At 30.7% G+C, this 72,089-nt stretch overlaps 7 protein-coding genes across 13 annotated transcripts in view; all 7 read left to right on the forward strand.

Annotated features, from left to right (window-relative positions):
• Positions 1–96, forward strand: part of NCS1 (permease, cytosine/purines, uracil, thiamine, allantoin family protein) — a 2,003-nt gene extending 1,907 nt beyond the window's left edge. The window contains exon 1 of the mRNA XM_068637589.1: positions 1–96. This exon is cut by the window's left edge and continues 1,907 nt beyond it. The gene's annotated coding sequence lies outside the window, so the exon portion shown is untranslated.
• A 10,269-nt stretch (positions 97–10,365) lies between these two features.
• LOC137830322 (putative 2-oxoglutarate-dependent dioxygenase SLC1) lies at positions 10,366–12,977 on the forward strand. The gene is made up of 4 exons (XM_068637590.2): positions 10,366–10,766; positions 10,927–11,174; positions 11,994–12,345; positions 12,467–12,977. The coding sequence occupies exons 1-4, from the start codon at positions 10,491–10,493 to the stop codon at positions 12,749–12,751; spliced, it is 1,161 nt and encodes a 386-aa protein (XP_068493691.2). The 5' UTR covers positions 10,366–10,490; the 3' UTR covers positions 12,752–12,977.
• Positions 12,978–15,456: 2,479 nt separating this feature from the next.
• Positions 15,457–23,202, forward strand: LUT1 (Cytochrome P450 superfamily protein). Its single transcript, XM_068637591.2, has 9 exons — positions 15,457–16,074; positions 17,397–17,693; positions 17,786–17,983; positions 18,678–18,779; positions 19,213–19,353; positions 20,386–20,493; positions 21,724–21,806; positions 22,073–22,235; positions 22,883–23,202. The coding sequence occupies exons 1-9, from the start codon at positions 15,595–15,597 to the stop codon at positions 22,916–22,918; spliced, it is 1,608 nt and encodes a 535-aa protein (XP_068493692.1). The 5' UTR covers positions 15,457–15,594; the 3' UTR covers positions 22,919–23,202.
• Positions 23,203–25,825: 2,623 nt separating this feature from the next.
• LOC137830324 (uncharacterized) lies at positions 25,826–36,208 on the forward strand. 2 transcript variants are annotated; one of them, XM_068637592.2, is made up of 9 exons: positions 25,826–26,155; positions 27,037–27,234; positions 27,349–27,471; positions 28,305–28,342; positions 28,424–28,583; positions 29,089–32,064; positions 32,139–32,225; positions 32,406–32,539; positions 35,649–36,208. In XM_068637592.2, the coding sequence occupies exons 1-9, from the start codon at positions 26,075–26,077 to the stop codon at positions 35,878–35,880; spliced, it is 4,029 nt and encodes a 1,342-aa protein (XP_068493693.1). In that variant the 5' UTR covers positions 25,826–26,074; the 3' UTR covers positions 35,881–36,208. The 2 variants fall into 2 exon arrangements, with proteins under 2 accessions (XP_068493693.1, XP_068493694.1); XM_068637593.2 differs by having other exon boundaries at positions 32,142–32,225.
• A 7,708-nt stretch (positions 36,209–43,916) lies between these two features.
• LOC137830325 (Acyl-CoA N-acyltransferase with RING/FYVE/PHD-type zinc finger domain-containing protein) lies at positions 43,917–55,207 on the forward strand. Of its 4 annotated transcripts, none has more exons than XR_011084203.2 (20): positions 43,923–44,490; positions 45,352–45,429; positions 45,552–45,756; positions 45,909–46,017; positions 50,187–50,285; positions 50,687–50,779; positions 50,889–50,970; positions 51,047–51,106; positions 51,205–51,257; positions 51,385–51,551; positions 51,880–52,090; positions 52,286–52,343; positions 52,531–52,587; positions 52,687–52,932; positions 53,551–53,658; positions 53,794–53,858; positions 53,933–53,989; positions 54,077–54,170; positions 54,594–54,734; positions 54,930–55,207. XR_011084203.2 is itself a non-coding variant. In XM_068637594.2 (19 exons), exons 1-19 carry the CDS (start codon positions 44,131–44,133, stop codon positions 55,062–55,064), a joined length of 2,370 nt encoding a protein of 789 aa, XP_068493695.2. In that variant the 5' UTR covers positions 43,917–44,130; the 3' UTR covers positions 55,065–55,207. The 4 variants fall into 4 exon arrangements, 1 of the variants encoding a protein (XP_068493695.2); XR_011084204.2 differs by having other exon boundaries at positions 53,595–53,658; XM_068637594.2 differs by lacking the exon at positions 53,551–53,658 and having other exon boundaries at positions 43,917–44,490.
• Positions 55,208–66,158: 10,951 nt separating this feature from the next.
• On the forward strand, positions 66,159–68,910 carry LOC137830326 (uncharacterized). Its single transcript, XM_068637596.2, has 3 exons — positions 66,159–66,974; positions 67,378–67,531; positions 68,293–68,910. The coding sequence occupies exons 1-3, from the start codon at positions 66,210–66,212 to the stop codon at positions 68,751–68,753; spliced, it is 1,380 nt and encodes a 459-aa protein (XP_068493697.2). The 5' UTR covers positions 66,159–66,209; the 3' UTR covers positions 68,754–68,910.
• A 3,065-nt stretch (positions 68,911–71,975) lies between these two features.
• Positions 71,976–72,089, forward strand: part of LOC137830327 (uncharacterized) — a 3,862-nt gene continuing 3,748 nt past the window's right edge. For all 3 annotated transcript variants that reach the window (XM_068637599.2, XM_068637597.2, XM_068637598.2), the window contains exon 1: positions 71,976–72,089. This exon is cut by the window's right edge and continues 842 nt beyond it. The gene's annotated coding sequence lies outside the window, so the exon portion shown is untranslated.

A 72,089-nucleotide genomic window follows, 5' to 3' on the forward strand; every position in this document is an offset into this window, starting at 1 on the left:
AAAACTTTCTTTATACATTGTTCTTTGGTTCAAAATTTTCATATTTGAATTATGGAAGATTCTGTTAATCCTTTTTAATGAGAGTTGTTTTACTGATATTTATGTGCTATATCATCTTTAAAGGTAGCTTGCACATTTTTTCTTTCAATGATTGGATTATATCAATACTAATATCTGTATAATATAACTCTTGAAAGATTGGATATCCAAGGCTCTGTTCCCTAAAGATATCAAAACCAGTTGTCAATTTTCAGTTATTATAAAATAAAAGCCAGTAGTTACTGCAATTGAAGATACTATCCTAGAGTTATTCTGCTTTTGTTGTTCTTGTTAAGAAAAATTCATATATGAGCTATCATTGACCAAAAAAAAATATAGGTAGGGTATTGGTATTCTAAAATATATCTCCATAGTTGGACTATGTCACATAATATAGTTATGGTCCTACATCAGCTATTTTCATAGAAGAGAACTTAATAATGGGTTTTACAAATGATTTCAAATGTTGAAAACTATGATAAATTATTAAGTTTAAAAGGGCGAAAGATTATCTTACTGACGAGTGGTACTAGTATGAGATGACCAAGTCTTTAGTTGTAATTTTCGATTAAAAAACTGAGAGAAAAAACTTTATAATTGTATATTCAAAATTTATGAGATTGTTCTTCCTTATTTTATTCACATTATGAGTCACTTGCAAAGCATTTTACATTTCTTTGACACTTTTCAAAGATTGAAACTTATAGAACTTATCTAGAGTGAGGAATGACCTATCATGTTCTTTGCTCTTACATCATACTTAGTTTTTTTTCTATTTTTTTTATCTATTCCAAGGAGAGAAATTCTTTGGAACTTGCATATTTTCAAAGTTTTGAAAAGTAATGAAAGCATCATTAACTATAGCATCCCATACTACCTTATTCAAGAAATATCTTCATATTATTTTTAAAAAAAGAGTGATTTTCCTCATAAACCAAAGGTGGTAGGTTAATAAATACACCCTCATTGAAACTTTGGTTTCGTCCAACTATATCAAGATCTTTTATCTTTATTAAAAATAATCAAAATAAGCTTGGATGTCAAATGTAAAGAAAACAGCTCTCCAATTCTAAAAATGGAAGTGAATTGGTGATTTAAAAACTTCTTCGTCTATCAATAAACTCAATAAACTATTCTAAAACAATTGAGGTGTGATATATGATTCTTGCTAAAATAAAATGATAATTTTTCAAGACCTAATTGATTATCAACATAAGCTAATGAAAAAATGTTTGAATAAAGTGAAATAATAATAATTTATATTAAAAATCAATTGATTAATAATGAAAATAGCCTTTTAGAATATATAAACATATTAGCACCTACTCGATTATTCTAAAGGATAGCCAATTATCATAAAAAATAATATTTTGAAACTATTTATATTGAATAAGCATAATTGATTATTACTAATGGTAATTGAAAATAAATCACCTGAATAACACAATTTAATTATCTATTTATAAAATAAATTTTTAGATTACATAATTCAGAAATACATTCTATATTATATAATTCAGTATATTTCTCGTTTATATAATTCCAAAATCCATAATATGCTTATGAAATTGACTATATTATATAATTTGAAATATATTTATAGAATATTTTAAGTGTATAATTTAAAATATGTTTTCGAATTCCATAATAGGAAAAACTAAAATATGAACATTTTAACCTTTTCAACATCACATAGAAGTACATGAAGAAACTATAAGAATGCAAAAAAGTAACTTAATGTTGTCTAACAGAACTGATTTTTCTGGTCCATTCCATTTGGCGAAATTTTACATGGGCCGGAAGTATGATCTTGACATTGGACTCCTTAAGACTACGAAAAGGCAATTGCTTCCTGTACCACATTACTCCCCAATTTCAATGAAAAAGACAAAAATGCCCTTAATGTATTATTTTTTATATTACGGATTTTCTTATCCGGAATGGGCTTTTGATTTTTGTTTCCGGATTTTTATATCCGGAATAAAAAAAATCTTCTGGATATATTTTTCTGAAATGTATTATTTTTTATTTTAAATTTTTATTTCCAGAATAAAAGTTATTTTTGGAACTTTTTAAATTGTGTTGGGTGCAGGTTGAAAAATGTTGGATATAGGAAGAATTTGCCTAGACAAATTTTTTCTACACCCAATTTGCACCAATATAGTTTTAAAATTTCAAAAATATCCTTCATTCTAGAAATGAAAATTTGAAATTGGAAATAATACATTCTAAAAAAATAGATAAAAAGAATTATTGTTTCCAGAAATGAAAATTTAAAAACAAAAATCAAAATCTTATTCCAAATAAAACAATTCACAAACAAAAAAATTCATTATGAAAAAAAAAAGTTCAAAAACATATTCTAAAAACAAAATCTAGAATGTATTTATATATATATATATATATATATTCTATTTTATTTAAGGACATTTTGAAATTGGGTGCAATGATATAGTGCAGGAAGTAATTGCCCGGAAATTATTTTTGATTTTTCTCATTCAATCTTAGCAATAACGAGTGAAAATTTTCGTTATGCTATCATTATCTTTGTTGGATTGGATATTTAGTTGAATTGAATTTTTTTTTTAAATTACCTTTAGTTATTATAGTTAAAGAACATTGCACTTCGGGAATAGTAGATGAAACTGTGATTTTTAAAAAAATGGGTGGGTATCCTTATTTTAATTTAGGATTTGGCTACCAGGTAATCAATTAACGCTCTTTGATTTATATGTATTAATTATTTTAAGTGGGTTTTTTTATGATAATAAAAAATAATAAATATGAACTACTTTATAGGTGATCCAATCCTTATACATGAAGACAACCTTAACCTCTTTTACTAGACTTACTCCCATGTATGCCTATATAGAAATTTTCTACCTTAATCTAGAGAAAGTCACCCGAGGCAAACAATCATACAATTTAATTGAATACATCACGAGATCATCCTCATAGAAACCAACATATTTATGCACCAATCAGAAAAAAAAGCGCAAACTATGACTGGGATGTAACCCAAGACCAAACTTTTAATTGGACCAAAGCAAAAGTTTTCAGAACATCTACTACTCCCCTTTAAAGATTACCATGTTTCTATACTTCCAAACTTCGTTGACTACTACAATCCAAATCACTTGTCGTGCAGATTGCATGCTGCATAAATATTAACCACAACACACTTATAGTTACTAATATCCTCGTCCGAAATAGCATTAGGCACATTGTTTAACTTGGATGAAGATATGGTCCAACTCCTTCTCCATTCTACCCACATTGTCAACATAAAAAAACCTCACAAACCCAAATCTTCTTCCCCACCTATTGAGTCTTCGCAAAATGAATACCTATTTCACCATTGTCCACCTCTGAAAAATCTTGATCATTACATTCTCCATGAGTATTCGAAAAATTTGAGAAGAAGAAAGATGTAAATTTGTGTGAGGATTGTTGTGGCTTACGACCCTCAAGTCTCCTTCAGCACCCTTCCCTCATATCTTGGTTCTCTTAATTTTCTTATTTTTTTTAGTCTATTTAATGATTTTCAATATCTATTTAATGATTTCGTAGTAGTAACTCTTTCTTTAATTCTTTGAGAAGATTCTTCGTTCTTATCATTTCTTTTTGCTGTTTCTATAGTTATATACTTGACTTTAATGGTTGAGAGAAAAAACATTGCCTTGATGAAGTTTAAACTTCCAACTGAATATCACCCAACGAAAAAATATATCTTGTTGTCGTGCTCTTTCTACCATCCAAATTTCCTTCCAAATTTGCATAAAAAAAATTCTTGTAAAGTGATACTACTTCTTCTAAAAGAAAATTACATTACATCCCTTTGGTCAGAGTTCCAACATGTAATCTTCCAAATGATTTTCCATAATTTGTAGTGTCATTTTATATTTTGCATTAGTTATAAGATTATTTTAGTGAATTTCTGAGTTATTTGAAAAATCAATCAAGTGCATGCATGGAATACGTATCTCTTTCAGCGCAACCAAAAACAATGTTCTGGTTTTGCATGAAACTTTCCAAGTGTGTTTGTCGACGTCAATTATTATATACGGAATTTTATATATTTATATAAAAGATTATCTTTTGATTACCTAAGCCAGATAGGTGAAGTTGCCAAGTTGGAGGCTGACTAAGCTTGAACTTTACCCAAATGTGGGATATAATTTGAAACTTACAAAATGATTATATTTTGTTTGAAGTATCTGAATAAGGTATATATAATAATTAAATGTTGGCCAGGTATATTTCTTTCCTTTGGCTGACATTAGAGTTAGAGTTAGTGTTTTTATACACATTTTTTTTCACAACTGATAGGAGAGAAAAATAAAAAGAAAGAATAAAATTAATATGTTAAAATTTAAATTGTGTTACCTATATATATATATATTGTTGGGTATAAAGTCAAAACCAATTAGGTTGGGCTGACTATACACAATGTTTAGTGGATGAGCTTAATCATTGTACACCGTTGAAGCGCAGGTGAACATTGTTCCGTGGCTTCAAGTGAGAGATTGTTGGGTATGAAGCCAAGATCAATTGGGTTGGACTGACTAGACACCTGTTGAGTGGGTAAAGTTAATCATTGTGTCCCTTTATTATCTCTATTTTTTGTACGCAACAAAAAAGAAATAAAGCCTAATAAGTTGCTCGTGTGGATATAGGTTTAAGTTGGCGACAGAACTACGTTAAATTTTGTGTTGTTTATTTTTTCTGCAGTTTGATTTGTGATTGTGTGTGATATTTTCGCGTTTGTTTTTCTCATATATATATATATATATATATATATATATATATATATATATATATATATATATATATATATATATCAAAATGAATATAGTATGACATGATAGTGTAGCTTGGAATTTGCTGAAGATGAGTTGACAATTACAAAACCGATACTTAAAAATCAGATAACAAGTTATAAATAATGACAAATTCCATGTGCAACTTGCAACTCCTTACGAACACGTCTCCAAAACCAGAAACTTTGTTGTGACTAGAACCTACTACATATATAGATATTACTAGGAAATATAAATTATGCAAAGCTTTGTGTTTTAAAAAAAATGGTGAGTGACTAAAATTGGTCCTAGAAGTAGCTATATAATTGTGTGTGGATAGCATTTGACTTTAATAAAGTTTGATTTTTAATTGAATTTAATATTTAAGCAACGGGGTGGTTTGGTGCATGTACTCTAATTGATTGATTTCATATATATATTAATTATTATATATACATATTGTGCATTGGTCATTAGATTATTCAAGAAAGGGTCGTATATGTGTATTGTTGAGTTGGTGCTAACTTATGGTGACATCATCAACCCTTCTCATTAGATGAAGAGTCATCCTTTTGCTTATTAAATAGTATATTAAGGGCCATAAGTATTAAGTGTGTGTAACAATTATTTCTTTATATCTATATTTGAAGTGGTAAACCCCAGCTAAATCTGCTTTTAACTGGCCAGAAATTTAAACAAGTTAGATTGAGTTACTGTTTAAAGTTAGGAATACAATCCTAACTCATTTTTTTTAATCTCATTAAAGGGTTGATATATATACAATTGAAAAAAGAAGAAAGAAAATAAGTTACAAAAGACAATGGTAGAACTTAAAGATTATACTTTTCTAATAGTCCCATTGGGTTTTTAAGCCTTTATTTGTGATAGGTGTTGTTACTGAGAAGAGGGTAGAAGTAAATAAAAGAACTTAGAATGATCTGATACAACCCCAATCTTTCATGGTAGAGGTTAAAGTAAACAAGGGTGTGTTAATTGATGAACCACTTAGTTAACACACTATTATTTTAAACGTAATTTAATGACTATTTAATAATATTATCTTTTATTGCAACACGAAAAGGAAAAAAAAGAAAAACTCAATGGGTTAATACAGTTATATTGATGGGTTTAATAGAATATCTCAGAGTAAGTTAAGAATTGAGTCAATCAATCCATATATTAATTTTGATAATTAATTAAGACCAACTTATTATATTTAATTATATTTAATGAAAAGGTCTTTCATGGCGATTTTATAATTGTGGCAGATGAAGTTATAATGAAAAAAAAAAATTATGATCACAATTTAAAATTATTATACAATTTATACATACGTATATTTATTGTGTTTTGTTTAGTGAGATTTGACGTCATAGGAATAAACATATTTTCAAGGAATGAGTGATTGATCATTTTGAAAATTTCTCATTGCCTCAACTGAAGGTCTGATCTTGGGTTACTTCCAAAGTTTCTTCCGCTTGTTTTTTCTTTTCAGATTGGTGTTTTGATCCTTTGGTTTTTATGTTTTCGATTAAAAACAAGTGATTTGTGGTAGGTTAGGTTGGTGATTCATTTTCTTATTTGTGAGAGGTTGTTGTTGTTGTTTGGACTGTTTTAGACTTTCTGTCTAAGATGTATAAAAGTTTGACCACCCTAAAGTGATTCATATTTATTTATTTTTTCTTACTCATAAAAAAAATAATCTTTATTTATGTATTTAAATATTTGATTCAAAATTTTGGTGAATGAAACCTTCATAATTGAGTTTGTGACATGAAGTAGGGTAATTCGTAATTATATTATCTATTTGGTATTAAAACAAATACATGTTAAAGGTATCTAACAAAACAAATCAAATATTAAAAAAAATGCACTTATAATATATTGTCATGGACAAAGGCATCACCATATGTAACTTTGATGACACTTTACGCTAAAAAAAATATACAACTCCAACGACGATAGTAACAATACCAGATTGTTGTCAAAAGTGATAAAAAAAACAAACTACACGACTAAACAATACAATTTAGTGCTAAGTGAAAAAATAACAAATCAACCCTCGTCATGGTAACATCTATATTTATGATGGTTTCACAATATTTTTAAAATGTTATTTTAAGTAGCGTTAAAAACTTTGTGTGCACTAATGTTCATTTGAATTTGAGGTACAAAGGAATTCATAAAGTCCTTGAATCAATTATTGTTACAACACAAGAACGATATAGAAACATGAACCTATCAATCACAAAACAAGAATAAGTATAACAAAGTAATTGGAAGAAACTGGAGAAGACCTAGTTGCTCTAGTAAATAGTCACTAATTTCATATTTGTCAAAGTGATTTAAAATATAAGAGATGACTATTTGTAGCTACTTTGGTCAAAAAATGTGAACAAAATTAAAGATAAAAAATTGAAATTCAAACTTAAATTTGGATCAGGAAAATTCTACTAAGTGACCATGAGAATTGAAGTGTGACACATGCTTCTATTATGTTTTTCATGCCCTCTTCAGCTCTTTTTTTTTATCCGTTTATGTGATGCAGTTAAACTTGATTTCAGGTTTGAATTCAAACTTAATTTTTATCCATAGAATTGAACTCAATTCCATGATTTTGACTGTTATCTAAAGAATTTTTTGATAGATAAATGACTCTTTTTTTTGTAATGATTGTGCCTTCCAAAAATCACCTTTATAATCAACCAACTTTTTTTCAAACTTTTTGAACAAATCAACTATATCATTTATTAGTACAACTCCTTCAAAAAAATTGTCTACAACTCTTGAAAATGCAACCTATGAGCGAAATTTGGATTAAGGAGTTTTTTTTTTCCAAGACAGAGACTAAAAGATGACGTAATGCTTTCATGCATTCATCATGATGTGAAATTCCACATTTTCAAATTTATTAGGTCTCACAAGTATTTAATTTGTTTGGTTGGTAAACTTTTTTATAGACTCAAGGGAAGCTTTGATTTAAAAATAATATATAAAAAAGATACAAAGGTGTCAAATTCTTTTAAATTAAAGTTAAATATTATTTTACTTTTGTTAAATAAAAAGAATTTTTTTTCGTAATTTAGAAAATATTATTTAGTTTTCCTACCTTAAAAATGTGAAATCATCATTTTTTTGTCAATTTTTCCAACAACAATCAATTGTTTATGTGAAAAGGAAAGTAATTATTGTATTTGATACTTACTAGTAGCTCTGGTACTCTGTAAGCGTATGTCACTTTTTTTAAATTTTTTTAAAATAAATATAATTTATTTATCTTAAGGGTATGCGATAATAATTTTAATTTTAAACAAAATTCAAAGAAAAATTCTTTATAGTAATTATCTCATTTACATAAATAAAAACAATGATTCCATAATTTAAAGGGGAAAATAATATCTTCTTATAAAGATGAAGATAAAAACATACTCATTTCATGATCAATTAGATGTTAAATTTACCTTCAATATATATATATATATATATATATATATATTATTTTTTAAAACTATAGGTATATTTTACTAGTAATAGTTTTGTTGGACTCATAAGATAAAATCAATGTGAGTAATAAAGTTTTCTCTAAAAAAATTTAACTCCATATGATGTACTCTTTATTTAATAAAAAATCGGTGGTATAGATATTATGGATATATAATAAGAGTAAGATAGGTTTAGTGATAGATAATTTATTGATTTGGAAAAATAGTAATAAATTAGTGATCGTAAAAGCATTATATAGTCTTAATGATGTATATTGTTTACGTAGACTTTGATATAATTTATATTATAATGAAAGTAAACTTAATACCTAACGTTTTTTGGCAAATATTATATCTTTTGCATATTGTAATTTATTTATTTTCAGTCCCTGTCTTATTCTTATTCTTTGTATCCATCCTTCTATCTATGCATGATATATATGATATTAGAGTTATATATATGTTAAGATTGTTATTTATAAAATAAAAGTATAAATAAATAAATTTAAGAAATTTAATGTTACTAAAAGCGAAAAGAGAAGTAAAATATGATAATATCATTAAAATAAAATATGAAGTAATAATTTTATTAAAAGTATTATATATATATATATTTGTATTTTAATTAAAATTAGGATATTTTTAGATCCTGAATCGTCTTAGAATATTCCTAAGTCTGGGTCAAATCTTTTCCACCCGAGCGTAGTCTATTTAAAAGAGTTTCTGATGATAAGAAACATTAAATGAGTTAACCATGTCGAAAAGAATACATGAAGATTGGTTTCTATTGAATCATCATATAATTAAAATATTTTGTTTAAAGAAAAAAATTCAAAGTAAATAAACTTGAATTGTTTTTATCAAAAATACAGCATTTAAAAAAATTAAAATAAATCAAATTGAGGGTATTTGAATTTTCTAAAAATTGTAAAATTCTTTATGTAAACATAAGATATTTCAAAGCTAGTAAATGAGATAGAAAAGTTGGATCATTAAGTGTAGAACCTTCCGTCAATATATTTTGTATTTTGTATTTAGTAATAATTGAAATATACTAATTTAAATAATAAAATTAAAATTGAATAATTTAAATTGTTTTGTCTAAATTTAACATTCAAAAAATTAAATATTTTTAAATAAAAAAATTTAATTTGATAGATCTATTTTTTCTAAAAATTATAATTTTTTCTAAAAATTATAATTTTTTCTATCCAAATATTTTTTTTAACATATAATAATAAAAAAAATAAAGGTAGTAAATGAGGTAAAAAAAAATTGAAAAATCATATTATGATAGTAGAAAGGTGCAGGATATCCTTCTCCGAAAACAAGCTCCTCATAAATGCTGAGGTAAATCATATTTACAATCTGTTGTAATATCAATTTTTATAATATATATTTTTGTATTTCTTTTCAAAACACGCACATAAGCAAATTATTAATAAAAATTATTTATTAGCAATATCTAAAAGACTTTAGTTATAGTAACACTTGAGTAATAATGTAAATTTTAATTAACAATAATTGATGAAATTCTTTCTTCTCTTACTATATAACTGCTTAAAAGATATTGTTTGTTTAAAATGTAAGATAATTTTGGTTCAATAAAGTAAAATTGCTAAAAAGGAGAACTTTTCTTCTATACGTATTTAATAAAGTTGTTTATATGTAGAATTTGAACTGAGAAGTATTTGTTAAATTAAAAGATTGTGCATGATCTAGAAATGAGGTAATTACTGGTACTAATGCTTTGAATATGGACCTGAAGCATATGGAGAGATAAGTCGTAGGGCTATGTCAAAACCTAAAAGATTTTTTTATTTGTAGCACAAAAGTCAGCTATGAAAATAGTTCAAGGAATGCATGCATAGAGAGAGAGGTAGGTCCTATGAAAGGCACAATTAATCTCCAATTAATGCATAACGGTTGAAATAATAATGCAGTTGTGTTCACAGTGGCGACCCTACTCAAGGTCTGACTCAACTTTTGTCAACCATTTTGTTAATATTAGAATCTCTCCACCATCTCTTCACAAACCTGAATCTGGTTTCTCCAAAACTTGCTACTGTTCCTCACCCCACACTTCTCTCCTCTTCACTATATATACGCATCAAAATCAACACAACATTATCTCATCCATCAAAACTTGGATTTTCATAAGTCAGCACACATGACTCCAGCAATGGTAGGAAATGGCGAGAGTGTTACACCAGGAAGTCAATATCAGAAAGGAGTTAAGCACCTCATGGAGAGTGGCCTTCACACTATACCTAAAAAGTACATACTTCCACCTTCGGATCGACCAACTACAAACTCAGAAGACTCAAATGTTGCCAAGCAAAACCTTCAGCTACCCATCATTGATTATTCTGAATTGCTTGGTCCAAGAAGGCAACAAGTCCTTCAATCCCTGGCCAATGCTTGTGAAGGGTACGGTTTTTTTCAGGTGAGAAACCAACTAGGCACATAACTTTCCTAAACTTGATGAAATAGTGAAACCTTGTAACTATAATGAGCAGCATATATATAAAACTGTTAAACAATTTTGAGGTTGTGTATTTGACTGTTGGATGAAGAATGAGTTTGATTTTGTTTGACTGATGCAGCTGGTAAACCATGGTATCTCAGATGATGTTATGAGCAGCATGAGGGATGTGAGTGGAAAGTTCTTTGATCTTCCTTTGGAGGAAAGAGAAAAGTACATGACAACTGATATGAGAGCACCTGTTCGATGTGGAACCAGCTTCAGCCAAACCAAAGACAGTGTGTTATGTTGGAGGGACTTCTTGAAACTTCTCTGTCATCCTTTACCTGATTTCCTCCCCCACTGGCCTGATTCCCCCTTAGACTTCAGGTGTCTACACTCTCACCTTAATTAATTACACATAACCTAAATTAAATATTAATTAATACTTAATCTATTCACTCTCTCTCTCTCTCTCTCTCTCTCTGCATAGACAACCAATTTAAAGTTTAATATACCTAGTATCCATCTATATATGTATATATCAAAGACTACAATTAGTGGCAACTTTCTCCATAAACAAATTAACAACTTCATGCCAACGAGATCGATGCAAGTGGTAGGATTAAACAACACTACTAAGGCTCTTAAAAAAGGCTCGTGACATGATCTTATGCCATAACATGAAATAATCTCTTTTCTTAAATATTTTTCAACTAATTAAAAAATGTTGCTTCCACTTCTTGCAGGAATACAAAATTAAGATTTAAGTTGGCTGACAGTCTCGTTTGGTTGTAGTTTCATTGCGAATTTTAATATAGTCAAAAATTAGTGTCAATTTGGACATCAGTAATAGTCTTTCCGTTCAAACAAGGTTGTCTTAAGTATAAAACAGATCTAGTTGATAAAGTCAATTATAGCAGTCACACTCGTCCTTTAAAACTTGAAAATATAGTTAAAGTCAATTATAGTTATCACAGCATCATGTTAAACCTTATGTTAACGTTTCAAATAGACAAATAAAATATGAAACATAAGAAATCAGACAAAGGAAAAGTTATTTTCGGTTGTGTTCTTCACTTTATAAACTGTATATGTCTAGAAAAATTATTAAATCTGTCAATCTTTGTTGGCTTGAACACTTAACTGGTAATTGTGACAAACTTAATTATCTTTTACTTACAAAAAATTTCATTAATTGGAATGTAGGAAAGTGGTGGCTAGCTACGCAGAAAAAACCAGATACTTGTTCCTGGTGTTGATGGAAGCCATTCAAGAGAGTTTAGGAATCATTGAAGGAAAGGAAGAAGAGGTGACAGAAGAAAAAAACAACATCCTAAAAGACTTGGAAGATGGGAGCCAGATGATGATTTTCAATTTGTATCCACCATGTCCTGAACCTGACCTAACCTTGGGGATGCCCCCTCACTCTGATTATGGATTCCTCACACTCCTCCTCCAAGACCAGGTGGAGGGTTTGCAGGTACAGTTCCAAGGTCAATGGCTAACTGTTCAACCTATGAATAACGCTTTCGTTGTCAATGTTGGTGATCACCTAGAGGTAACACATTCCTTCATTCATACACTACATTACACATTCTTAGGCGTGTCTCAATTTAAGAAATATGAATGAAAAAGTCATATCCTGAAATTCGTTTTTGTTGGGTTGAGTTGATTATCAGATATACAGCAACGGAAAGTACAAGAGTGTGTTGCATAGGGTGATGGCTAATGCTGAGAAGAATAGGACATCAGTGGCTTCTCTCCATAGCCTTCCTTTCAACTATACTGTAAGACCGTCACCAAAACTTATTGACGAAGCCAATCCCAAACGTTACGCAGACACCAATTTTCATACTTTTCTTGCTTACGTTACCAGCAGAGAGCCCAAGAGAAAGGATTTTCTTGACTCCAGGAAATTGACTTCAACATGCCTAGAAGGAGAAGAAAATAAACAAATCAAATAATTTATTTCACTACATTATTGGAATTTTATATAAGTTGAAGTGAAGTGGCATGGCACACAATAGATGGAGGTTATCTGTGTAACATATTATTATTAATGTTAATTTGGTAGGACACTCTGATTCTCACTCATTATCGTGAGCGTGAACAAAGATGCTAGTATTGATACTTCAATTAATTACGGAAAATAATAATTAGATATATCTTTGGAGATTTTCTTCTCATTCACACTGTCATCATAAGATGACTAGCCAAGATTAGTTCTGCAAAAGGAACGAATACCGTAATATCCATAAATTACTCTATTACATAACATATTATTCATATATATATATATAGATGTATGAAATCACCTAATTATATTTTCTAGAATTTTTTCTAATACAGTGAATATTATGTATTACGTAGTCATGTACTGTAGAAATCACATAAGAAATATAAAAGAAGGGTAAATCATCGATAATTTATATCAATATACAGAAGTATATAAGTAAATATATTTCAAATACATTAATTAATGCAATTAATTATATTTGGTCCATTTCAAAAACACTGGTTTACAACAAACCTCCGTCAAATGGATACAAGATAACAAATAATAAATAAATATTTTTTTAAAGATTCATATAAAGAATATTTTATTAAAGATTAATATTGATCCAATCCAAGATTTTATAATTGATTCACATATCATACAATCATAGATCATGGTAAATACATTACATCAAAAGTCAATATCTATTAAAAATTTATGTACAAAAACTTTCTTCAACTTCTTACCATTTGATGTTTTAATTTATATGATTTGGACAAAGAGTTAGACAACTCTAAAATTAAATTATAAGTGCTTGTACTTACTACATACAATTATAACTTGGTTATATAAAATAACCTCACCCAACTTAACAGAATTTTGCCGCTTAAGCTATTAATTATAGCTACATAAGAGAGATAATTGTTGCCCTTTTGGTTTTAAGCTTGTGTGAGAAGTGTTACCACTTGGACATCCATATGGTAATCGAGAAATAGTACTCTTCAACCAAGTTAATAAATCTTGCTTGAGCATCACAAGCACTAAATCAACGCTCAATGAATAAATTGACACTCAAGGGAGATAGAGATAGGTAGAAACAAAAAGTTTTGAAAAATTCTCCTAATGGTTTTCAAGCCAATTTCTACTCAATCTAACTATTTTATAAAAATATAATCCCAAATTGTTTTGATCAAGCTTGCAAGGGGAGTTGACTCATATAGAATCCTTTGTCACATGTACATGGGATGAATGAGAATTGAATTGCTTATAAAACTTCTTCTTGCTCTTAAGGTCAACATGAGAATAATCTTCTTCTATGTTCTTCTTCAAGGAACCTTTCTTGAAAGAGGAGAAAATTGAGTTTTTTTTCAGAAACTTGGTAGTTTAAGAATTTTTCAATACCCTTGGAGTTTCCGCTACAATGAGATGAGGATTCCATCATTTTGGCATGAGGTCTTCATATTCTTTTTTTATTTTTTTCTTGTTTAGTTTTTTTGTCTTGTTCTTTAATTGCTTTGTGTCTTTTAGTTTATTCTTCATTCTTTAAGTGTCATGTGTCTTTTTGTTCTTAATTGAATTATTTTTTAGTTCCTACATGTGTTCAAGATTACATAACATATTGTATATTGTATTCCTTTACTTGTTATAGGTTCTATCAAATGCTTTAGTAGCTTAGCTTTGATTATTCTAATATTTCAAGTTGTTTAGAATCATGTTTAGTTGCATTACATGTTCCTCATTCCATTAGAAGTAGTTCTAAAATTTTTGCAAAATTTTGTACTCACAAAAACATGAAATTTTAAACACATGTCTTCTTCTTTTATCTGATCATGATTTGCTATTAGATCATTAGCAAGTTTCAAAACATTTTTTTTTGTTGTTGTTTATGATCTAGGTTGAATCATATATAGGTTATTTCCTTTGTTTTCTTAGTTGAATTTGTTTAAAACATGTTTCATACTTTGCTTGTTGATTTTAGAATTGAATTAATGAATTTTTTTAGTTGCTTCTTGAATTGATTTGAGAGAAAAAAAAACATTCTAAAAAAAAAGTAAACAAATAAAAGATATATAAGAAGCAAAAGCAAAAAGAAAAGCAAGCAATTCAATCAAACACTGTACTTTTTATGCAAACTTGTTTATATTTAGTTCCACTAGAATTCCATAAAACAAAATATTATATTATAATAAATTGATAATTTATTTAGATGTTAAATGAATGTAATGATGTACACCTATCATTGTCCTAATTTTTTAAAGATTTGTGATCTTTGATAGCTCCTCTTGTCTAAAAGGCTAGTGTAAGGACAACCGAATACACACTAATAAGAATGCCCTAACTTATTAAATGACATGGACACCATCATGCACATGGACTTGAAGTCCAAAAACACCTCAGTCTACTAAAAACATAACTAATCAACAATTAAGGACAATATGAGTTCATTCTCAATGCTAATGTAGGTAAAACACCACTAATAATAATACAATACATTTTAATATTGTAAAAGTTGTTTTAGCCATGATAAATTTTTGTAAACAACCATATTTAACTTAAGACAACTTTTGTAAGCAACACATGTTAGGTTGTATGATAAAAAAATAATCTACTTACTTATAGTACCAACATAGTGATAACAAAATTATTAATTTTTGTAACAACTATTTTAAAATTACATTTTTAAACAATTTCCATTTGGTTCACATAGAATGAATGGATAAAGGGGAAGATAAAAGGCAAAGCAAAGCAAGTAGTTGATTCACTCACTCTGCGTGGGAAACCGGTGGTTCCATCCACCACCGTCTTCAAACAATGCCTTACTCACTGTCTCTCACACCCATCTCTCTCTTCTCTCTGCGTGGGAAACCGGTGGTTCCATCCTCTCCGTCTCCCAAACGCTATCGCTTCGCCGTCAAATCCTCCGTTAACAAACCCCCAGACGCCAGCACCAAGTCCGGTTCCTGGGTCAGCCCCGACTGGCTTACCTCCCTCTCTCGTTCCCTCACCGCCGGGAACGACGACTCCGGCATCCCTATCGCCACCGCCAAGCTCGATGACGTCTCCGACCTCCTCGGCGGCGCGCTCTTCCTCCCTCTCTTCAAGTGGATGCAGGACTATGGTCCCATTTACCGCCTCGCCGCTGGCCCCAGAAACTTCGTCGTCGTTAGCGACCCCGCCATTGCCAAACACGTGCTCAGGAACTATGGGAAATATTCTAAGGGCCTCGTTGCTGAGGTCTCCGAATTCCTCTTCGGGTCTGGTTTCGCCATTGCCGAAGGCCCGCTCTGGACGGTAATGCTCGCCTTCGCAACATTGTTTTCTAGTTATGTTTATGAGAAACTGAGAATGTTTTGAATTTTTATAATGAAAAAAGTTAACTTATTATATAGCAATTTAGCAATTATTATGGTTAGTGTGACTTGATCTGGATAAATTTCTCTACAATAGCTTCTATTAGGAAAACAAATTAGAAGAAAAATCAGATGAGCTTCTCCAACAGATAATTTGTAGAAGCACTTCCTTTTTTAGGTTTTCTAAAAGATGATTTTTAACTTATGCCTAAACTAGTTTGTGGAAGAATTTGTTTCATTTTTGCTTCTCATTTTCTTATCATATAATGTTTATGAAAAAGTTTGATTAAACACTCCTACACTAAATAAATATTTATTTCTAGGAGTCTAATTTGTCAGCACAATCTGTCCAGACACGATTATAGCCTGTTGGACAAACTTCTCCATATAAACTTTTAGAAGAGAAAAATAAGAAAGATAGAATGAAATGAGTTTCTCTATAAGATAAAGATGAGCTTATGCACAAGTTCAAAAATAAAAATATAGAGAAGCTTTATGAGAGAACTTCTATAAATTAATTTATGCAGAAACTAGTTTTAGCTTATGAAGAAACTCTTTCATTTTTTTATTCTTAGTTTTCTCTCTTAAAAGTTCTTATGTAGTAGTTTGTCTAGAAAAATTCTAAAACATTGTCATCCAACCAATAAAAAATACTGTTGAAATTACTTTTAAAATAATTATTTTAGTAGTTAATAAACTTAGCATTCACGGAAGTTTGTGATTAGATGACGATGTAAAAAAGTTTATATTGTTGGTGCTTATATTATTTACTTTTTTTCAATAATAAATATTTTTTAATACATTAATTATATCTAATTAAAATTTATATTAAATATATATCTTTAAATATGTAAACTATATTTTGAATTTCAATGAAAAAGATATTGTGATACAAGATTATTTTTAACTATGAACAATTTAAAAAAAAAAAATATTGAAATTCAATTTAGATATAAAAGATAACCCAATGTAAATTGAAAGGAATATGCAATTAAGAATATAGAGTATTTTGAGAGAATTATTTTTTATAATAGCAGGGATAGTATGTGAAATGTATGCGAGAAGAGAGAGAATATTAATAATGTCTGATAAGGAGAGTGGCTCACTTTGATGGTTATGTATTCCAATTCATAATATTGGAGTATATATAAATTATTTACTTATATACGACTAAATTGGTACTATTTGTGTTTCTTGTCATGATTTTATAGCTTATTTTGGGCGACAGGTTCTTTGTTACAACTGTTTTGTGATCTATATTAGGCAAGGCGCAGGGCTGTGGTTCCATCACTTCATAAACGGTACTTGTCTATTATAGTGGATAGGGTGTTTTGTAGATGTGCTGAGAGATTAGTGGAGAAGCTACAACCTGATGCACTCGATGGAACTGCTGTTAACATGGAGGCGAAGTTTTCACAGTTGACTCTTGATGTTATTGGTTTATCTGTATTTAACTATAACTTTGACGCACTCAATGCGGACAGTCCTGTTATTGAGGCTGTTTACACAGCATTGAAAGAGGCAGAGGCTCGATCGACTGATCTTTTACCATATTGGAAGGCAAGTTAATCTTACAATCATGACATGGTTTTTCTTACTCCGTTCTTCATGTCATGTATATACATATTTTTTTCTCTTTCTTTGTATTGCAGTTTAAATTTCTTTGTAAGTTAATTCCAAGACAAATAAAGGCTGAAGAGGCTGTTAGCATTATCAGGAAAACTGTTGAGGATCTCATTGAAAGATGTAGGGCGATTGTAGAATCTGAGGGGGAAAGAATTGATGTTGAGGAATATGTGAATGATACTGACCCTAGTATTCTCCGGTTCTTGCTTGCCAGCAGAGAAGAGGTTTGCTGTATTCCTGTATTTTATTGCTGACGTCTATTGTTTTTTCATCAGTGTTTGTTGCTGTATATTCGAAATGTGTATAATTATTTGTGACTTTATAGAGATTTCACATGAATTAGACGAAATATTAAGTTGTCTTTTCCTATTTATTATAGATCTATTGAATCTTTGGATTAGTGTATAGATTTTATTGGTACATTAATGATTGTCAGTCAATAATGAGCATTCTCTTCTAGGTAGTTTAGGCTGTGATGTTGATTGATCATAACACATTCAAGCAGTTGTTTTCCTTGTAATTCTTTGTTATTTACTTAAAAATGTTTATTTATTGCTGTGTTTTTTCTCGTTTACTGCATTACTTTTTGAGAAGTTTTGAACCATCTTGAAATTTTCTGATTTCTAGTCTTTATTCCACATGGAGATGACTTTTTGATTTTCATGTTCCTTTTGTGTGGTTGTGCTTACTGCTCAATCTTTGAGTTTATCTGCATAATTTAGTTACACTCCCAAATATGAAGGTCTGTGCTGCCACCACTTAAAACATGCCATATCACGTGATGATGACACTTTTTGTTGTTTTTTCTGGATCATCGATCATCTCAACCTTGTATAATTCCGCTTTATGGCACGAAGAACTTTTTTCTTTGGATTTCTGCTCTCCATGTTTATTTCTATTTGACTGTTCTACATGTAGGTTTCCAGTGTACAATTAAGGGATGATCTTTTGTCACTATTAGTTGCTGGTCACGAGACCACTGGTTCAGTGCTGACCTGGACACTTTATCTTCTAAGCAAGGTATCATTTCACTCCATTTCTTCCCTTAATACCTCTTTATAACCCTCATTGACAACTTTATGAATTGACTTCAAAGCTTCTGTCCCATTCTCTCATTAGTAGCAACGAGTTGCTTTTGCACATTTTTCATGGGGCAATGTGGGAATTGATTACGTGCATGATCCAATTGCAGTTTTGTTTTCTGGAGTCTTCAAAATAATCTAGCTTTTAATATGGAAACTTGGAAATTTTAAAACTACGTTAAACCTGGTTCAAAGATATTAATATCAAAAGCATTGTTCAATGACCTCAACCTTCTAATTTTTTTCCAGCTTTCAGCTGGATTTACGGTTTTTGTGAACATTTATGACTGTTATTTTGGATTTACTCAATTTTGTACATGTCTCTATATTATAGCGTACTATTGTTAGCATTATGAGATTTATTTATGCAGGATTCTTCCTCATTGGCAAAAGCACAAGAAGAGGTAGACAGAGTTTTACAGGGAAGGCGCCCTGCCTACGAAGATATTAAAAATCTTAAGTTCTTGACACGCTGTATCATTGAATCACTCCGGCTATATCCACATCCTCCGGTAGGTTGCAATGTATCTTTTGTGTATGCCAGATCTACCCTAGTTTATGCTTGTTATGAAAATTAGTTAGTATGGTAAGATAGAAAAGTGATAGTTAACCTTAAAACTAATGATATCACTAGTGTGTTATGTGAGGAAACTGAAATTTGGTGATATAGTGATAGTCATTGTTGAAATTTTTTGAAAGCCAGTTGCTTCTGGGATTTGTGAGTTTGGTAGTGAAACCTTAGGTTAATAGTCTGCAGCCTGAACCTTTTTCAAGCTTTCTAGTGTGCATTTGAAGCTTGTTTCTGTCCAGTTCTCTGTTATTCCCCTACATGTGTGATATGGCCGTTTGGCTCCTTTTCTGGGCTTCATTTTTTCTGTCATTACATTGAGGAGTAGAAAGGTTAAAGTTGTCTAACTTGGGCCTTCCCAACAATTGGAGTTTAGCCCCAATTTAATCCAGTCACAGGTTGACCACTATCTCTCCAATATCAGCTGTGTCAAATCTCCAGCTGCATCAACTTCTAGATGTGTCTATTTCCAGAAGCATCCAGTTCCAACAGTTGTAAAGAGTACTTAGTGCTCCAGTGCTCTTTTTTGTGGTCTATAATCATGCCCTTTGTTTCCTTTGTAGCCTTCTGTAGTGGAGTCATATTATTTATAAAAAATTGTTTAAAACAAGCTTAAAACCCAATTTTCTAAGGTCTCACATTGAAGGAGGCTAAATAAAAGTTTAAATGTTGAAGTAACAGAAAAGTTGGAAATATTATGGATTAAAATGTCATTTTTTATTTTATTTAATGGCTTGTCTTAATTTCCCTATAGAAATCAATATTTGGGAAAAAATCTTAAATCAAACAGAAAAACTGAATTATCATTTAGTAATTAATCACTTTAAAATATCATTATTATATCTCTGAACAGTCTAAGTTCATTGCTGTGTCTTATTTTTCTTAAATACTCCTTTTGGAGCTTCCGATGTCAGATATGTTTCATCAAAGTTATAATTTCTGATATTCTTATATAATAACCCTATGCATCCTTAAGGTGTTGATAAGAAGAGCTCAAGTTCCTGATGAGCTTCCAGGTTCTTACAAAGTCAATGCTGGTCAAGATATTATGATTTCTGTATACAACATACATCGTTCTTCTGAGGTATTTACTTTCTGTAGCCAAATCTGTATACTTTTGTTACAAAATTTGGTTATGGAATTTTAAATCACTGTAATTAGACTTTTCCAGTAGCTTAATAATCAGCAGATGAGATCCTTGGTTTCAAGCTGTCTAAAAGTTTAATTTACTATGGCCTATTGTGTGACAAACCTCTTTAACGAATGCATCCCTACTATTCTTCTTTTATTCACCTTCATTCTTTATGTGACCCCTCCTTGAAGTAGCTGAATTTGCCATGTTCTACTATCTACGTGTGTTGTTAAGGTAACCACATATTATACCTATTTCTATTGCAATCAGGGTTAGGAGACCTGTGAAGGCAGCGTAGAGCCATTAGTATTAGATTTAAATGTTTTTAATTATTGTAAAATGATTTAGCTTTGATTTTGCTCCTTGTAAAACCTTCTCTTTGTTTTTCATACTTAACTTGAAAATCGTTGTTTTTAATCCGTAATATGATCTGAGACATACTGTTTATATATTTAACTAAAGGTCAACTGACTATTTCAAGTAGCTTCCCACTAGGGTCTATACTATAATGTCAACATGTGACATCCTTAAATTTTTTAATATCCTTAAAATAATTGTTATTTTTTTATTTTAAAATTAATGTTAGGGACCTAAAGTTGAAATTAAAATTTTTTGGAGTGATGAAAGTAATAGAAAAATATTTTACAACATCCAAAACAAAATTTATTCCTTTTATAAGTACTAAAAGCAGTGATCTCAATCTTTTGAGGGATAAAAAGCAAATCATTTTTATACGGACTAAAATCAAAACTTACTCATTTTCCAGGGATTATTTATTTATTTCAAAATGTCCTTTTCTTGTTTTTCCCCTACTATTTTGATTTACAGGAAGAGACAGAGAAAGAAAAATGATACTGTGAATGACAAGTTTGATTTTAAGAGAGCATAAAAAAGTTGTCTATTTCATTTTCAGTTTTCAGTATAGCAATAGAAAGCAACTTGCGTTTATGATTTTTGTTCATGATTTTCTAACCCTCTCACCCCGTGGTTGCTTTGTTTAAATTATTGATTCTTTATTCAAATATTACGTGCCCTGTCATCATGCATTTGCTACGGTGATTGGAGTTGTTTTTTTTTTATCATTTGGCAAATTAAATTTGATATGCAAGTTGTTGCACTGTCTGAATGTTATTGCTGAATTCACTATTTTGATCTATTCTTTAAACTTCATAACTTTGCAAGGTTTGGGATAGGGCTGAAGAGTTTATGCCAGAAAGATTTGATTTGGATGGTCCGGTGCCAAATGAAACAAATACAGATTTCAGGTTTGCATTATTGTTACAGTAATCATTCTTTCTGTCAATGTTGACAGAAATTGCACCTCCACTGTGGTCGCTAGTCACACGAGCTGCACTTGCTAGTGGCTCTTCCCTACCCTTCTCCCCTAACCTATTCAGTATCGTAACTCACCATTTTTAGTTTTGTCCTCCAGTGGGGAGAAGGGACAGTTCATTCTGGTTATATCTTCTGTGGAATATTTTTTGTTGTATATCATAGTTCCTCAGATTTTATGAATCAAAACATGTTGCAGATTCATTCCATTCAGTGGAGGGCCCCGCAAGTGTGTTGGTGATCAGTTTGCTTTAATGGAAGCTATAGTTGCTCTTGCAATATTTATACAGCACATGAACTTCGAACTGGTTCCTGATCAGAATATCAGTATGACTACCGGAGCAACAATACACACAACAAATGTAAGGTTATTCATTCTTGTCTTTGAGATGGGTTTCTACAAGAGACTCCTTTTTGTGCTTTGTTTTGCAAATCTCAATGTAGTCATCTCAAGCTTCATTCTTTCTGGGTATAAACATCTTTCAGGTTCCTAAAAGTGTATAGGTTATCCCATTAATTCCTGAAAATAAGAAAATTAAAAGGAAAAAGGTATTTGAAATGCAATTTATCAATCACTTTAGTCCAAAATTTAAAAATCATTAGATTTAAGGGATAATATTAACATATATTTAAGCACTAAAATGACAAAAAGATGTTAAGATCAAAGCCTAGAAAAGTCATCAGGAACTTCTTTTAAATTCTGTTTTTTCTGAAACTAATGAGCCAGACCTTGTACTATCAGATCATCTTTTTTCTCTAGTTTTGCTTAAAAGAGGAAGAAAATCTTTTAATTTACTCACTTTCATTATCATGCTTTTGAAATGCTTAAACGGGAAAAGTTTCACTTACATTTGACCAATATTTTCTAGGCTTCAACTTTCTACACCTTGTAAAAGTCAAGTTGCCCTCCTTTTCTAGAATGAAAGGGTGCACCTTGAGTGATAAAGGGTGCTTAAAGAACTGTCCTTTTTTCTACTGTGTAGTACTGATAGATTTTTTTTTTTTGCAGGGCCTTTACATGAAACTGAGCCAACGGTTGAAATAGTTGACATTTACAAATTCTTTGGGTGATTTTCTCATTTTTTGCTAGTTAATATACCACAAGGAATCCAGTAAATATGTATTAGATAACAATTAGTTTCCATAGCCAAATTATTTATTCACATTTTTCAAAATGTTGTAAAGAAGTTTAATTGAATTACTAAGTGAATAACTACTGTAGAGAAGTCTCAGTCAGTCATGAGATCTTGTTTTCAATTAGCAAATTCTGCTATTAATATTTATTTATTAAACTGTAGTCCATTTACTTGGAAATTGAAAATGACTTAATTATATTGTTCTTTCTCAAAAACATGTTATTTTAAACTTATTTCTTTTGAAACATTTTTTATATCTATTTTTATTATAATTTTTAGTTTCATCTTTTCATAATTTCGTAGTGTTTTATAAGTTTTTTAGCTTTTGGAATCGTATATAAGTTTTTTGTTCTTGTATTAAGAAAAATTGAGCTTTTACTTTTCATTTATTTTTGTATAGCCTAATTTTGCTTATTTTTTTAATGTTCATTTCAGTGGAATAAAAATATGAAATCAAATTTCACTTAAATGAGATCTAGCGTTAAAATTGTATTAAAAAGATACCAAAAGAAACTTATTTTCGTAAATAAAATTATCTAATTTAATTGGAATTAGTTGGTGCCTAATATTATTTTAAATTTAAAGATGTTGTAGACTGAAATTTCCATTTTGTACTCTTTATTAGTCCTTTAATCTTTTTAAACATACTTTAGTTACTTCATTTATCAGTATTTTAATTCTTCATTCAACTTATTGAGTTATCAATGTTAAACGGCTGAATGAATGGGTATTGAAATAGTACTCTTGTGATAACATATGAAAAAGCCTTCGTGTCACTCTTATTTAAGATTTTTTGTTATAATTTTTCTTTCCTAGTAGTGATTTTCTTATAGGTTTTTCTTAATTCTAATTATTTACTAAATAAATAAGTGAAGGAGTAAATAAAATAAAATAATCACTATATTTTTTTTAATAATATAATGAATTATTTATTAACAAAACATTTTATTTTTTATCCTTTGATATATGTATTTAGTATATACGAAATGATTTCACCATATATAAAAATGTATTGGAACCATATTCTTTGTATTATTGAAAGAATGATAGTAGTAAGCGTTGATTTAAGCAATTGTTTACCTTATAACACTAATTAATTATATAAAAAAAATTAAAAATTGTTTTAATACCTTATAATTCTCTAACAGTACCTTTATTTTTTTTACAGCTAACTTTCTTTATTTGATCGTTTTTCTTACCTTTAATTAAAAAAGTTTTTGAATAAGAAACAAATAAGCATGCAAAGATAGCGTAACTTAATTTTCATATAAATATTTAGATTAAATTTGAATTGATTTAATTTTGTAAATTAAGTTTGCAAACTTTACTCTCATTTTACTTTTAATTTTAGGTAAGTTATTCGTAGATACTTTTAGAAAACAAATTTGATTTTTTAAGAAATTAAAATTAATTTATGCATGAATTAAAAGTTATCTTCTGAAAAGTTAATAAGGTTTTTTATGAATTAACTCATAAATAAACTAATATTAATTTATATAGAACTACATTTAATTTCTTTTTCTTATTTTTATTTCTAAAAATACTTTGACTCTTATTTGATTTTCTTACATATGAAACAGAAGAAGTGAAGTAATTCATAATATGTGGAAGGACCATTTTACAAACTGAATTTTCAATGACAACAAACACCTTAGTAAAAGTTCATCATTGTTTAACGACAGATTAGTTTGCTAGACATTTTCAAAATCATGAATTAGCTTGAATGAATATTTGGTGGATCTCAATTATTGTTCTCTTTTGTTGCTATCACATAATTTTTTTTCTCAAAATTTCGATAAAATAATAAAAAGTGATATTAAATTGATCACTTTTCTAATAAATGAATTTAAAATCTGAAACTGTGTCTTAATAGTAATTAAAAATTAGGAGAATTAAAAAGTTGTGTGTTATTATTGATTTAGGGAAGGTTGGTGGAGTAAGTGTACCCTGACCAAACGGAGCATGTGACCTAAATCAAACCTACCACATAAATTAATGTGCTTTAAACACAGCTTAAGCACAAAACTCTTCATAAATGAAAAGGTATATTGTTTTCAGTAAAACAAGTAATATCTTAATGACTTGTTAATTAAGTTAAATTAATTTATCATACATGAAGAATATACTTTTAATTAAGGCCGTCCATACGGGACTTACTAAGACTAACTTGCATAAAAAATTCAAAATATTCCACAATCCTTTTTTTTTTCTATTCCCCAAAAATTATTCACAGATAAACTCATAATTAAAAATAATAAAAGTAGAAATAAAATAATAGTTACTATTTCTAATAAGAATTCTCCTTTTAATACCTCGAATATCAAATTATTCTATTCTATTATTAACATAACACAGCCTGTAATTTTTCTGCTTCCGGTGGTTGCAGCGGTAATACAACTTACAACGCCTTTCCGGTGCTTGGCCAACCACCGTCTGACACGTCAGCGAGTAGAATGTTAGAAGATTGGGTCGTAACCGTTTCTCTCGCTGTTTTACTGGATGTTATGTTACTCACATGGCCATGAAAGAATATGAATCAATAAAAAAATTAAATAAATGAATAAATTGTGTTTTGGAAATCTTGTTTGAATGCGCAATTTTTTCTTTTTCTGTTTTTTTATTGTTTTTAAAATTTTATTGACAATGACATGTACGATTTTTTTTTTTTCTAATTTGTGTAGTTCTTTTGAAATTTTATTTTTTATTCGGAAATTTTACTTAAACAAATATGATAACAAAAAAAAAAAAAAAACCATAGCGCTTCTGTCAGATGGTTGGTTGTTTGTTTTATGTGGGATTCGTTTCCGTTTCTCTCTATGGGCAATGGTTTGAAGGAACAATAAAATAACACCCTTCACAACAATGACCACTGAGCTAACGCTCTTTCTCTCTCTCTCCGTCTCTTTCGTGAGTTGGTGACAGTGGTTGCGGAGAAGCTGATGAAATCATGAATATAGCGAAATTTGGTAGTTGTCGAGAGTGAGTGAGTGAGTGAATGATTGAGAAAGAAGGAGCCACGACACACTAGCACACAGAAACACAGGAGGAGAGAAAGAGAAAAGAGAATGTTTAGGTTGCATAAGCACAGGGCGGCGAAATCAGGGGATAGAATTGAGTTCAGAATCTCTCACCTCAAGGCTCTCCAGGTTCGTGCCTTCGCTATTTTCTCTTCTTCGATTTCGTGTTTTTATCTCTCGTTTCGTTTTACGTTGATCAATGTGACTAGTGTAGTGTCTATCTGTGTTTCGCTTTTATTCGAAATTATTGATCCGCAGTGATAATTCGTTGGTGCAATGCAATATGCAACTGAAACTCCTTGATCCTAATTTGGAAATACTATGGCAGAGGTTGATATGGAGATGTGATTTTATTTTAAAATAGAAATTTGCTATATATGAAGTGCTTCGTGTTTTTTTGAAAGAGAATCACCGAGCGGACTCAGAACATGTATGAGATTTGATGAAGTCCAACTATAGTGGTAGAAGTGAGATCTCACAGTTTTGTATTTTCTAGTAAATTTCAGCTGATAACAAAGTGTATCACTAGCTTTTGTCTTGTTATGAATAGCTAGCTGCATTGGGTTTGTGGTTTTCATAAAACTTAGATTTATTTTCTTCGGTAATGTTTGTGTAGTTCTTTATTCAGAAGACGTTTTAGTAAAAGTTTACATTCAAAATTTGTGCAAATTATCAAAGCGAAATTTCAATTCTAATTAGATAACAGCGTAACAGGTATATAAAGAAGTATAGCTAAGTTTTTTGCTTGTAGTTTCTGTTCTCGTGGAATGCAGAACAGTATTACAGGTATGTTTTGCCACGAGGATAAATCAAGAGCCAAATCATAAAATGAAATGACTTTTGCTAATATTTAAAGGCGAGAAGGTACTATCAGTATTATATCATTCGAATAATTGTAGAAAAAATATTTTTAGAATTTTATATCCAAATGCTTTGAATTTTCAAATGTTGTTTAAGTAGCCTTAAAAGAAAGTCTGGTCAATAACGAATGGTGAATCTAATGTTAACAGGTACCCAAAGGGTGGGACAAACTGTTTGTTTCTGTTGTCTCCGTAGAAAATGGCAAAACAATTGCAAAGTCGAGCAAAGTGCCAGTGCGTAATGGAGGTTGTCAATGGTCAGATAACTTTTCAGAATCTATATGGGTTTCGAGAAATAATTCTGCCAAGGATATTGATGATTTTGTCCTCAAGCTTATTGTTGCAATGGTATTATCCTATTGCTGCTATGCACACCGTTTTGTTTCTGTTCCTTTATTTTTATCAGCTTGAAATTTCTGTTTGGATTAGATTGCTATATAAATAATCATTATCACTTAACAGGGGTCATCAAAATCTGGCATCCTGGGGGAGGCCTCTGTTAGTTTGACTAGCTATATGAGTTCAGGGGCTGCTACTCCACTTTCAATCCCACTGATTAAGTGCAACCATGGGACAATTTTGCAAGTGAGTCGATTATAAGGGGACATATAGAACTGGAAATCTGGAATATTTTGTTTATGGAAGTTTTTATGATTATAAATATATCAATTGTCCACACATTTTTTTTCTTGTGATTATATAATGTCTCTATTTCACTTAATCAAGTAGTCTTGGACAAACAGTATCACAGGGAAATAATTTCTTCCCTTCTTGCAAATGGATTATTCCATTGTGACAAATTTCTTTTTGATTAACTTTACGCACGATGATGACACTGCTTTTGAGTCGTTTTTCAACTTAATTTTCATTGAACTTTTCTTAATCGACTGATTTGTGCACGACACTTGAATTTTATTTATGAAGATTATGGCCCCATAAGAGTACTGCTATGACATGAGGTTTTTCATTTTTCCTCTTACAAGACAATGTCCCGGTTCTTCACTTCGAAGATACGTGGTTTACTTTTTCGTTAGAACTATCAGTATCACAAAAAAAAATTACCCATTACCCTATCTTGTCGAGAACCCGTTTTCTTGATTCATCTTTGCTCACTTAAGCAGTACTCACTGTGATTCTGCTATCCCAATAAAGAGACAAACTATCATCACAAGATAGAGTATATATTGATATCTTTCTTTTTGAAAAAAAAAACTACTTATCAACTCCTTTTATTAATATAATACTAATAAATATAAATAGATATAATTTTTTTATTATTATATTAATAAAAACAAGTTATTAAGTCATTGTATTTTAAAAAGAAGTGTAAAATTATATTTTTCCTATTATAATAAAGCTATAACAGAAAAAAGTCATTGAACATAGAGTTGGGAATTCAGTGGCTGTGTATTTTTCAGGTAACTGTGCAGTGCCTGACACCAAGAACGAAACTCAGGTTTGAATTGGCAGCTAGTCTTGTCTTGTATATTAAAATGTCAATTATCTTGTAAGTATTTATCTCCTACACTTTTTCCAGTGATCAAGAGACAAATTTCCATTTGAAGGCCATCAATGAAAATAATTATGATCTGGCTATCAAATCCAATGAATCTGATTGTTCAAATATCCAGAGTGTTGAATCTTCCTCTGTTGAAGATTTTGATTCTACCTTATCCCCCGGAGAAATTGAGACAAGGGTAAAATTACAACATTTTCCGTGTCATAATCATATCTGTTTTGTTGCCTAAATGGTTATAGATTTCTTCCCATACATGCATATAGGTAAAAAATAAGTCTCTTCTTAATAATCAATTATCAGGATGAGCTCTGCAGACTCGAATAATTATCTAGTTTAGCTGTTTAGATTTAGGGTATCCTGGAGTATCAGGCACTATTCACGAGGTATTCTGGAACTTTTTAACCAAAAGATATTGCATAATATTCACCAATTCCAATTTGAACTGGCTTTTTTAACATAGTAATTTAGTGAGATTTTCACGTGGAGATGGTAAATGCATTTCATCCTAATGGGTATTTTAGAAGTCATCCGTTGTACAGAGTTCTCTTCCATCACGATCCAGGAAGCAAAATAATTTATGCCAGTGGAGCCATCAGCTTGCTTATGTTTGAGTTATGTCGTAATTTACTATTGGCCTGCCATTATCATGATAATGACGCGTTGCACTGGCACTTTGTCTGCAGGAAACAAGCTTCTCCGGATCTGTATCAAACTGCAGCCATTACTCAACTGAGGGTTCCACAGGAAGGGAAAATATTTCCTCTAGTATCAGTGATGGGCAGAGCCCGACTGGAATACAAGGTTCAACCAGTTCCCAGAAAAGTGTATCCCATCACGATTACCCTGTAAATTCTTCTCAGTCAAATAATTCGTCATTTGTTTCCCAGCATATGCCAGAGATTGGTGCATTATCTTCTAAAACGACCAGTGCTTCCAATAATCGTCTGGAAACAAATGAAGAGCTACGGGCAGAAGCGAAGATGTGGGAAATGAACGCCCGAAAGGTAATGGGTGATTTAGACGAGTTGAGAACAGAACTCTCAGATCAATACAAAAATCTGGCAGGTATAAAAATGGACCTTTCAGCGGCCCAGGTAGAGCGTGATAGTTTAAAACAAGAAGTTGAACACTTAAAATTGTCATTTGGGGATCCAAGAGCGAGACAGCGAGCATCGGAAGATTCACTATCTGAAGGTGAATGTATTTCCGAAATTGAGAATGCTCTAAAGGAGGAATTGAAGTTCGAAAAGGAATCAAATGCCAACTTGTCTTTGCAACTGAAGAGGAGCCAAGAAGCAAATCTGGAGCTCGTTTCTGTTCTCCAGGAGCTGGAAGAGACCATAGAACAGCAGAAAATTGAGATAGAAAACCTTTCATCACTAACCTCAGAATTCAGTGATCTGGACAAATCTTTCCAAATAAGTAGAGAAGGAAACAAGCAGTTTATGCAACAGCTAGAACAACTGGAGGAATCTAAGAAAAATCTGCTGGTCAAGGTGGAAGAGCTGGAAAGTGCCTTGGAGGACAAAATGCGAGAGATTGAACATTCGAAGATTCAAAATAACAAAACCCTTTCAGATATTGAAATGGAATATGAAGGCAAATTATCTGCTAAAGACAAAGAAATGTTAAGTTTGAAAGCAAAGCTATTTGAATCTATCCCAGAAAGTCGTAATGTGGAGACTGTCTCCAAAAATTTTGGTGATGCAGATCTTTTGAGAGAAGTTGAATTACTTAAAGAAAAAGTTCAGGAACTTGAGGTGGACTGCAATGAGCTGACAGAAGAAAACCTTGAGCTCTTATTCAAGCTAAAAGAAGCAACGAAAAGTTTGAAAGATGGTGGAGCATCTCAAGACCTTTTGTCAGACAAGGTCAAAGATCAATCTTCTACTAATTTTGGGTCTGAGATAGGCAACAATTTATTTCGAATATTCCATTCAGGAGACATGATCCAAGGGGAAAACAACATTAAGAGTAGTGATGATGATGACATTTCAATTCAAGAGCCTGGGACTTCAAAATTAGCTCTAGAAGTCCGAATCACAGATTTGAATGAGGAACTAACTAATAAAACATCTGAGATAGGAAATCTTGAGGCTAATTTATCATACAAAGAAAAGGAGATTGGGTCTCTGCAAAAGCTACTGAATGAGCTAGAAGACAAGGTTTATCATCTTGAACAAGAACATAGTCAACAAGAGAAACAAATGGAGGCCATGATAAAAGAAAATATGCATGAACTGGAGCTCAGCATATCAGACAGAGAACAGGAAAGGCAACAATTGTCAATGCGCGTTTCTGTTTTAGAAGCTCAGTTGAGAGATTTGACAAATGAACGAGAGTTTCATTTGGAAGAACTAGAGAACTCTAGATCTAAAGCGGCAAGGCTTCAAGAGAAGATTATGGAGATGCAGACTGAGATAGATTCTTCAACACAAGAAGCACAAATTCGCTGGTCAGAAGCACAAGAAGAATGTGAATATCTAAGAGTAGCAAACCGGAATTTACAAAATACCATAGAAAATCTTGCAGAAGAATGCAGTTCTGTCAAAAAGATAAATGGAGAGTTGAGGCAGGAAAAGTTGAAGGTAGAGGAATATTGCTCCCTTATGGGAGCCAGATTAAGGGAATCAGATGAAAGATTCGCCCAGTGCTCTGAAAGAGTGGAACACCTGGAAGAGAGCTTCACTTTAATGCTGGAAGATATTGCATCAAAAGTGAAACATCTAATTTCAGATTTAGATGGTCTTTTTTATGAAAATAGGAAACATATGGAGCAGGGTGAAGCCTTACTGAATCAGATGCAAATGGAGAAGATGGTAGAAACTCAAAACCTAGAACTAGAAATTGAGAAACTCCGTTTGAAACTTTCGGCAGTATATCATGAAAAGGAGAAAATAGCTTCTAACGCTTTGCTTGAAGTATCCACATTACGTGATGATAAAGCCAAACTGGAATCTGCTTTTGAAGAAGCTCAATCTAAAGTGATTTTGGCTCAGAACGAGGTTGATGCGATGCAGTCTCAAAATGAACAAAAGCTGAAAGACCTAACAACTCAAGTTGCCGAATACAAAATTAAAGTGGAAATGCTGACGACTGAACATGAAAAGTTGTTGAAGCTGGTGGAAGACAGCAAATCAAGAGAGCTAAAATTCAAAAGTACTATAAATGCTCTTGAATTAAAACTTACAGTCACTGAATATGAAAGACAACAAATCATGGACGAATCGGGAAATTTAAAGGTTAAATTGCAGCAGAACTATAAGTTTGAAAATGAGAATATAGCTCTAAACAACGAGCTTAATGCTTCTAAATCGGAGAAAGAGAGACTGGAGGCCTCATTGCACCTAACATCTGAATTATGTGAAGATTTGAAGGCGGATAAGACATCCCTAGAAGAAAGACTTGTGCAGTTGGAGAATGACTTGAAGGCAAGAGAAACAAGATGTGTCCAGGATACTGAGCTCAGTCACAACAAAAGAATAAACAGGCAGCATCAACAGACCATACAACTGCTTGAACAGGAAAAAGCTGAGTTCCAAACAAAAGCCCAAGCCCTTGAAGAAGAATTGAAGCTGATTAAGGAACAAAAGAGAAATCAGGTTTCGAAGTTTAACAGGAAATCTTCACCTGTTCACGATGATACGAAGGCATCAAAAGTTAGTTCTCTTTTTCATTAACGCCGTGATAACATTGTGTTGACAGGACTATTAATTTTCTTTATTTGATTTAGCAGAATTTTGGGGTGAAGAATACCAATCAACATCGCAATAATAGGAAAAAGTCATTGAAGAATGACAGCATCAAATATCAGAGTGAGGTGATATGTTTTGAACTTGACTACATAGTAATTTACCTCCGAGTCAAAGGTTACAAAGTATATTTTATGATTACATTTGTGTGGATGCCACCTAGTGATAATATCAAATAAATGTAGTGTCACTGGAAATGGAACCTTATTTTTTATGTTTCTGTTTCATGTCTTCTTTTTCTTATATAGGTAGAAACTGAACTTGGACTTCTTGATGAAAATATTCATGCTGTTGAAGTAGATCCACTATCAAAGACTCAATTGCATGACAACGAACAAGCAAAAGCAAACGAAGCCAATAACATTGAAGTTCAAATTCACAGGTTAGAGGAACATATTTCAAAGTTTAAAAGAAAAAGTTTTTAATTTGTTTGCATGACCCTCTTATGCTGATTCTTTTACTTGTTTTAAGCTTTCTTTTCTATTTAGAACAATCCATTAACAACAAAAGTTCTCTCTCACTAGGTGGTTTAAACCATGCAAACAGGATAATTCTTATGTCTTACAAGATTGTTTCAACATTGAATATATTCATGACATTGAATGTTCTACAAATGCAATTAATCCATAGTGATATATGTGGACCATCTACTATACCTAATATCTCTGGGGCTTGTTTGTCTGTAACTTATATCTCAAATGGCCTCATTCCTAGAATATTTGGGTGCACAACTTTTTTTTACATATCCACAATCAAAATAGAAACAAACTTGATCCTTGGGTTATTAGAGGTGTCTTTTTTTAGTTATTCAGCAATCCAAAGGATACAAGTGTTATAAACCTTCATCTAAAAAATTGCATATCTCCATTGATGTCACCTTCATTGAAACTAAATCTTTTTTCTCCAATGTTGGGTCCCAAGAAGTTCTTTAGAAGATTGTGTAACCACCTTGAACCCTTTATTTTGTATATGCTCCAACTGAAACCTTTAAAAATGAATCTATAGATAAGAAAATTAATTTTGGGACAAGATTAGAAGCTGAAACTGGTAATATTATTATTGATGCCACTGAACTCCAACAAGAAAATACAGAAATAGTAAGAAATTCAACCCCAAGAGTTAGTACCTACAATTTTTCAAGATTCAACAATGTCTATACAAGGATGAAGAGCATACCAAACATGTGGCAAGTCCATGAATCCAATCTAAGCTTTGAACCTAAAACTACAGACAAAATTTGAACTAGTAAATGAAAAAACTCTCAACTCTCCAAATGACCTTGATCTTCCAATAGCCATAAGAAAAGGTACAAGAAACTGCACAAAACAATCTCTCTATCCTCTATCAAAGTATGCTTCTCTGGATAGATTATTGGCTAACCATAAAAGGTTCATCGTTAGTTTGAATTCTATTGTTGTCCCTAACACTATTACTGAAGCTTTGACAAAGAAAGAATGGAGAGATGCCATGAAAGTGAAGATGGATGCATTATTGTACTTAGAAAATTGTTGATAAACCCAAAAAATAGAATATTGATGACTGCAAATGGATATTCACAATAAAATATAAGGCTAATGGGTTTATTGAAAGATACGAATCAGGGTTGGTTGCCAAAGCATACACTCAAGCTTATGGCATAGACTACCAGGAAACTTTTGCACCAATTGCCAATTGCTAAAATGAATACTATAAGGATTCTTGCACCAGTTGCTAAATTGAATACTATAAGGATTCTTTTTCCCTTAGCTGCCCACTTTGATTGGAATCTTCTATAATATGAAGTCAAAAATGTCTTTCTCCATGCAGACCTAGAGGACGAAATCTCTATGAATATTCCACTTGGATTTGAAGGAGACAGAAAAAATAAGATGTGCAGACCACAAAAGGCTCTTTATGGACAGAAACAATCCCTTAGATCTTGATTTGGCTACAAACAAAGTCATGGATAACACACTTTGTTTACTAAACATTCAGGGAAAGAGGGGGTAACAATCCTTCTAGTTTATGTTGATGATATTATAATGAATGGAAATGATGAAAGGGAGTAGGAAGAATTGAAATAGAGACTAGTCTAGGAATTTTAACCAAAAGAGCTAGGAAGATTGAAGAATTTTCAAGGGATTGAAGTAGCCTACTCTAAATAGGGAATTTTCATATATTAGCAAAAATATATAACTGATATTGCTAGCAGAAACTGGAAAAATTGGGTGCAAACCAGTATGAACTCCAATGGATCCTATTCACAAGTTATGTAAGGTTGAAGTGGAACCAACCATAGAGAAAAATATGTATCAGAGACTAATCGAAAAATTAATTTATCTGGCTCGCAAACGATCGGACATTGCTCATTCAGTGTCATCAGCTAATTTATGCATGAACTGAAGGAATCTCATCATCAAGCTGCTTATATAACTCTACATTACTTGAAGGACAATCTTGGAAAGAGAATACTATTCAAAAGAAATGGAAGACTAAATCTTGAAGCCTATACTGATGTAGATTATGCAGGTTCTCTTGTTGATAGAAGATCAACAACTGGATATTGTACTTTCCTAAGTGGGAACTTAGTGACATGGTGAAGCAAAAAACAGAGTACAGGGGCAAGGCAAGATCATCAGTTGAATCGGAGTTTAGGTCCATTTAATATGGGCTGTGTGAGTTATTATGGCTAATGACTTGAAAGTTAATTTGGAGGGATCCATGATAGTAAGTCAAAATAGGCATTGCATATAATCCCATTCAGCATGATAGGACAAAACATATTGGAATAGATAGACACTTCATTTAGGAAAAATTAGAAGAAGATTTAGTAGGCACATCAATCATTATAAGGTGAAAACACCACATGGCGGTTAAAGAAGAAAAAAATATGAAGTTACAGAAGTAGAAACCAACTTTTATTTGGTTTCATCATGTAGTCCCCAAATGGAAAACTTATCCAGAAAGAATTTTGTTTGTTATATAGTTCCTTAAATAATGGAGTTTAACAAGTGGAAATGTTCGGGAGGGATGAAAGGTTGGATATCATTCTATCCCTTCGCTTCTCTAATAACCAAGAATGGTTTTTCTTAAAGAAAATAAAATAGAGAAGGACAAAAATGAATGGAGAAGAAATTATAAGAGGAAAAATAAAAGAAAACAGTGTTTTCTTGCTTCCACTGATATCCAGATTGAGTCTTCATTACAAATAATGTCAAATTCCTCGGCAATTGATTTTGTGTTCTTGATATGTAAGCAAAGTAGCCAATTTTCACTGGATTTCCTTTTGAGGCTCATATTGTGTTCCTTTTGGTTAAAACCAAGTTTAAAACATTGAAGTCAAAATGAAGTTGTCCATTTAGGGAGGCCGGAAGACTGGAATGCTGTTGCAAAGATGTCGCAGTTACTCTGATAATAATTTTGGAAGCCTTTTGTTTTAATCCATGCCTTGTTTTTCACTTGAAGTAATATTGTTATATATATATATAACCCCATGTATATTTATTTTTCAGATCACCATCTAGAGGGCAAAAAATCCAGGTAAATGGCCCAGTAAAATCAGTGGCTGAAGAACTAGTAACGAAAGAAAAATTTGAACGTACAAAATCTATGCTAGAGGCAGAGTTAAGAGATATTCAGGAGCGCTACTTCCACATGAGCCTTAAGTATGCTGAGGTGGAAGCCGAGCGTGAAGAACTTGTGATGAAGCTCAAGGCAACCAAGAAAAAAGGATGGCTTTCATAACTATGATCAATCCAATTACCCTTTATTGGATTTGAGACTGCCAATCTCGGGTGACTTTTCTCACGAATTTTAAGTGTCCGATTTTTCAATCAACTATAGGATGTACCATTTGAAAATGACTCATTCATTGAATAGGAGAATAGTAAAAAAACTATAATGGTCTTTGTACTTGTAAATATCAGAAATTTTGAAGGTAGAATTACACTTAGCAAGTGCTGTTGTAATTGTATTGGGTGCTCAACACTTGCTTTTCCTTGTACACTACTCTTTCTATCCCAAGGGTTTGCAGTTTCAATTTCCAGACACGCAAAATTCACTATTTGGCCTCCCATATGAGTTGTATTATTCAATAAAGAATAAAGGAATACAAAATTAAGCCAAGAGATAATCCATAATCTGGGACAAACTAGGCAATTGCAAAAGAGGGCCAACCAAACTGAATCATACATAAATTACAACTTCTGAGCCTTCAATATCGTTGCTGAATAATGAATACCCTGTCACTGACCAAGTCTATTTATAACCATTTGAACCGGTAGATTTTCTCCGTGACTCTTGTGTGACAAACAAGTTAAATTCAAATATTTAGCAAACTTTTTCCAATAAAATAAAATATTATCGAAGAAATGTTTTCTGCGGCATCCACTTTTCATTGTTACATTTTTTTCTGCATAATACAAATAGATGAGAATAAGGTTGAGAATGTAAAATATTACGAGAATATTATATATACGTGTTGTCATTTATGTAAAACCTTGAACTTTGACTTATAGTTAATGATTCAGCTTTATAATTAAAACAATAATTTATTGCATTTAAATTAAAGAATATTTACAATATTTTGGTTTAGTCTGGTTTCAAATTTAAAAATCGTATTAGCTGATAAAATCTATTTGAATTCACTACTTTAGAAATACAAATATCTTTTCCAACTAATTGTCAAGGTTTTCTCTTAACAAAATTTAATAACTGAAATTCTCAACAATTTAATTAATAGCTTCTTTTTTTTTTACTGCGAAATTAATGTTTGGATTCATATAAATTATAGCTAGACGTGCCTTTTTATTCATAGGCTACTTTTACAAAATTAAATTACCATAATGTGTTAAAATTTACATTTAGAATCTCCGTTTTATGAAGCTACTTTTTTAAAGTCACGTAGAAGTCATAGCAAGAACTATAGTTTTATTTAATGCACGCATTCATGTGTCAATCACGAATCTAAGCATAGTATTGATATGAAGATCTAAGTGTTTCCAAATGCACAAAGTTAATTTATTTCATAGTAAAATCCCATTACAAAGAAATAGAAATTGTAAAAAGTTATATGAAGTATGTCATAATAAAAGAAAAAATATACATATTTTGAAAAAAAATTATATAATCAATCACAATTCTTTTATAATAATAAGAATATTATGTAATCCAAATATTTTACTTTTTATAAATAAATAATTAATACTATAATTATTAACCAATAGATAGTGACTTGGATCGTAATCCTTATAATATCTTTCCCATATCACATTAGATTTACAAAGTTAATGTGTTACATTATTGAAAAGATTTAATTTAATATAAAAAGTTTAAGGATGCTTCTTTTTAATTTACAGTACTAACTCAAATGAAAAAATAAAATAAAAATGAAAGAAAAAAAAAACTTATTTTAATATAATATTTTATAGTTGAATTGAGACTAATTTATTGAAACGTGTCTATTATGAAACTTCAAATATATTTATAAATATCAATTTTACTTAATTTTTTAAGATTTTCCCCGCACGTAAAGGATTAAAGTACAATGACTTTCTCGTAGCTTTTCACATTCAGAAATTTTCTAATACAACAACTCCATGTACAAATTTTACTTTGGATCCGTTTTCTCTTGTAACTGACTAATAACTAATGAAATGCAATCCACTTCGTTCATAACACATATGAATTGAATATCATTAGCTACCATTACCAATACTAAAAATTCATACAATAATATTAAGAAGTTAAATATATATTTATAATAATTTTATAATACCAACAAATTTTCATTAAGATAAATATAAAATAATTCTAATAATAGAATGGAGTTTAAATCTAACTCAATTTATAAATGAAATTTGTATCAATATATATTATAAAATATTATTATTTTTAATTGATATGGATCTCAAACATATATATAATTTTTTTTGAATAAATATTGAAGGGATAATTAAAAATAGGAAAAGAAAATTGGAAAAAAAAATGGTCCTGAAGTTGAAAATAAAAAGCAAATAAACGTGGGTGTTATGTTGAAGTGAGGAGGGAAAACGAAGATAGAAAACATGAAGCACTAAAATCCAATGGATCACTACGTACGAAGGGATAATATATGCTCCTTGGCTCCTAAGAAATGTTGCAGAACACGTTTACAACACTAGATAGTGGCCAAATTCTTTATATGCTCCATGTGATTACCACATCACTGTAGTTTGGGGGCCATATGTCCAATAAAATCACATTATATATATGTAGCTAATAATCTATCAAAAATATATAAAAGAATTAATAAGCACAGTAATGATGTAAGATGCAAAGGCACTAGAAAAGCAACATCACAAGAGTCATATACTTTTTACTTATATATTTTTTACTTATACATATCAACCACAACAACAATACAAGTTACAAACCCACATTTATTCCACAATATATATATAGTTATACTGATAGACAAAGTCTGCAGTTGAAATCATCGCAACAAAACAAACACTATAAAAACGACAAAAACTTACACACAGTTTTTAAAGCGATTTTGTATTGTTTTTTGATCAGGTTAAAGTTTTACTTTGATAATCTATGTAATAAAGGTTTGCAGTAAATGTTGCAGAAGATTACAAAGTAAAACTGTAATTCTGATTGGAAAACAATACCAGAGTCTGAAAAGAACTGCATATAAATTTTTTGTTGTAGAAGAAATGAAGTAGGGTACAGATATTGTGAGAGGTCCCTCAAGAGCCCAAATCACAGTGTGAAGTGAGATGGAGAAGCTGAAAAATGCCAAAGGATTGAAGTTGCCCTTTCCAAGAGAAAGCACCATGAAAAGATATGGAGGAGAGCATTATATATAATGAGATGTCCACCACCCAAAGTGAGAAAGAAGGTGGTGGCATGGAAGGGGTGTTACATGGTTTGGGAAGGGGTGGTGCAGTTGACAGAGGGTTTGAAGATGAAGGGAGGATTGGGTGTTATAGGATTTGGTTCTTGTTGGTCATAATGGCAATAAAGGAATGAGATGACTTAAGTAGCTTGTGTGGTGTTGGGTGACTTTTTGTTAAAGGGAACATAAATTAAAGTGATAAAGAGTGAAATGGAGGTTCCTAATATGGCATCTTCCAAAGCATATGCTTCTTTCTTCCACATATCACTAACACCTTTTCATTTTCCCCTCACGTGTCTTCTTTTTTCCTACACTTCACATTTATTATTCTACTTCTCATCAAAACTATACTAGGCCTTCAACTATGGGCTAACAAAACCAACCAACCCACTGTGATGCCATGCTTCTGATTCAATTCCCAGAAAATAAAATTCTAATTTTGAGTAGGGATATGAGCAAGGCAACAAAACCCATTTGAATTTGCATAATGGAAGTGGAAGTACAAAAGAAAAAGGGGCTTTAACATTTATTATTATTATTTATTTTTGTATAAACTATTAACTGCTGTTTAATAAATTGTATTAATTTGTGGTAGAGAATTTAATTGGTCGTCTGTGTGATGTCGGGCCTAAGTAATGTTTGTCCACTTGATACACAATGTGTTGTCGTGTTGCTAGTCTCCAAATCCTTCGTAACTCTTCCTCTCTTACATGCATGCTCCGTCGGTCGATGGGGATACGATTGCACTCCGACACTCAAGTCAGTGCTAGTATTTTTGTTTTGTTCTCTCTGGATATGAAAACGTACATTTCCTCCCTTCAGAAGTCTTACTTATAGGTTGACTTGGACCTCTTCTTGTGTGGGTCAGGTAATCAGTTCACCAGGACAAGTGTAATGGTCTTAAGGTCATGTATCGTGGCTTCCTAATATCATGAGAGTGTATTTCGAAGTGTGTCTTTGACTCATTCAACGTCAGTTATAACTGTTTCTTTATCACGTATTTATTATGTTGTATTATTAATTCGTGTGTTCGGTCGTCCGAGGTCTGACCGGTACCAGTGTAACTTTGGCAGCGGAGATGAAGCAGAAACGACAGAAGTAGTAAGATGAATGGAATGTTAGGGATTAAACAGAAATAAGAAAAGATGCACGGACAAATGAGAATGGCAAAGGACTCTTACACTATCTCATACAAAACGTAAAAGTATTTTTTTATCTTTTTTGTGTTATTCTCATAAAGTAGTTTTCAGATTATCTAATCTGAACACGTATTTGAAAAAAAACTTTCAGATTATATAATCCAAAAGCTAAAATAGACTTTCGGATTATGTAATCTGGAAATTAATCATGCATTTGAAAAAAACTTCCGGATTGCATAATCCAAAAGCTAATTACGAATTTGAAAAAAAAATCTAAATTACATAATTCCAAATATTATAAAGAAATATTTTTGGAAATACGAGAATTTATAAAGCTGAGAGAAGAACTGGAGGTGCAGGAAGAATCAGCCAATGGCAAAGATGACTCATTTCAGACTTCAGATTGCAAGTGGGCCACGCACAAGCCCAAAACAAATATTACCCAACATTTATTCAGCCTAAAATACTGAACCAAGCCAATTACTTCCTATACCCCATCAATTTCTTCTTGTACCTCCTCCTTTTTTGAATTCCAATTTTGCCCTTTCGACTCATCTCTGCTTACTAACTTCTATTCAATTCAAATAACCTTATTTTTCACTATATTTTCTCTTCTTCCTTTCTCTTTTCTTCCCCCACCTCAATCCAAACATAATGTTAAGGTTGAAGGATAAAAAAAATATTTTATAAAATGTAAAAAAAAAATGTAAAATTAAGCTTATATTAAACAACTTAGATGAATTGTTAACTTAGATAATTTTGGACAGGAAAGAGTTTAAAAATTCTTTAGAGACAAAATGCAAATTAGGATTTAAATGGGTGATAAAACTTTTAATTTTTTTTTTAATTTCAGAATCGTTGATTTAAAATTTTGAAAGTTGGGTAAAAATTGCATTTAAACTTTTTTTTTTAATTTAAGAGATTACTTTCACTCTCAATTATTTTTTTAAAAGACTAATTATTGATATAATTTACAATTTTAGATATAATTCTGTAATATTACTTATCTCAAGAATAAATGAAATAATTAATTATATTTTTATATTAAATTAATAATTAATAAACCTAGAAGCTATTTTGTTGTTTTATTAATTTTAATAAGCACTTTAAGTTACCATTCTAATTTAGGGGTTAAATTGGTATTTAAAAATACACATACAAAAGAAACATTAAAAATCTAGAAGTACACTCGCAGCCTGTTACACAACAGAAAATTTTTTAAAAAAATGAGAGATGAAAAAAATAATAAAAACAAAAAAAATATCTTTTAAAATATATTGAATTAAACAAAAACTATAATATTCATTTTTTATTTTTATTTCAAATGAATTGTATCTTGTATATTTACAATAGGTACAAATATTGTATCCATTTAGAATGTGATTATTTTAGTAAAATTATTAATATGTAACGTATATTCTTAATTTGCATAAGAAAACTTTCAATTATAATTTTTTTTTATGAAATAATTTTTTTTATATTATTTTCTATTTAAAAAACAACTCTAACTTTAGTCTTTTAAAAAATTATGTTATTAAAACTATTTAAGAATAATGTAATTTTTTATTTTTTTTTATCATTGTAAAATACCTAAAATTAGATTGATTGTAACACAGGAAAATAATAAGTATGAGGAATGTTAACACTCTTCTTAACAATGTTTTAATTATTCATATAATTTGATTTGAAAGTATCAAAATTAGATGATTTCACTGTTGTGTTTGGTTTGGTGTAGATATTGTTGCAATAGATTTGGAATCTAAGAAATCGGTGTTAATTTTTACATTTTTCACCCTACATGTATACATGCATGGTTCATATAATTTGGTGGTCAACAATGAACAATGGAGGGTGAAGGGGTTCACTTTTCGTTCATAACCAATTATGGAGAAATGAGTAATCAGTTACAATTCTTCACCTAATCGATTATGCTTTGCAACATTGTTTAAAAGAAGGTGATGGCTTTGCAACAATTTGTCAATTCTTGGACTTTAGTGCACAATGTGAAAATCAAGAGTAAAAAATAAATTATCAATTGTACATGGAGAGACCTTTTTATTTCATGCATCTTCTATATGCTTATATTTACAATTTAGTCAAACACATATATGCATGCAATGACTATGGGTGAGGATTCATGTGCTTGCACAATATCATACCTTCAACATATGGGGTTTGCCAAAAGCTATCTTAAGCCTGAACCCTCATGTATTATCATCAAAAGTTCACACGTCTATTAAATTAGTTATACCATATTGATTTGTTATTAGGAAATTCATTTCACCTAAGACATGCATCTATTCTTATTGTGTGTCTAACCTAAAAACACCAATTTAATGTGCAGTTGATAAGTCATAACCAATTAGACATGCATAATCGATTATGTTTAAGACTTAATCGATTAAGGTCTAAAGTGTAATTGATTATGACCCTAACTTTTAATGATTACACATGAATGTCTAATCAAGTATGGGTTTGAAAGCATCATGACAACATTTTGTAAAATATTCATTCTAACATTTTGGAAACGTCATTGTGTGACTGGATGTGTTTCAATGTCTTATCTTTGACCTAAATTTTGTTGAGCCACATATTTAAAAACTTTGAATTGAAAATATGACTTGTTCATTTGAAATAAATTATAATTGAAAATATGACTACTTAATTTAAATGTTTGTCAGCTATACTTTTATGTGGTTAAAAAATAACATAATTGTTGGTCACACTACAAAATTCACATTACGATAGTTTACTAAAACATTTGTTGCATCTCACACTTATTTATTTTTATTGTTGTAATTTAGACTTTTTTCGTTTAAATTTCAATTATCTTATCTAATGCATGACTATTTCCAATTTTATTTTTCAATCAATATAATACGTAATATACTTATGAATGATATATCTTTCACATCATAATATTGGTTCTAACAAAATAATTATGATTTTTATTCTTTAATTACAAATTTCAATTTTATATATAAATATTCATCTTTATTTTAATTAAATTCTTCCACAATTTTAAAATAATAGTATTTCAATAAATTAATTAATCATACAATTTTCTTTTTACATTTTAGATCAATCATATCATTTGTATTTTTTTATTCAAATTTATCAACTTTCAACTCAATTTCCATATATCCAAAGAATTTAACTTTATTATCTTTTCTCTCTCTTTCTTTTCCTTTCCTTTCCATTCTCTCGTCAAAACAAAGCTTTATAAATTTTTTTTATATAAAACTAATTAACAATTTCATATGAATGTTACCCAATACAAATTTCTAGTTCTTCCCATTAATTAATCAATTATAAGAATTAAAATTATAAAAAAGCTTAATTATAAATTTTAGTTATTATATTTTATAAACCAACAATTTCAATCCTAATTTTGTTCACAATTTTAATATTTTAATATCTCTAATCATCAATTATTCTGATTCTTATATTTTACAAACTCAATACTTCCCATTTCTATTTTTTTCTACAATTTTTTTACACAATCTTAATACCTATTTTTAATTATTAAGTTAAAGTAAAAAAAAAAATGCCTAAGTATCGCACATTTCTCCCAATCTCAACATACCATTTCCCAAAACAATAAAAAAAAATGCATCTAACTAAAATTTTAAGAATTAAAATTGCATTTTGAAAAATATTAAAAATCAAAATCACAAATCCTAAAAACATAAGAAGCAAAATTACAATTAAAAATATATTTAAACAAAAGTAATAATATAAGAATTAAGAGTAAGAATAGAAGAAGTATGAGAGATTTGGAACTTGGTTAGTGAGTTGAGTAGAGAAGAAGAGTGTGTGGTTAAGTCAAAGTCGTGGACCCCTCGTCTCCAAGCTTCTCCCATTCATCTTCTCAATCCATAACATATCACTGCTATCTCCAAAACCCTACATTCCCTCTTCTCTCTCCTAATGTTCTCTCCATTCTGAATCCCTCTTTTCTCTCTCTTTTCCCCCATGGATTCCGCCCCCAATCTTTCCCCTCATTCTCACAACCATACCTCCACTCCACCGCACTCCCGTGTCAAGGGTTTTCTCGTCTACACTCGCCGCAAGCACTACCTCAATTCCGCCAATCATGAACCCAAAACAGAACATTTTCAAACCGAACAATCTCGCGCCTGCTGCCAGGACCCCCTTTTCAACCTCTCCAAGCTCAACTCTCCCGATCCTCCCCAGGAACTAATCAAGACGGAATTGAATTCGCCGCCGCAGAAGAAGATTGTGGCGGTCCACAAGAAACCCGTTACCGTCAAGGAGCTCTTTGAAACTGGTTTGCTCGAAGGCGTTCCGGTCGTTTACGTTGGTTGCAAGAAGGTCCGTTTCCACCTTGCATTGCAATTTTTATTCTTTTATTTGTGTTCTCTCTTGTCAATATAGGAGATTGTGGCGTGGGTGGCTTAGACCAACTGATCTTAGTTTATGGATAAGTCTCTAAAACTGATCAACTACATCGTCTCTGGTTTGGTAGTAGTGACTGCACTTACAGGCTGAAAATTTGTCTGCCCGGATGGGGATGTGTGTTGGGTGAGGTTAATTTTGTCATGTAATTAAGACTAGAGATGTTGTCATTTTTCTTGTGAATTGGATAAATAGAAGTGGTGAAATAAGATGACTGATGTGATAGAAAGACAGATATAAAAGATAAATTATGAAATGCGTCTTGATAAATTATTGTAGATTTAATTCCTGGTTTTGTTATATTTTATGCACTAATTTTAAATTTTAGGTATAACTTATATGTTCTGGGCCACTTACATTATTTAATTCATTATTCTCTATGTACATTTTAAAAACATGGAGTATCTAAATCTAGGAATCAGACTAAAGATTACGTAAAATAGGAATCTGATAGTAATTAATTAAACCTTTATTATGAAAAGAGTAAATACACTATATTATATAAAAGTGTCAATAATTCTCACTGTAGTTTTTATTTTTGGTTTATAAAGAGATTAAGGGTTTTGTAAGAATAATATGAATCTACAAATTTATACGGATTTTTTACATTATTAACTTAGTCCAATCAGCTTTATTTTGTAATAAGTTTATATAAGGGCTTGACTTAATGCAACTTTATTTAAAAAATTATTGTCCTGTTTTTGGGTTTTGGCCAGTGGGTGACTAGTGGTTTTGTAAATAAATATACTGTGTCTCAGTTTAATGTCAATATGGCAGGATTCAACTTCGGAATTGCGGGGTGTAATTACAGATGGGGGGATCTTGTGCTCATGCCGTCTGTGCAATGGATGCAGGGTGAGTTATCACTGTGATTTTATCATTGGGTCATGAAGTCATGGGTACCCACTACCCAGTGGTTCCTTTGGGTTGAGACTACCCTTTCATTTGTCTTCCTTGTTCCTTTTCCCACCCCGTAGGTTATTCCACCTTCCCAATTTGAGATTCATGCATGTAACATATATAAGAGGGCAGCACAATATATTTGCCTTGAAAATGGGAAGAGCCTGCTTGAACTATTGAGAGCATGCAGGGCAGCTCCGCTACATACTTTGGAGACGACCATTCAAAATTTTGTCAGTTCTCCACCTGAGGAAAAATATTTTACTTGCAAAAGTTGCAGAGGTGAGAGCTTTGCTTTCGTCATGTTTGTTGCTCAGTTGTCACCCTGATCATAGTTTGTGTTAAAATCACAAAACTTAAGATTATATAGTGTTTATTATATTTTAAACCTTTTTGTTGTTTGCCTTGATGCTTATTACTAATTAATTGCGTAGGATGTTTCCCTGCTTCCAATGTGGAAAGAGTGGGCCTTTTGTGTCTATCATGCGTGGAATCAAGGAAATCTGAAAGCAGTTCGATTCATGCTGTTGGCAAAAGAGTCAGGTATTTGTTTTTCTGCCTGCTGAGTTTGTTGAGATTTTCAAAAACCATGCACTATGATTATTTATTTACTTATTTATAAAGTTGGTAATAATATGTGACTTACTAGAACAATGGATTTTTGAAGAATAGAAGTTAGTATTTATTGAAACTCTACATTGATGATTTTGGCTCTTAAAATCCATTTTAAAAGTAGGAAACAGAAATCCGACCAGTTATAAATTCAAGAATTGTGTGATGCAGTTGTCTCTTAGGAAGAGATTATTGGAGGAAGGTATTTGGGAATCATAAGGTAGTGTTAACCTTGTTTGGGATGTGAGATGTCTAAGAATGCTAAGGGAGGATTTTTTAAAGGATTTTATATGGGTTGGTCAAGTAGTATTAGTTGAATAAAGAAGTTTGGGGCTAAGTTATGGAATTTGATGATGGAATTGAATGTGTTCAAGATAGTTTGACCACATCTTTATTCGATTGGAGATCTCCAACAAATGAAAAAGGTAAGCTATGTAATTTATAAGCTTTATTGAAATAGGGAAAGAGATCAAGAGATTTGAATAAAATTAAAAAATGAAGGAAAAGTTTTGGTTATAGATCAAGATATTAAAGAAAGATGAGAGGCTATTTTCATAAGCTTTTCATTGGAGTGCAAGAATCAACATGTAATATTGAAGGAATAAAAAATCCAAGTAATAAAGTAGAATTTGACGTACGATTGTAGAATTTGAGTAAGAGAGGTGAAAGAGCCATTAGGGTGTAGATAAGATAACGGTACAGTTTGATATAGCTTAGGGTGTCAATCTAATTGGGATTTTGAGCTATATATTTGCTTTTTGAAAAATAAAAGGTAAAGTTGTTGGTCATGGTGATATTGTTATTGGAGTTTGGAAATATGTAGAATTATAGGGTATTATTTGGCTAAGTATGGAATTTAATGAGATTTTGAGATCTAAAAAATTGTCATATTAGTGGTAGTAGAATCGAGATACAAGTAGTGTATGGAGAGCTGATATTATGAATCGTAAATCGTTTCATATCGTGAATCGTAAGATTCATAAACATTAAAAAATTTAATATATACTTAAATATATAAGATATGTATACATGCAAGATACAATAAATTTTATATATATATATATATATATATATATATATACCACACAATTTCACCAAAACAACCTCTATGGTGCATACATGTTATTAAACAAATTATGTCTATCTTTTTTTATTTACTCATTTTTTAAAATCCACACTGATTCACACAATATGGAATCGTTTCGTTTCGGGATTCAGCGATTCTTTGTGCGAATTGCATGATACAGCTAAGATTCAGGGACTAAAAAGAGTCTTCACACGATTCGTATCGTGAGAGGGTGAAACCGTATCGTTTCGTACGATACGTATCGTGAATCGTAAGATACTAACTACTAGAGGCACTTTGGTTCCTGTATATAATTAAGAACAAAGGAGATATTCAAAATTGTATAAATTTCATAGGGATAAAACCTATGAGTGACACTATGATATCATGGGAAGATGTGATTGAGCATAAATTAAGAGAAATAGGATTCTAGAGATGATGTGCTAAGAGAAGGTTTTGGAAGGCTTTCAAAGGTAACAAAATAAAGACACAAATGATTTTGTTGACCCGAAAAAGTCTATATGATTGAGTGCTAAGAGAAGTGTTGTAGAAGGCTTTGTCCAATAGTCTGCCTAAATATGACCATACCGTTGATAATAGTTGCAATGAGGACATTGAGCACAATTGCCACCACGATTTCCACTTCGTCCACCTCAGTTGGTAGAGTGGGAGTACAAGGAGAATTAATTTGTTGAAAGTTCAGGAGACTACCAAACGTGTGAGGAATTGAGAGGCGAAGTAATTGTTCACTAACGGTGTCATAAGATAGAACAACAATGTTGAATAATATTTGATTGCGGACAGAGTCAAACTCAGCAGCAAGTCAAACTAGTGTAAGAACCATACAAAATTTTCTACGATGTTCAAAATGTTTGTTTGCATCATTAGTGAAAGGCACGAGGGCATAAAAAATATGCAATTAAGCGATTGAGCTTACAAAGTTAAGTTTGTATATCATGGTCGTCAAGCTTTATAGAAGTAAGGTTGGAGACAACGTTATAACGATGATGAACATCATTGGAATAAAGTCTCTTGGCTTTGTTCTAGACATCATAACAAGTAGTAAAAGTGTGATATTGGGGTTGCAATTTGCCATCAATAGAGAACCAGTCAACGCTACACAAAGAGGCATCAATTTGCTTCCATTGGGTTTGATCAGTGTTTAATATCTTTGCCTTGTTTGGTCAAGTGGTTGTCATGACCTTGACCATGGAACCACAACTGAACAACAACAACCCAAGAACTATAGTTGCTTGTTCTGATCAGTTTTTTACATGGAATCAGTGGAACAGTGGTAAAAGTCATTGCAGAAGCAGTACTTGAGTGGGAGTTGTTGAAAGCCATGGGAAATAAACCAAAACAAGACGCTTAGATGTGAGAAAGGAGGCAAGGGGCGCACCATCATGTAGGTCGTGCTGGAAGTAAGGAAAAATAACAATCTGTTATGGGTGCTTGAAACGCACGTGCCGGTAAGAAACCGCATTTGTGGGTGTGAGGTGAGAAAAGCTTGGTGGTTGCCGGAGGAGGGTGGTTCTTGTAGCATGGTCATCGGAGCGAAAGAGCTCTTGGTGACAAAGGAAAAGGGCAGGCAATGGCCCCATGTACTGTTCACTGGATAGAAAATGGGGTCTTCTGTGGATCACAGGTATTGTTGACCCAGGAGGAAAAGAAAGGGATCGAAAAAAGACATAAAACTACTGATATTGTATAAGGAAGAGTTATTTAGATACAAGGAGAGGTCCCTGGAAACACTGACAAGGAGAGTAGATCATTACATGGTTTTTAATCTTATGAAAAGGGATAAAGGGAGACCAGAAGAAACATCTTTAGGAATTTATATTAAATGGGACCTCAGGTTGAATAATATTTCTGAGAATTTAGTTTTTAATTCAATGACATCTTATGATCCCTATAGCTGATTCACTTAGTGGGATTAAGCTATTATTACAGTTATGAGTGTTCATTTTATATTTTGGTTACAATTATAGCTGCTATCAATCTGATATGGCCATTACAAGAATTATTATAAAAGAAAATGCAGCACATAACTTTTACAATGACAAATAAAGAAAAGATAAAGCTCTCAAATTGGTCCTCCAATTGTATATGAGTCACCACCACTGTATCTTTTAAAACTATGATTGCAAAATACTAAATTAGTCCCCCAAAGATGTAATGTAGATCATCATTATATCCATCCTCCAATATATAATTTGCTATCAGATTTGTTGCTAAAAAAATATAAACTATCACTATTGATCTTTATGGTGAATTAAAATAGTGATAAAAAGAAATTCTCTGAAGACTACTTTCGTAACAGATTTAATCTTGGATGTACTAATTTGGTGAGAATCCTTTGCTGACTTAAATTGTTGATGAAAGTGAAATTTGTAGAAATAGTTTGACAACCTATTTTTGTAAAAACTAATGTAATATGGGGATGCAACTTCAGAACACTAAATTTAGTGTTATCTCGAAAAAAAATGGAGTTACCTTGCTTATTAGCGTGACAGTTTTTATTTATTCAGTTATTTATTTTAATTTTAGCTTTTCTGGAATGGATATGATCATATGATATGATTTTGAGACTGCTCACTTGTTTATTTATTTTTACTGCTTGACCATCAGTTAAATGATAATAGTCTTACTAGAAGGCTCTTAATAAACTAATTCTTTCTTGTCATAAAACAAAAAAAGTCATGCATTTTCTTGATTTTAGAAAGACATGTTATAATTTCAGCATCCTGAAATAATGGACACAGATTGGGATGGTTTAGAAACCTTACTAGTTTGTGGGTTAGATCCACTGATATTATAAGATTTAATATTTAGCAAATACTATCTTAATCTTAATTCATAAGGCAATGTATAACTGAAATCACATGAACAGAATGTGGTCAGACCAGAACTAGATATATTTTTTAGCTTAAAAGGAAAGTGAAGTAGGCACAAAATGTTGTGTATGGTGCAATGATAAGATTTTGAGTCTCCCCCTGACTTTCTTTTCTTTAATTATTGTATTACACTATTTCAGGTCCCCTCGGCCAGTATTATTCTCCCGTTCATGTTCTTGTTGTACTTCCGAACTGTGTATTTCTCCTCAAACTAAGAGACACTGGAAGACAAGAACAAAGTTGGTATTTATATCTATTTCATTTATACGGTGTATGACATAAGTTTGAAAAGTTTTTCTGGAACAATTTTGCACAACTAATAAACTCTGTTTATATAGTTTTGAACTTAAGGAATTTCATAAAAGAAATTTCTTTTGAATTAGTCATCTGTTTTCTTGCTGCTGTTTATATATTTTTTACATGCTCTTGAATGTGTTACATATAAATAAAAAAAACTGGTTAGAAGCTCATATTTTTTCAAGACTGCTTTTGTGCCTATTGTGTTGCACAAGAAGAGCTTGTTCAGCATGGAGAGCTTTTTAATCATCCTTGATATTATTAGGATGATGTTAATTGCATGTTAAATTTTTATTTCCAAGGAATGTCTCCCATTTTTATTGTAATCACTTGTTATTACTAGATCATCAAAGCTGTCATTAAAATTGAAGACTGCTCCAATTACTTCAAAGTGTTTATCTCCACAACATAAAAGTCAGTGGAGGATCTCTAAAAGGTTAGTTCCTTTCTGTCTCTTGTGTGTGTATATATTGCCTGTAATATTTTTACAAATATTCATTACTGATGATAGTTAATATTTGTTCACCCAATATATTCTTCTTTAGGTATCAACGGATACATAAATTGATTTTTGAAGAGGATGGATTGCCTAATGGAGCAGAAGTAGCTTATTATGCGCGGGGACAGGTAGTTCATGTGTGAATTTCTTGTACAAATTGTTGTAATCCTGTTGCCCTGTTAACTTTTTTATTCTGATTGGCAGAAACTGCTTGAGGGTATCAAAACACCCACTGGAATTGTCTGTCGATGCTGTAACACTGAGGCATTTTTTCTTGTCTTCTATCTTTGTGGGCACACCTCAGGAATTTCTTATTTTGTATATATAATACTTTCGAATTTCATTTGTTAAATGCTATGCAGATCAGCCCCTCACAGTTTGAGGTCCATGCAGGCTGGGCTTCTCGCAGGAAACCGTGAGTTTTCTTCTTGTCAAGTTTCCAGGAGGGGCTTATGGTGTATCAAATTGTGTGGGATAAATATTCAGAGTTTTTTTTTAATTTCTTGTACCTATGAATTTTCATGGCAGTATGTTTTTGGCAGTTATGCATACATCTACACATCGAATGGGGTGTCACTCCATGAGTTAGCAATATTTCTCTCAAAAGATCACAAATGCACTACAAAGCAGAATGATTATGCATGTGTTGTTTGTTGGGATGGTGGAAACCTGTTGCTCTGTGATGGATGTCCAAGGGCATTTCATAAAGGTCAGATTTAAATGATAAAAAAAACTTAAAATATATCTTGCTTTTTATTGTTTGACATCGTTCCCTCCTGCATCCTCCAATTTTCTATCCTCTGCCATTGTGGCAAGAATTTCTATATCACGCTTACTAAAGTCTTGTATTTAAGCCAATTATGGAACTTCAATTAAATACTAGATGAAGTTTTTATGTTCATTACTGCCTACAATTTTGTTTCATGATTTACTGAACTGTAAGCAGCAGTTATGAAGAATATTATTTCTCTATAATAAATTACCAAGTTGCCATCTTGTATGTGCATTTATCTGTTATGATGTTTGGAAATGTACAGAATGTGCATCTGTATCAAGTATTCCCCGGGGTGAGTGGTACTGTCAAATTTGTCAACACACAATTCTCAGAGAAAGGCCTGTGTTATACAATGCCGATGCCGTGGCAGCTGGAAGGGTAGAAGGTGTTGATCCTATTGAGGAGATTGCCAAGAGATGCATTCGCATAGTGAAAGACATAGGAGCTGAGATTGGTGGATGTATTTTATGCAGGTAATACTTGTATTGTATTGAAATGAATTAGAGCATAGAAGCAATGTATGAAATCCACTTTGCTCTCATCTAACATTGTATTTCTTGAAATTAGCAATGGTCATCATACTTTACTTTGGTATTCAAGTTCAACCATTGATTGCTGCAATAGCTTCGTGATTTCCCACCTTTTAACAGAAAATTTTGTGCATGTAGGAGTTCTGACTTCAGCAGATCAGGATTTGGTCCTCGCACAATTATAATCTGTGATCAGGTATGCATTGTAGTCCATTTTGTTTTGATAACACAGCCTGTTAACATTTAAAGTCATGTTCTCAAGTTTGAAGAGGTGTATGATCAACTCTGATTTATGTTGGGTTGCTCAGGGGGTTGATTTGATTATACTGAGCTAACTTCATGTTGTTTTTCATAAAATCCCTTCCTCCCCTACTTGTTTGTAGTGTGAAAAGGAATATCATGTTGGTTGCTTGAGGGATCATAAGATGGCATTTCTGAAGGTACTTAACACGTTACCATCTCTTTATATGTGGATACATTAGTTTAGACACCAACTTTAGCCCGTTGGACATAATATGTGTGTAACCAACCAATTACAGGAGTTGCCAGAAGGGGATTGGCTTTGTTGCAATGATTGCACCAGAATACATACTACTTTGGAGAATCTCCTGGTTACGGTGGCTGAAAGACTTCCTGAATCTCTTTTGGATGTTATAAAGAAGAAGCATGTGGAAAGATGTTTAGAACCCCTTAATGAGATTGATGTAAGATGGAAACTTCTTAATGGAAAAATTGCGTCTCCTGAAACTAGGCCATTACTTTTGGAGGCAGTGGCCATGTTTAATGTAAGTTCTGTCTGTCTGTATGAGTTGCTTCACCATCATCGTCATCATCATCATGGTCATATCATTTTCTACTTTATCACTATTGTTATATTCTTCCTCTTATTTGGGTTTTGAAGGTGATAAGTTGATGATCCTTGTATGTTCTGCAATGAATGTTTGCATTTTTATTATTTATGGCATTTTCTTCTTTTAGTAAATTTATTCTTCTTCATCACATGACTTCAGGGTGTGATTTAACGGTTCTTGATATGTATAAATCCATTAGAAGGCAGGGTTGAAAAGTTTTTCCTTCAGCATAAATGCATGTTCACGAGTTAATGATTTTATAGTAATTTCCATCCTGCTAAAGTTTCTGACTGATCGGTTTATGATTGTGTCAGACTTAGCCCTCTTACACCATTTCAATCACTTTATCTACAAAGTGAATTTTTTATCAATTAAACAATTGAATCATAATTATATATTAATCTTAAATCTTGTAAACAAAATTAAAATATAATCAAATTGTTCTTGTTCTCATATTTTTTTTTTAAAAAAAGGTTAAATTTGATGTATATCAGTAAGCTATCAAATATAATTTTGGATTAATATGATTAAAAAATTTCACTCCACTTGTAGGTTTTAAATAAATTTATCCAATTATGATAGTGGTGCTATTGCAGTACTTAGACACGACAGAGGAGTGATTATGGAGCACTTCTCCCATCACAGTCTGCTGTCTCACTCGTGAGAAACTCCAAAATAGTGCATTTTTATTTTTCATTGGGGAAACTTGTTTTGAGCTTTTCATAAGATTGTTAGAAAACTTAAGTTAAAACAGTTGTTGGAGTTTGGTCTTTAGATGTCTCTTGCATGTTTCAGGAATGCTTTGATCCTATAGTTGATCCAGCTGCTGGACGTGACCTCATTCCTGCCATGGTTTATGGGTAAAATCATATTAGAACATTTTGCTTTTCAATATTTTTTTCCTTGTCTCAACTAACTTCTCAATCACATGTAGAAGGAATTTGCAGACTCAGGATTTTGGAGGAATGTATTGTGCATTATTGATTGTCAAGTAAGAAGTGGCTCTTTGCACTTAGATACTATTATTTCAAATGTTTCTTTTATTGCTGTTCATATTTTGTTTCCTTTGACATTGCAGTTCATCTGTGGTATCCGCTGGCATGCTTCGAATTTTTGGTGAGGACATTGCCGAACTCCCCATAGTTGCAACAAGATATAAGAACCGTGGGAAGGTGCGAGACCATGCTATTCTTGATTGGCATTTCTTGGGATACCATTATGTCTTACCCACCCCCAACCTCATTTTCTTTTAGAATATTCCTGGGGGGATTTAAAAGCTACTATTCTTGCAAGTCTCCAATTAGTGCTTCACAAACTGAGCTATATCTCACAGGTTCTCTTTTGATGTGTTAATTGACAAGAGATTTAGTTCTGTGAATCTCCAACATCGCACATATTTTCTAAATCGGTTGCTGTCTTTCTTGCTACATATTTTCTTATAGAGCTGGGTCTGGAATTTTGATATATTGTTCTGTAATGATGATAATCTAATTAGTGGGATTAACAGATAATACTTCGGTTGTTATGTTATGATCACTTTTGCCTGTGTCTTGGTGGTGCACACTACTTATAATTTTATTAGTTTACCCTTACAGGGCTACTTCCAAACCCTTTTCTCGTGCATTGAAAGGCTGCTGGCTTTCTTGAAAGTGAAAAATCTTGTGCTACCGGCTGCTGAAGAAGCAGAATCTATATGGACAGAAAAATTCGGATTTAGCAAGATGAAACCCGACGAGGTATATGTTTATGTTTTCCTCAACTATTTACAAACTAGGAGCTAAGTTAACATTTTACCACTTCATTCTTGCCTTTTTTTTTTACTTGGATCTACAACTGTGTTTCTGTGATTGATAGTTTAGCTAGCTACATTAATTGTGACAAGACTCACCCCCCAACTCAAAGAATGATCGGAGTTTGATTTTGTGTTGCAGCTTACCAACTATAGAATGAATTGTCATCAGATCATGGCATTTAAGGGGACAATAATGCTTCATAAAACGGTGCCTCGTTGTAGGGTCATCAATACTCAATCATCAGAAATCTATATTCAAGATAGCCAATCGTGAAGAGGGAAAACCCAACCTTTCTCGTTTCCATTTTTTTTTTCATTTACCTGTTCTGTACATGTATCGACATTAGGTTATTTGTAGCCTTTCGTGATATACATGATATTCGTTTAACATTTATAATGTCATTTTCCTATTTTTAAGTTTTTGTTACACTCTTGACCATACTCGAATTCTTGATTTTGGAATGTGCTTTGCTGCGGCTGTCATTCAATGCTGTTTTACATAAATCAGCTGTTGCTACAAACATTTTCTGACATACTCAACACTTTACATTGGTATTTGAATGTACAAGAAATACAAGTAAGGCATTCTATAATATATTATTTTAATATATATCTTTTATTATTGAGTAATATTTGTTTGAAATTGAAAATTTGTAATTTTTACTTATTTGACAAGTTACACATATTTTTGTATTTATTAACTAATAATTAAACAATATCAGAAAAGAATGTGTTCAATCCAAATTTCCCCTGCCGATAAAGTCACCACCAGAAAAGTAAAAGGTCTAAACCAAGTTATTGGTTTATTTTAAACTCGCTATATTTATTATTATTGTTATTATATTATATATAAAAGATACATTTTATTATAATTAGTTTTTCATCATTTTATCTTTTATTTAATAAAAATAATTTCATTATTTTGATAAAATACAAATGAATAAGGGCATCACCTCTTAACTAAAATAATTACACAACTTAATCAAGTGATCTGTTAAATGATAGAAATGTAAATATTATTTTATTACATTATCAAACTTTTTATCAACTCTATTATTATAGTTTAACAGAAATGCAATTACAAAGTTTACTTTCTTAAAGATCTTCTAATTTTTTTATTCTAATATAACAAAAAATTGTGGATACAGGATTACATGTATTTTTAGTACGAGGCAGTTTCTTCCTGCATCCTACATTTTTCTTCCTACACCCCCACAATGTTATGCAAAGATGTCCCTATTGTTTTATTACTTTTTAAACTGTATTTATTTTTTTTCATTCTGGATTATAGAATTCGGAAAAATTTTGGATTGGCACTTTCAAAAATATTTTGGATCCACCAATCTGTAATTCAAAATATGCATTTCATATTTAAAAATCCATCATTAAAAAAAACATTCCAGATCCACTAATCCGTAACAGAAATATGCATTCTGGATTCAAAAATCTATAATTCCAAAAAAAATATTCCGGATCCACCAATCAATAACAGAATTAGGCTTTTGGATTCAGCAATCCGGAAATCAATAATTTATGCAAAATTTGCTTTCATCTGAAAAAAAATGATTCAGTTCCGGATTGATGAATCTGTAGTACACTCCCCGATCTCGATTTTCGGTAACCACGGTGCCCTTTTTCAAATAAAAGGTCAAGGTCAGTTTTGGGATTTAGAAAATTATGGGGGTGCGGGAAGAAGAAACCTTAGTACGAATAAAACTCTACAGTTTTGTTAAGGGCTTTTTTTAATAATAACCTATGAGCCTTTTCTTCCTGCACCTCCATATAGCTTCTTTGACACCCCAGACATCTTAAAATATAAAAATGTAAAAATATTTTTCATTCTATTGATGTTTCTCATTTTGTGGATCCAAAAATATTTTCTAAATTTTATAATTCAGGATGTGTTTCTTTAAAAAATACATTATGGATTATAGAATCCATAAGGTATTTCTAGATTATAGAATCTAAAAGGTATTTTCAAAAATACCTTCCAAACTTCATATTTTAGAATATATATTTTAAGAAAAAAATTTATTCTATACTGTAAAATCCAAAAGATATCTTTGGATCCTGAAATACTTCCGAAATTCAGATTGTGTAAATTAAAAAAAAAAACATTAAGATAGAATCCAAAATTTATTTCTGAATTTAGAATGTATTTTTTTAAGAAGAAAAAAACATTTTGAATCGAAGTTGGAAAGTATTTCTTGATCCAAAAATACCTTTTGAATTTTACAATCTAGGATGTGTAAGTAGAAAAAAAATACATTTTGAATTGTAGAATTAAAAAGTATTTCCAAATTCATAAATAACTTCTGGATTTAAAATTTCAAAAAATGTATTTTTTTTTTAAAAAAGTATTATTTTTGTCTAACCTATAAGGGTGCAAGAGAAGGTATAGAGGTGCAGGAAGAAAGTGCCTAACCTATGTAGTGTAGGAGGATCAATCTTAATTGTCTTTAACAAGGAAGCATAATGTTTAGCTCCAAGTCCACCATCACAGCACGGTAGTGATGATTGTCAGCAAAAGTAGATGAGGAAATTAAGTTAACTCAGATGGTTGTTAGCTAGGTAGATCAGAAACCTATGTGTATTGTGACAGATAAATTTAATGAAATACTAAATTTATTTTATTATTAGTTAAAAAGTATCATTAATTATTTAATGAATTTATAAAAAATGAGTTGAACTTAATTTTATAAATCAATTTTATTACTTTCTTTATATTTTCTGAAAAAATCTTATAGAAAAACTTATGAAAATATGTCTTGAGTATAAATCCTACATTATTTATTCCAGTAATGAGTAGAAAATAGGTGGAGTAAGGAGTGGGTTAATTCAAGTAATTCTATTGAGCTATAAAGTAATTCAAGTAATCATGCAAAAGTTTGATTTTTTTATTTATTTATTTTTTCTCTCTTACAAGTATTTGTTAAAAAATTATTTTATCTACCTCTTATTCTGGTAATAATTGGCAAGATCCCATTTTCATGTATTATATTATAAAGTTGAAACATAAAACGGCTAAGAGTTAATTATGTAAATTATAAATCAAAATATATGAGCATTTGAACTTTCGATTTTATAGTTTCATTAGTAAAAGTTAATAAGAAATGACAAAAATCCACTATAACGGCAGAAAAAAAAAATATGTCCATTGCTTGAAGGAGTTACAGAAACAATATATTCGTTGAATAAATAAACAAATAAAATTATTAATTTCATTTCATTTTGAAATATAAAAAAGATGTATCATAAAAATAAAAATAAATACTTTAATGTTAATAATAGGACAATTGCTCCACCTGTCCAATATTTTTGAATCTGTACCTAATCTTTTTTGGAAATATCAATGCTCTCATTCATTCTTGAAATTGGAAATTTGAAATTATTGAAAAATACATTTTTAAAAAAGAAAATTTATAATAGATTTTATTTTCAGAAATAAAATTATGAAAAACAAAATCTGGAAATATTTTAGAAAATAAATTATGAAAAACAGAAATTTAGAAACTGTTTTGAGAATTTAAATCTGAAAATATATTCTAAAAATCCAAATAAAAAAATGTTTTAAAAATTCATATCCAGAAATGTATGTAAAAATTCAAATCCGAAATACATTTTATCCTATACTCTCACATTTATTTAAAAATAATAAAAAATATTATTTCATATTAGGTAGTGGTCCAGGTTCAAAAATATTGGATGAAAGAAAAAGAATAGTACTAAAGAATTCGGTCCATCCTTAAAATAAATGAATCCTTTGTCAGAAATATTTATTAACCAATTCACTGCATTGTATGTGTCAAGAATTAAAAATGTAGCATTTAATTTTTTGACATAGTCATTTGACACATTATGTATTTGTTGCTAACTTGCCTATTATTCTATACTTTAATACTTTTAACATGTGTTTCTGTTCTTGTTAATATATGCTTTAACTTTAATCAATTCTTTCTTTGGCAAACTTGCTAGCTAACTAAAATTTGGTATAAATTATTAACATGGAATAGTATTAAATTTAATGATATTTTTTTTCTAAAATGCTCTAACATTAATTCATGCTTAACCTTTGGTTAGACCATCACAATATGTACTTTTTGTGTTATGGAAAAGATATTGTATGAAAAATATTAACATGTTACTTAAATTTAATGTGGTTAATTGATTTTAAAGCATATGTGAAATGAGAACTAGTTCAGTGTATGTAATTTAATTGAATTGAATTGATTTATCCATATGATAGAAGAACCCACACCGTGTGATGAGCGTCTAGAGTTGCGTGTGTTGATGAGCGTCTAGAGTTGCGTGTGTTGATGAGCGTCTAGAGTTGCGTGTATGAAATGAGTGTTAGTGTTAGTTTGTTGGACTAAGATATTCCATTGGTACATTAGAATTAATAGTAACAACTAACCTTCAACGGTTTGAATTGCATGCATCGATTGCAGTGTAGAAGGTAACATAAACGCTTCGATGCATGTTTTATCTCAAGCCAATATATAGTGTTTAATATGAGTCCTTGGGTGGTTCAGAAAGTGGGAGCTTGAACCAAAACATATGCATCTCAAACGTCAAATGTTTACCTTACAAAACTCGAAACCCACGTGGAATTTAATGTTGTGCATAAGGGCGTTGGGCACGGTCCACCACCAAGTGCAACTTTGTCTGCCCTCAAAAACTCAAAGTAGATGAGAAGCACATGGATTCTTCTTCACTGCAAATTCATATTTCACGTTTTAGTGAACAAAATACTATTCATAATGAAGAATGAGAGTTAATGGGCCAATGGCATTTCCATAAATAACAATTTGCCACACTTTAAATTGAATGACCCTCAATAGCTTAATTCATTTCAAAATGTTTTAATTGATGAGAAATTCATGTTTTCAGTCTCTTAACTTCTTATTCTCTTCATTAAATCGGTTTATCGATCTAATACTCTACACACGATATCGGTTCGTGAATATCTCAATCTAAAGGTCTCAGGACTTGAGTTAACCTAAAAATTGGGTTTAATAAATATCGTCATTAACAAATATTATTTAAGGATTATATTTTTTTTATCAGTAAGAAAAAAAAATACCCACTTCAGGGGTGGACAAACTCATATACATAACATAGTGGAGGGCATACTCCACACCCTACCTAAGCAGACCCCAAAAGAATGCCAACACTTACCTACCAAACAATCAACCCCAACCACACCGACAGAAAAATAGAACTTGAAACTTACTACTAAGCCCCCTCAAACACAAGCACCCCCAAACAACACAAGGAAGACCCAAAATCAGTCAGAAGCACTCCACATTTAAAGATACATTTGTTTCTATGTCTCCAAATCTCACATACCATCGCAACCCAAATGTTTCCCAAGATTAGATTAATCGACGTAGGCGCATCGAGTAACTTAAACTGCATAATGTGCGAACCAGGATCAAGATGGTCTACCAAACTCACTCCTAACCAAGTGAAACAAAGATTCCAAACAAGCTATGACACTTTGCAGCCAACAAAAGGTGGTTTGTCGTCTCCTCAAATGCCCCACAAAGACAACAAAGATAATTCATTATTTCAATCCCACGTCTCTCTAAATTGGCTTTAGAAGCAGTCTTGTTTTCAATCACCCTACAATATATAAGGATTATATTGTAGTTAGCCATAGAAAAGACCGAAATCTAGAGGAGGTCCAACACGGTTTACAATCCATTACTAAACCTATAAGAAACCGGTATAAATAGAGCACTCAATGAACAATTATGGAATAAGTAATCTAAACACTGTTAAATTGAACACAGTAGTTAACTTAAGTGTCAAAGTATCTTTGAAGGTACTCACCACTATTTCAAAGGAAGAAAATCGAGAAAAAAATATCGAAAATAGAAGATCGATATAGGGAGATCAAAATAGAGAAAAACTGAAAGGAAAAAAAAAAGATATCCGAATGAGAAATGGATTATCAAGACTGTCGTGAGTGACATTTGACCTTGATCTTACCCAATCCTTATAAGAACAATAAATGTTAAAATCTAACTTATCATGTATAAATAAATTGTTTTTAAGAGCTTATTTTGTTTTTATGAGCTAAAATAAATTGTTTTCAAAACATGTGAGAATATTAATTGTTGTTTAATTTGGATTTGGATTTTTAATCTGACTCATGTGTAAATAATTCATTCAATTATAACGGTAGAACTTACTTGTTTTCATGCGCTAAACTAGAATACTCAATTATTGTTTTTAGAGCATGTGAGATTAAAATATGCTTTTCATTAGGATTTGGATTTGAATTCTTAATTTTGGATGAGTCAATTATTTAATGTCTTTTTCAAACAATTATATGATGGAGTCCACCTTATTTGCAAAGTATGCGAATGACTTACATATAAAGTTGTAAACTATATATTTATATTGAAGAACAGATATACGTTTTGTTATTTTGGTACCAGTCTATGTTATGTTGATGTTTTTCAATCAAAGTATTTGTTTTAAATTGTTTAAACTACTTCTAATCGATGCACAAAAACAAATTATTGCTTTTAGTGGGATAATTCTAAATTCCAAATGTAAAAAATTCACCAAGTGTAAAACTTTTTTTTTGTTTTGATGCACTGAATGTTTGACTATTATCAGCAGATATTAATTGTGCTTCATTTCAATTTGAATTCTTAATTTTGAGTGAATCAATTATGTCACGTTGTTTAAAACAATTGTGTCATAAAATATGGATGAAAATATAAAATAAATTATTATTGTTATTCAATTTTATTAAGAAGTGGGCTTTAAGCCTAACTCAACTCCCATAAAACCAACTCAATAAGGTCAAGTTTGTACCCATTTATATACTAGGAAAAACTCTAATCTCTAATCGATGTGGAATCTTCAACAAATTTTTCAAAATAAAATAATTAAATATATTTCTATGAACTCAAATTTATAAAATAAATATAGTATTTAAAAAAAAAACGTATATGTTACATGGATAAAAATACTAGTCGAATACTAACAACTAACCTTCAACTGTTTGAATTGCATGCGTGGATGAGATGGTTGGGAAAGTGTGTGGAAGCAAAAGATATGCATCTGAAATGCAAATGTGTAGCTTAAAAAAGTATGAAAGGCATGTGAAATTTAATATTATTCATAAGGGCGTTGCGACATGGTCCACCACCAAGTGTAAGTACGTATGGCTTCAAAAACTTGAAGTAAATGAGAAGGACATGGATTCTCTTCTTCACTAACTATGTCCAAGGATTATCAACTTATCAAAAACTTTATTTAAATAATTGGCACGTTTCCCAATTCTATAAATAATAATAATACAATAATATCTTCTTACGAGAAGCTTAGGATCAACTAATTCAAATTTAGGATTAATCTTATTGAATTTTTTGGATTCAATTTTGTTATCTTTATAAGAGTTACTCGTTGAAGAAAGTTCTTTCATTTATTTTTTTGTCTTTATTTAATTTTATATTTTTTATTTAAACTTAAGTTATTTTTGAAAAGATTGATCTAATTTTTCATATTTTTGTATTTTTTTTTAATTTTTATTATTTTTTATGTAATGACATGCTATCTAGCAGAAATTTTATATAAAATATAAAGATATTCAATTTTGTATTTTTGGTTTAAACTTAAGTTATTTTTTAGGAGTTTTTTCTCACTAAATGATTGATCTAATTTTCATTTTTTAAAATTTTATATTATTTTTTATGTAGTGACGTGCTTTCTAGCATAAGTTTTATAAAATAAATATAAGCAATGGATACTCTTTCTAAAAGGAGAGTGGATTGTAATCTTCCTTGTTTACGTTTGTATAAGTGAAGAGGGAGTAAAATGAATTTATTCGAGAACATGATAAATTGAATATATATATATATATATATATATATGTTTTTTTAATTATGGAGAATTGAATATAAGGATGATTAGGCTTACATTGATCGTGTTTTTTTTATATATAATTTCATGTAATCTAATACAAAATTATAAATGAATTTTGAAGTTCAAATTAGCTAATGAGATTCAGTGTAATTTATTAGCTCAGCTTTAAATGAAGATAATATTTTATTTTAATAAATTATTAAATTTAAGGATTTGTATTTAAAATGATTTACTTACGAAACACCCCGGTTGTGAACATCAGGCAATGTTGAAAATTGTACAGATGAACACTTAATACTAAGAATTAATGTTTAATCACTATAATTATACACCTATCTTGCGTTGCATTGCTTTTAGTGATTATGTGACGTTACTGGGATTGACAACATATGATGTTATTAATCTTGTAATTTGAGCATTTTTTTTTTCTTTTGATGCGCACGAATCCTCTCCTGTGATTAAGATTTAGAGTGTTACGACATGTGAAATTCAAGGTAGGATGGATAGTGGTTTTTGTTGGTATTCGACATGTGAATAAGATGATCTACAAAATATGTCAATCCAAGAAAAAGTAATGGTAAGAGATGTGCAACAATATCATAGGATATTATTACTGCTGTTAAATACAAACGAGAGTTTATCTAATTGGATTTTTGGGATTCAATCATTCCTTTTTGTTATCTTTTGGAGCTATGCATTAGAGAAGGTTCTTTTGTTATCTTGTCTTTATTTATTTTCCATTTTTTTTAAACTCTTAATATAGTTGCTTAGGTCACTTTTTGAGAGTATTTTTTGTTTTTTTGTTTTATTTTTTTCCACGGGAGTTTGATTTAGTTCCCCATATTTTTGTTCTTTTTTTTAGTTTTATGCTATTTTCATGATGACACATGCTGCCTAACATGAGTTTTATTAAAAAACATACTTTTATATTTTTTTATATGTTATCATTATTAAATACTAAATTAATATAAAAAGTTATATTTTTCTTCCTTTGTCTTCCTCCTTTATTTTGTTTTTATCATCATATTTAAAGTTTGATTTGTGATTGAGACTTTTTATAGCACAATGCAATGTTATTGAGATTTTAAGTCTTGTTTATAATTCGATCTTATTCTAGCTTTGTCATTTGTTGTGTTCCACTATGCATAGCTACCATCTCTTTTTTGTTTATGTTATAGTTTGATTATGGTCATTTACTTTGGTTTGTTTTGGTCATTTCCTTTATTGTGTTATTTTGTGTTTTGATGTTGTTTGTTATTCTATTTTGTAGTTGAATATGGCTTGAGAAAAGGAGGATTGTGTTCCTTTCTTGCTACTCAATCATATGTAATATTTACCTCATCCTTAAAAGGTTTGTCTTCCTCTAACTCGTCAAGTATGTCTCCTTTCTTATGGATTCTTGGTTCCGGTGTCTTAAATCACATGTCATATGATCCTTAAGTCTTTCGTGTCCTTAAGTTTAGTCTCAACTATATCTATTAGGTTGCTAATGGCTCTTTAATACCATTAATAGGTAATGGATTTCCTAATTGCACTTTGAATCTTGTTTATGTTGTTTAATTATGTGACTCTAGTTACTCAATTTTTTTGTTTCTTTCACTAATTATTATGTGCAAGATCCTCAATTGGGAGGCTAATTCAAAGGTCAATATTTCTGAGAAAAATAATTATGATTGTATCAATGTTTTTCATGAGAAATACTAAACTACTTAACCACTTTCCAAATAACTTTTGACGTTCATAGAGGAACATGAGAAGTGGAATATGAATCAATATGAAAAGAAGATTGAGTCATATAGTCGTGCAATACAAAAAGTTTTGTTATTACCTACTCATAATTACCAATGAATTTGGATTCATGGATAAATTAGAACTTACATACAAATTTTACGTATGAATTACTATCCATAGATCAAATTAAGTTACCTAGGGATCTTTTCCTATATAATATAAAGTAGTTTGACGACAATAATTTGTAGATAAAATAATTTGATGTGTTTAGGGTTTAGGGTTTATAGATAAAACGTATTTTGGTGTGTTGAGGCGATAAATTTTTTGAAAGATATTATAGATAATGGTAATTTGATGAGTAGATAAATAAAGTCATTACCTATTGATTTTACATACAAATTATAATAATATTAATATTAAGAATAATCAAAATTAATATTATTAATACTAATAATAATATTAATATTAATAATATTATTTATTTTTTATTAATATTATTAAAATTGTTATTGATATTAATATTATGAATATTTTCCTACATTTTGAGTGTATTTTTTTATAAAAATTTGCAAAGACTCCAACATTTTCTCCAAGTACTTGTTCTTGCTCTTCATTTTTGAACATCCATTCATCTTTTCTTTTGGTCATCCCCCATTCTATGAGGAGCATTTCTCCAATCTTGTTTGAGGATTGCATAGATGTGAATTGGTATTTAATTAGCTTCATTATTGAATAAATGAAATTGCAACATATAATCTTTTGATTGGTTACACCCACTTGGAGCCAAGATCCATGTTATAACAATCTTTCATTCATCTTCATCCAACCAATTTTGAGTTGCCTAACGTTGGTACTTTAAATGCAATTAATGTCCTTAAACAATTAAGATAAATCTAAAATTTTCAAGATCAGATGCAGTTTCTCCTCCCATATTGAATTGAGCAATGTTAACCCATACATAATTATTAATCAATAACTATTTCTACACCTTTTACATTGGATACGAGCACTCCTCCATCACAAGTAAGTTTTGAATTAAAGACACTTACTAAATATGGATGGTAAGTTTCTTGCATTTATACAAAAGTCTTTGAGTCTTGATTGATCAATTCTTGAAAGGTGAACCCCTCTTCAAGTCTACCACAAGAAATTTATACCAGTGATCTTTCTTCCACTCCAAAATATTGTGAACTCTTCTCTTCATTCATCGTGAATAAACCACATCCTTCAAAGGATGATACATACATCATCCTAAATTTGACATGTTAATAATAGCATAATGAATTGACAATAGTTGATATAACTATAAAAATTATAAAGCAACAAACATAGAAATAGAAAACACGTCAACATTATAAAAGATATTAGATTTGAAATTTATTTATATTTATAATTATCTAATTTAACTTCAAAAATACAGATTTGAACGAAATAATTTTTTTTTATCATCCATTAGGTGTATTTAAGTTTTTTTAAAAATATAAATCAGGACCAATATTTAAATGTAGTAATTATTATGAAAGTTTTTTTTTTTTCGGTTTTGGGTGTCGAGTTAGGAGTTAAATTGTATGTGTGTTTTTAAAAGGGTTACACCACCCTGAAGTGGTTATCATTTATTGATTTTTTATTGCTGATAAAAAAAACTATGAAAGTCTTTTATATATATATAAAATAATTATATTTAATTGAATCATCTGTTTCATTTAAAGTTAAGAGAAAACATGCATCCATCCCTCTCTTCTTGTCCTCCCTCCCTTTGTTTCCTTTTGAAGGAGCAAGCCAAACGCATCGTTATAAATACTCCATGCCATTCTTCTTCTACTCCTCAACACAAACCAATCACACACACCCTAGTTACATACATACCACCATGGTCCACCCGAACTCCCGAACCGTCGGCGACACCGAGCACAGCTGGTGCCGTGCCGTCCGCGGCGGCACCGGCATCGCCGTCCTCGCCCTCCGAACCTTCAAGCCCCCTGACATCTCCTACCTCCAAGCCTCCCTCCGAACCCTCCAAACCTCCCACCCAATCCTCAGGTCCCGACTCCTACACAACAACAACACATTCTCTTTCCTCACCTCCCCCACCCCCTCCATCACACTGACCTCACTCACCCTCCCTACTAACGTCTCCGACCCCCTTACCCAGATCCTCGAACTCGAACTCAACCGCAACACGTGGCATGACTCTACCGACGACCAGGTCTTCTTTGCCACCGTCTACACCCTCCCCAACGCCAACACCTGGGTGGTAGCACTCAGACTTCACGTCTCCGCGTGTGACCGAACCACCGCGCTGCTACTTCTCAGGGAGTTACTCACTCTCATGGATGAAGAGCATGGCACTGGCCAAAATCAGAAAGAGGAACCTAGTTTGGCCATTGAAGATCTGGTGGCACGTGGCAAGGGCAAGAAGCCTGTGTGGACACGCGGCCTTGACATGCTCGCCTACTCTCTCAACTCTCTCAGACTCTCCAATTTGAAGTTCATTGACGCCAAAAACCCTAGATTTTCTCAAGTGGTTAGGTTGCAACTCAACCAACACGAGACCAAGGGACTTCTTGCTGTAAGTCTACACTCATGTTACACTACACTGCTTTCCTACCTTCTATTTCATTTTTTTTAATGCTGGTTTAAGGTTTTCTTCCACCTTTTAAAAAAACAATTCATTAATTAATAAACTATTCATACATTTTACTCTCTTTCATTCAATCAGAAATAATAAAATCATTTTCAACAACAAATTCTATGACTAGCAGGTAATAATGTTTTCACACCTATAAGCAGTTATGTGCCGGTGAGACGGGTGAAATAAAATGAATGGATGGTAAAGGTAGTAAATGCGATTGGTCAATGATAACTTTTTTCAGAAAGAAAAAATGGAAAAAAAAAAAACATTTATTTGCGTGTGTAATAATGACCCTTGCTTAAGGTGGGATTTTTATTAACAGCTTATGTGAGTTTTACAGGGTTGCAAGTTGAGGGGGATAAAACTGTGTGGGGTGTTGGTTGCTGCGGGGTTAATGGCTACCCATTGCTCAAAACTAAGCTCCAAGAAGTATGGGGTCGTCACCCTCACCGATTGCCGATCAAGTCTTGAATCACCCCTCACTGACAATTTTGGTAAGTATGACTACTTTACACAAACATAATCAATTATCCAATTCCTTTTATCAAAACAATTACTTACACAATCACTACCAGTGAAACAAGTATATCATGTTAGCACCAACATTATACCTAGTAAAACTTTGTTAGCAGAACCAGTCTCATCGTATTGTTACTGTCTTTTGTTTAAATAATTTTATCTACGACAAAGATATGTTTTAGCAAAAACATATTTGAAAAACAAAAAATGTATAATCTCATATATATGGCCTTATTTATTAGATTGTACAATCAAATTAATTCTTATCTGAGAAAGACCGTAAGTATCTTCCCCCAAAAAACTGTTCAACTTGATTGCTGTGTAAAAGTACGAAAGTTATCGATTTTTGCAATAATTAATTGTGAAGTTGATATAACAGTTTTATTTTGGATTCCAGTAAGAAGAACGTCTCGCTATTACAACCCTTCATTAATGTAGTGGTGGGTTGACAACACAAAAATTAATCATATTATTATTATTTTATCTCATCTTTGACATTTGGTATTCCCTACCAAAATAAATAAATACAGCAACATTTGTATCCCAAAAAATGAATGCTATTCAAATCTCTAAGTATCAATATAAGGAAAGAGTGAGAATGAATGGAATAGCACGACAGGGCAAAGACAAAAGTAGCATTAAAGGAACAATAAAAAATGCTGGTATATGTACAGCTACCCTATTAATTGAAACAAAATATGTTTTCACTGACGAGAAAGCCCTTGGTAATGTTCAGGTTTTTACCACTCTGCCATTCTGAATTCGCACCAGATGAAGGGAGGGGAAACTCTATGGGAGCTAGCGAAGAGGACATACCAAACGTTTACCGAGTCCAAGAACTGCAACAAGCATTTTGCGGACATGGCAGATTTGAACTTTCTGATGTGCAGAGCAATAGAGAACCCTAGCTTGACGCCGGCGGCGTCGCTGAGGACCTCCTTGATGTCGGTGTTCGAGGAGACTGTGGTGGACAACGGCGGCGCCAAGCAACGCGAAGTCGGGGTTGAGGACTACATGGGGTGCGCCTCCGTGCACGGGGTGGGGCCTTCGATCGCGGTTTTCGACACCATTAGGGATGGAAGCTTGGATTGCGTGTGTGTCTACCCCGCACCGTTGCACTCTAGGGAACTCGTGCAGGAGCTTGTTGGAAAGATGAAAGCTATCCTTGTTGAAGCTGCAAACAGATACAATCAATAATTCTCCTCAATTTCTTTCTAAACATTTATAGCAAATAAATTAACATATTTATATTACATTGAATTCTTATTTTAGTTTATTTATATCACAATTTATTATATTAGGCGTGGGATATGTATTATGGATTTGGCACTTCGTATTATACTTTCATATTTAACTCTTTTATGTAATTTTAATTTAATTCATATATGTGTAATGTATTATTGATTTGATAATTGTACTAAAAGATACCAAGAACACAGACAAGGTTTCCTAACGCATGCTCAAACACTATCATCACACACAGTCAAAATTAGCCTCATAACTTGATGGTTCATAGCTCACAACCCTTATTACCTACTTTGAAGATTCGAAGATAGGTAAAGTATGTTAATATATAAAGTTAAAAAGGAGTAATATAAGCAATGTGGGATTTTTTTCTTTCTTTTTGGAATATTCATTATTACAAGTCTCCACACATATTACAAAAGGTAAAAAAAAATCTCAAAATATGTAATGTATTGGAACTAGCGTAGCACACTACATGAATCAATTTTAGATTGAGAAAACTCGATGTAATAAACTATATGAATCAATTTTAGATCAAGAAAACTCAGTTTATGTAATAAACTATGTGAACAAAAATACTCATTATATATTAGTGATTGATTAGTAATAATACACACCCTTTTCTCCACAATTTTTGTTATCATTGTATTGGGCTTACTAGACTATGTATATGTTAACATTCATGAATGTTATAGATAATACACACTTCTTAGTATAATTAGTTTTATTTAACACTTTATGATGAGTGATTTTATAAAATATATGATGTAAATCATACACCACCCATAAGAGGTATGAAAATCATTACAACTTTGTCAAAAGTTAAAATTCTTCACAACATAAAAATTAATTACAAAGTTTATCATTTCAACGATGCATTGTCTAACACTTTAATACATTATAAGAAGAAAAAGAAATTGATCCAAATCAATTTAATGTCAAAACTATTGTATTCGAAGTCTAAACAAATATTTTTAATTATGTATCCGATCTTTGAACGATATCCTATTTTAGTTAACAAACTTATAATTTTTTAACTCTTATTTAGTTAGGAGTGACTGACTCAAAATAATACTTCATATTTAATGAAAAGTAATTATATATTTAAAGAATATCCATTATTTAATAAATAATTATTACAATTTAAATAATATTTAGAGTGATTGTATATTCAAATAATATTACGTAAGAAACTCCGTGAATAAACTCCCTCTACTTTCATTTTTTTAATAACATATTATTTACCAATAAATAACAAAAGAAAAGAAGGAAAGTTTTTACTAATCAGATTTTGAAAAGTTTTATGACAATCTTTATTAAACGTCACTTTTATGAAAAACGTGTTTCACAAGTTAAAGCTTTGTTTTTTTTATCTTTTATCATATCTTAATTTGAGAATATTTAAAAGAAACTTAAATACACAAATCTCATCTGTATATTTTATCTATTTCTACACTATATATGAATAAATGATTGAATTATAAGACTTTTCATGAATTACTTAAAAAATAATAAATATATTTCCATTAGAGTGGATTAATATAAAATATATTTTTTATCTTTTCTTCTTAATACATCTGCGTTATCTATTCTTATTTAAATCCTTCACACATGTCTTACGAACAATATTTATAAAAATGTTTTTAAGATCACTTAGACAAAGTGATTATTAGACCATCTACTGGTCTATTTTCGATAACTTTACATAAATATTTTAAATTCTGTTCACACCTTATAGATTCAATAATATGTCTTTTCAATTATTATTTATATTGAATATTTACTTTTAATATATTTATATAATTAAATGAAATTTAATTATTTAATCTAAAATTTAACAAAAATATAATGTTATATATATAGATATATTTATTTTTATCTAAATAATAACCATTTTAAATTACGATAGGAAACTAAATGCAGAAATATATTTATTAATATAACTTAAATTTACTGTTCAAGGATTTATTAAATTAATAGCCATATTATTTTAATTTTCATTAAATTTTGATAATGAACATTATTTTGTTTCTATAAATTAAAATTTTAAAATTAAGATGGATAATTTTAAAAATAATTTGAAAATAAATAATTAAATAATCTAAAAGATGTTCTAAATTAATAATAGTAAACTTACTAACTTATTCATTTTTATATAAACTTAAAATTATCATTAACTTTTAAAATCAATACTCTACATTTATTAATTTATATCAACACATTTAAATTAATAATATTAACTAACGGTAATAATTTATACGTTTTATTTTAATTAATAATACTTTAATTTTTTTTATAACAGTTAATACAATAATAAATTATTATAAAAATTAATTTTAAAAACATTTTTCTGATCAACCATAGTAAAATAATAAACTCAAAATTTGGTTCTAAAAAATGGTAAACATTTGGTCTAAGTTGTTTTGGAGAAGGGTTTATAGGGGAAATAACTCTGGCAAACCCCACTCTACCTGCCGTAACGTGACTCTGTTTTCTTCTTGCTTTGTAAGGCCATCAATTTCAACCTACATTAACGGAACGTAAATTCTATCTTCCAGTCTGGAATCTTATAAATAAAAACATATTATTAGGGAAAAAGACTGCAAAAAAATAACCCTTCTATCAGAATTTTTTTATATAAGAAAATTAACTATTAATAGAATCACTTTTCTATTTTTTAAAGTGTCAGTGTTTACAAAACTTTACCATTTTCAAAATTTAAGATAAATAGTAAATACTTTTTTTATGATTTTTTTTCATTATTTTATATATGTTTTAATTATTATATATATTAAACTACTCGATGTGTAAATCACGGATACTTAATATTCATAATAATTAACCACCTTTACTTATCTCGTTAGTACTAGAAAATAACTGATCCATGTTATCATATAAGTCAACATAATATTAAATAATTCTAATTATTATTAAGATATTATACTGCTTTAATGATCTATAAATACAATTCCCGATAATATAACTCAACAATCTAACATAGAAAGTCGGTTCATTCATATAATTTGAACAATCGGTACTTTAACTCATTATTGGTAAGACCATGTATATATCTATTACATATTTATGGTGATATGAAAGTTTAAAAAATCTTATAAATATTTATTTAAATAGTTTTTTGTTATATTTCTAAAAAATCTTAAAACAGTATTTAAAAAAAGGAAATCAGATAATTATTTTATCGAATCAAAAATTTAATGGAACACACTTTACGACAAAAGAAAGACAGTGGTCCAATGCCATAAAGATAACATATTTTTTACGTAATCT

This window comes from Phaseolus vulgaris, chromosome 7 (genome assembly GCF_051622355.1).
Source record: "Phaseolus vulgaris cultivar YP4 chromosome 7, ASM5162235v1, whole genome shotgun sequence".
Lineage (NCBI taxonomy): Eukaryota > Viridiplantae > Streptophyta > Magnoliopsida > Fabales > Fabaceae > Phaseolus > Phaseolus vulgaris.

Bases quoted from the DNA above. Each gene is read 5' to 3' on its own strand.
- LOC137830322 (XM_068637590.2), top strand. From the start codon at position 10,491: ATGACTCCAGCAATGGTAGGAAATGGCGAGAGTGTTACACCAGGAAGT. The intron at 10,767-10,926 runs GTGAGAAACCAA...TGACTGATGCAG, and splicing joins AAGGGTACGGTTTTTTTCAG to CTGGTAAACCATGGTATCTC. The intron at 11,175-11,993 runs GTGTCTACACTC...ATTGGAATGTAG, and splicing joins GATTCCCCCTTAGACTTCAG to GAAAGTGGTGGCTAGCTACG.
- LUT1 (XM_068637591.2), top strand. From the start codon at position 15,595: ATGCCTTACTCACTGTCTCTCACACCCATCTCTCTCTTCTCTCTGCGT. The intron at 16,075-17,396 runs GTAATGCTCGCC...GATCTATATTAG, and splicing joins CCGAAGGCCCGCTCTGGACG to GCAAGGCGCAGGGCTGTGGT. The intron at 19,354-20,385 runs GTAGGTTGCAAT...TGCATCCTTAAG, and splicing joins GGCTATATCCACATCCTCCG to GTGTTGATAAGAAGAGCTCA.
- LOC137830324 (XM_068637592.2), top strand. From the start codon at position 26,075: ATGTTTAGGTTGCATAAGCACAGGGCGGCGAAATCAGGGGATAGAATT. The intron at 27,235-27,348 runs GTATTATCCTAT...ATCACTTAACAG, and splicing joins TCAAGCTTATTGTTGCAATG to GGGTCATCAAAATCTGGCAT. The intron at 28,584-29,088 runs GTAAAATTACAA...CTTTGTCTGCAG, and splicing joins CCGGAGAAATTGAGACAAGG to GAAACAAGCTTCTCCGGATC.
- LOC137830325 (XM_068637594.2), top strand. From the start codon at position 44,131: ATGGATTCCGCCCCCAATCTTTCCCCTCATTCTCACAACCATACCTCC. The intron at 46,018-50,186 runs GTATTTGTTTTT...ACACTATTTCAG, and splicing joins GCTGTTGGCAAAAGAGTCAG to GTCCCCTCGGCCAGTATTAT. The intron at 53,859-53,932 runs GTAAAATCATAT...AATCACATGTAG, and splicing joins ATTCCTGCCATGGTTTATGG to AAGGAATTTGCAGACTCAGG.
- LOC137830326 (XM_068637596.2), top strand. From the start codon at position 66,210: ATGCCATTCTTCTTCTACTCCTCAACACAAACCAATCACACACACCCT. The intron at 66,975-67,377 runs GTAAGTCTACAC...TGAGTTTTACAG, and splicing joins AGACCAAGGGACTTCTTGCT to GGTTGCAAGTTGAGGGGGAT. The intron at 67,532-68,292 runs GTAAGTATGACT...GGTAATGTTCAG, and splicing joins ACCCCTCACTGACAATTTTG to GTTTTTACCACTCTGCCATT.